The sequence below is a fragment of the Ruditapes philippinarum genome, unplaced genomic scaffold, assembly GCF_026571515.1.
Source record: "Ruditapes philippinarum isolate M1 unplaced genomic scaffold, ASM2657151v2 ctg4834_1_1_1_1, whole genome shotgun sequence".
In the NCBI taxonomy this organism is placed as follows: domain Eukaryota; kingdom Metazoa; phylum Mollusca; class Bivalvia; order Venerida; family Veneridae; genus Ruditapes; species Ruditapes philippinarum.
The window spans coordinates 232793-304881 of record NW_026858530.1 but is presented as its reverse complement, the minus strand read 5'-3'; the positions used below and the strand labels follow the sequence as shown (position 1 = coordinate 304881).

The following is a 72089-nucleotide window of genomic DNA, read 5'->3' as shown; positions in this document are numbered from 1 at the left end:
AAACGGCAATATTAACTTGTCTTTTGAGAAAACTAATGATATTTTCTTTCAATATGATTTTGGATTCCTAGTAATCATAGAATTGTATCAGTTCGTGTTTAAACCTGAATAAAATCACCCAATCAACTCAGAACTAAAGATATTTTATTTTTTGTTCAGCATTCCCAAATCATGTATTTTTATAATCATATTTGGTTATTATTCTTATTGTTTTGTTTATAAATTATTATTATTATTATTATTATTATTATTATTACAAACCAGACCGTTATTTCCTGGCAATGATGTATAAATAATATAATAAATGTAATCATTGGTAATTATATTGACTATCCTTATGATATTTAATTTGATACTGCCTTAATTATCTGTTTCCTTTTGCCTACACGCACTTATAAATTATAAAACATGTATATTCGAATTATGCATATAAACACAATTGTACCGTCTTGCAGAGGGAAATTTATCTTCTTTTCAATAGTTAGGTATATTAGGTTATGAGTAATTATACTTATGTAAGAGGGAAGTTGTCACAGTAGCTAAACTTTATTTTTTTTGTATATGCATTTTAAACAAAATAGACATGCATATAATGAAACCATATACAAATACATTGGTAATTTGCAAATTACTTGCATTAAAACATTATAACAACCCCGGTATTTTGTCATTTGGTTATTCATGATATAAATAGTATTGCTTGAGAAGACCCCTGATTAGTTTGAACACAATTTAAAAGCTTCGGTTAGGCATTTAAAATTTATGTTGCCTACGTCTTAAATTGAATTTTGAGTACTTCCTGGTTAAGTAGGACGATCAATATCGTGATTACATATCGTGATTGTTGCAGTAGATAAAGTACGCTGTTTGTTGAAATGTAATGCGGTGGTGTTCAAATAAGTCAGATAGTACGCTGATATTTACTTTCCATACAGTACGTTCATAGTGAAACGTCTTCTGTTGATAATTTTAACAAATAAAACAAGGCTTCAACGATGACTTCTTTTTGTTTATTATCCATGATTGTGCGGTTTCAATTATCTGCAAATATGTAAATAAAATGCTCACCATTTAGTTTGTGCGCAATCTAAATGTATTTTTGTTCAACAGTTTGTTTGTGGTTTATTAATACAATTATCAAAATGTAAGTTATTCAGAGCAAAAGGAAACCTATCTTTATAAACTTAAAAAAAACAACAACAAATATCGTTTTAAAGAAGACTAGGAAGTTATCGGAATCATTGCAATAGGTTTTGTAAGAGGTCAGGTAATCATGGTTCGCTGGTTCGCTGGACAATTTTGATGATTACATAAATAAGAAGACACACTTAAGTAAATGATACATTTAGTGCGCTCGGCTTAATATTTGTACATATAGTGTTAAACCTGAATCATAAGAGCTGCTGTAATATGTCCTATATTTCGACAATTTTGTTTTAAAAAATTGGACCGAGTCTTCTACCTATCTATAGCAGGGAAGTACAATAGGGGTTATGTATTTATTTATTAATCTGTTTATATCTAATTTGTTCATTTCAAACCATCATAATTGTATTAGATTTTGATTTACTACTCTATCCGTCGCATGTCATTTATATGCATCTAATGATAATTCATATTTACTGCCTATTAACTTAAAAGATTGCGTCCGTATGTCTGTATATTTTCAGCTTAATAGTAATAAGATGATCATATTGTTACCGGTACCTCAAGTACATATTTCACACGTGTTTTTCGATTAAATTATTGTTTGCGGAGTTATGGCCCTCGAAAAAAGCATTTTGGCCTTTTAATGATTTTCTGTTTTTTTCGAACTTTTATTAATTGAAGCAAACGGGCACTCCAATAAGCAAATAATTCTCTGAAATTGTATAAACTTATTCAATTTTAAGGATCGTTTTATTTTTTCGATGGTAGAATATTTAAGGTTTTGATTTTACGCAATGACTGCCTACTTGTATAAAGGACATCTTTTGTCGTTTACTATTTCTTTACAAATGGCAAATTGTTTACGTATACAAAGATAACCCCAACACTAAAAATACAAGTGCACATATCAGTATTATAAAAACCACAATAAACAACAACAACGAAAAGGAATAAGAAAACGATACATAAAACAACATAAAACACACACACAAAGCAATCCCAAACATTTTGTTCTTGTTTTACGTGTTTAAAACAATTGCTGTTTATCTTTTTTTACAAAATATAGTAAAAAAAATCCCTAAAGGACGTTAACAACGGATAAATAGTTAATTTTGCAGGCTCTTTTTCATAAAGTTTGTTCATGGACGGTACTGGACGTGCAAGCTACCGCCTACACCCCACTTGAGCAGAATTAAACAGTTACATAAAATTGTATAATTTTGAATTAAGAAATGTCAACAGATGTGGTCATTAGGTTCATAAGTTTCTCTTTATGGAACCTTCAGTGTGAGACAATAGTTACATTTTATAAAAATCATCGAATGGACCTTAGTGAATGGGAGACACAGGCAAAATGTTCATTTCTTCATGATAAATAAAAATTCAATACAATACAATATGTTTATTGCTTCATAGGCAACCAGCCCAAAACAAAACATGGTGTACAAGTTATTTGTTTACATATTATGGTAATAGTACTTTTATTTAGTCAAATACAGTAATATATTATCGAAATTCACTGCAAACTAAATAGAGAAAATCTATCTATAAAGTTTTTCTGGAATGGAATTTGTAATTGAGAAATAATTTGGTACATTTTCAACAGTTTAACCTTATCCAAAACAAAATGTAAGGCAAAACATGCTAATATGTAGGTTATCGCAAACTCAAATGTATACATTGAAAACTTTTGGATCAACAATAATAGATTTAAATGTAGAATTAAATCATTTGCATTAACAATTTGCACATGTTTGCTAACAATGTATAAATAAAGTATAAATGTTCCTTCATTTGAAGAAACCGACACTTTGATTTGTATCAATTTTAGTATGTATTCTGTGAGTGTAACTTCATTTCATTTAAAAGTAAAATTTTTATATACTTTGTTGTCATATTAATATTGGTAAAAAAAATTGAACCAGATCTTTATTGTAGTTCACAAAATATGAATTTAGCTGAATTTAACAAGATCGAGTCTGAGTCAGTATTCATGAGTATGTTAAACTTGTTAATTGATGGTGAAATCCAATATTTTCTAGGAATATACAGCTTCCTTAGAGTGCTAAATGAATTGCAAATAAGTACAAATAGATATTCAGTTTCAATACAATGGTCTTCTTGGCAGATTTCACACACTCTTTCTTCTCTATCAATGTTTCTATATCTTCCTTTTTCTATATTTAACACATGATATGAAATTCTTACTTTGGCTAAAGCACTTCTAAATTTTCTTATTTTAACAGTCTCTAAATATTTTTTGTGTCCACAGTTTGTTTTAAAGTTAGCGTAACACTGTAATTTTGAACTTATGTGTATATTTGATGACCATTCTTGGAGAAATTGGTCTTTTAATCTTTGTGTGAACGTATGTATAAAAAAAATCATTAGAAACACATTGACTTTGCCAAACGTATCTAAAGCCGTTTCTTAAAAGTAAGTTATTAATTTCGGCGACCCAGTTTTTTTTAACCTTTTTCATCTAAATTCATAAGCATAAGATAACACTTTTAAAATAATTTTCTTTCATTTTAACAATCTTTAACATGTACTTTATACATTTTTTCACTGCTGAGTGTACAGAGTGTGCCTTCCACAATCACCTAGGACAGCCATATTGCTTGCTCTCTGTTTCACACACATAATTTTTTGCAAGCGTAATTGTGTCAAGCTTCAATTGATTATAGGCGACGTGTTCCCCATAATGCCGCACCGTACAATAGTACAGGGGTTATTTTGGTATCAAAAATATTGAAATAAACATGCCGTGTTAACTGACCATACTTATATAGTTTGTGAAGTATTGAAATTAAGATTTTTTTGGCTTTTAAAGATTGTTATTTTGCCATATTACACATTGAGTTTCGTTGGACATATGAACAGCAATTTACAACTTCGATTGGCTTACTATTGTATGTCCACTTTCATGTTTAGTTAATTTTACACCATTTTTGAATACTTATATTTTAGTTTTTATGGTATTACATTTTAAATTCTTTTCAGCACAAAATACTTCTAAATTTAAAAGTTTTTTGAAGACCTGATACAGTGTCTGCTGTCAATGCCATCTGCAAATAGTAATGATGATTTTTGTGTCTGATCTGGGAAAAATTATATACCGGTAAACTATGAAGTGTTGATTCTGTTAATAAGCTCGTTGATGTGGAGGATGAATATAGTTGTGCTGGCCAAGCACCCTTGCTTTAATCCATTCGGGCAATTGAAGTCTGTTGTTTGACCAGTATTTGTTTTGACAGATGCTTTGACAGTTTTGTAGATACTTTGTAGTGCATAAAAAAGTTTGCCACGTATACCATTCTTTCTAAGGACAGACCATAACTTTTGTCTATTAATAGTGTCAAACGCCTTTTCAAAATCAAAGAAATCCAAATAAAGTTTGTATATCTAACAATGAGATTCCACGAAAATTATATATTCCGTACATACTACATTATCTATGTATAGTATGTACGGAATACATACCGTGGGTAACCGACGATGCACAGTGTTTATAACTCTTGAAAATGGATTCCTGACGAACACAACATTATAACGTCAACAACAATTTACGAAATATATGACGTAACAAAAATGCCTCGCGGTTTTTATGGATGATTCCAGTTGCGACATTGACAGAGGGCGGTTATATTTAATAAACAAGAGGGCCATGATGGCCCTGGATCGCTCACCTGACCCATCAACCGCATCCAAGCAATGTCTTAGACAAGCATCCTGGCCAAGTTTGATGACAACTGAGTCAAACATGTGACCCCTGTGTTAAAAAGGTTTTTCCATATTTGGGCAATGTGACATAATTTTTGACCGAAGACGACCCATATTCAAACCTAGATATCATGGAAATAATCTTCCTGACCAATTTCCAGGAAATTCGGATCAAAACTGTAGCCACTAGAGTGTTAAAAAGAATTTTCTATTTTTAGCTCATGTGACCTAGTTTTTGACCGGACATGACCAATCTTCGAACTTGACCCAGAAATCAACAAAACAACCTTCCTGACAAATTTCCAGAATATTTGGTTCAAAACTGCAGCCACTAGAGTGTTTACAAGCTTTTTCTATTTTTAGCTCCTGTAGCCTAGTTTTTAACCGGAGATGACCAATCTTCGAACTTAACCTAAAAAATCATCAAAACAACCTTCCTGACAAATTTCCAGAATATTTGAATCAAAACTGCAGCCACTAGCGTGTTAACAAGCTTTTCATTTGCAGTTCCTGTGACCCAGTTTTTGACCGGAGATGACCCATCTTCGAAATTGACCTAGAAATTATCAAGACAAACTTCCTGACAAATTTCCAGAATATTTGGATCAAAACTGAGCCACTAGAGTGTTAACATGCTTTTTCTATTTTTAGCTCCTGTGACCTAGTTTTTGACTGGACATGACCCATCTTCGAACTTGACCTTGAAATCATCAAAACAACCTTCCTGGCCAATATCCAGGAAATTTGGATCAAAACTGCAGCCACTAGAGTGTAAAAAGCTTTTTCTATTTTTAGCTCATGTGACCTAGTTTTTGATAGGAGATGACACATCTTTGAACTTGATTTAGATATCATCAAAGCAACCTTCCTGACAAATTTCCAGAATATTTGGATCTAAACTGCAGCCACTACTGTGTTAACAACCTTTTTCTATTTTTAATTCCTGTGACTTAGTTTTTGACCGGACATGACCCATCTTCAAAGTTGACCTAGAAATCATCAAAACAACCTTCCTGACAAATTTCCAGAATATTTGAATCAAAACTGCAGCCACTAGAGTGTTAACAAGCTTTTTCTATTTTTAGCTTCTGTGACCTAGTATTTGACAGGAGATGGCCCATCTTCGAACTTGACCTAGAAATCACCAAAACAATCTTCCTGACAAATTTCCAGAATATTTGGATGGAAACTGCAGCCAATAGAGTGTTAACAAGCTTTTTCTATTTTTAGCTCCTGTGACCTAGTTTTTGACCCTAGATAACCCATCCTCGAACTCGATCTGTATTTCATTGAGACAAACATTCTGACACAGTTTGATGATGATCCAATCAAAACTGTGACTGCTAACAACCCAATTGTTGACGACGCATGACGACGGACGACGGACATAGCCCCATCACTTTACCTCACCTTGAGAACTCCGTGGTCAGGTGAGCTAAAAATGGAATATTCACATTTGGTGGGACGACTATAGTATTATGCTGATGCACACCTGGTCCATTTAAAGGAATCAACATCTTTGTAAGAACACTTCAATTTAAATCGAAATATATTACTTATCCATGATGCATTTGACATTTCAATTAAAATTCAAACATTATAGGTTGTAATTGTTACCAATACAATACAGAGAAACAGTAAGTAAAAGTTAATGGCACCATTATTATCATAGATTATCTGACAACTTTGAGAGCATTCGATGGACAAATTTTCTTCTGGTCATATAATAGAACAGTTATTGTATGAAGAGGTATGCAAATCCAAGTACATGTATATATATGTAGACTTCTTATATGAAATTCACCGCGGTCTGTCTGAAATAAACGTATTTGGAATATCTTTATTCAGGACTACTTTGCGTTCTTTTGGCAGGTAGGACCTAATTATTGAAACAGAAAACAAATTAAAGAAATGCCGATTTGCGTCTGCTTTAGAAACCTATTTTATACGCAAAGGAAATACATTTACTAAAACAGCTGTAGACTCTTGAACTCTTGATATAATATTTGGTAAGTAAAAAATATTGACCAGTACTTCATTTTGTTTGTCAAAACACACGATATTCATGAGCTAAAACGTCTATATTAGTATAATATATTCCCATGCACAGCAGATGACTAAGGTGGCACAAAGGTGACATGTGTGTGTTTGTATTTATCTCGAGGCCACAAGATACTATGTCGTGGCCACGAGTTACTAAGTCGTGGCCACGAAATACTAAGGCGTGGTCACGAGTTACTAAGTCGTGGCCACGAGATAGCTAAGTCGTGGCCACGAGATACTATGTCGTGGCCACGAGTTACTAAGTCGTGGCCATGACATAGTATCTCGTGGACACGACTTAGTAACTCGTGGCCACGACAGTATCTCGTGGCCACGACTTAGCTTTCTCGTGGCCACGACTTAGTAACCAGTGGCCACGATCAAGTATCACGTGGCCACGAGATAAATAAAAACACGCACTTGTCACCTTTGTGTCACCGTAGATGATGCGTATGTCCAAAGTATAAATTTTTAGTTTTTTGTTAAATACGAAAATGACAATTGATTATGATTATAAATGATTTAGGTCTTTTTCTTCGTATTTCTTAAAACAAATAATATTACACGTTTTGTTACATCGTAAAACATTATATAAATAGCTGTCTCAGTCCAAGTATAATCATTTAAACATCTTTACTTATATATATTAAATGAAACATTTATTTGCTTGTATTTAAATCGTTTTTATTGCATCATTCAAGTTGTCTCACTTTTCACGAGAAAAATTATCAAGAGTGTTATATTTTGTCTTTCTTATATCGTCTTCATTCACAATTTCGCTATCAGTGCTGTATGACAATTGCTCTTGTATGTCCGGGTCATTTGTTGTGTATGCCACATTGACATAGACTCTAGAGGAAGAAAATCAAATATGCTTAAAGATACAGTTTCATTAGACCTCAATCAAATAATCATATCACAACCTAAAAAGTTGTTGAATAAACTTTCTTCTTTTTTCTCTTTCTTTTTCTTTATCAAAACTGACAAATTTATGTTTCAATGAAAGTTTGATGGTGTGATTTTTCCGATATGCTTTTCTTTAATTTTCCCTGTTATAATTCTGCTGTACGATTGTAACATAAATGTATTTATGTAACAGTGGGAAAAGACCTATCCCCTATACAATTGTTAGGTATAATTTTCAGTTTTGTTGCATTGTGGGTATAAAGTTAGTGAAAACTCTCAAAATGTATCATTCACACATGAACACATGTAGAAATATGTTGTATAGTAAAAACATTTTCTTTACATGTTCATTGAAGATTTTGCAATCACTTACATTAAATTTTCAACCAAAATTAATATCTTTTCAAGAAAAATATTTTTATGCTTCCTGATTAAGTAGGTCGATAAACAGCGTGATACAATATTGAAGTAACAGATTATTTGATAATTTCGAAATATGTTTGTAAATATATTCAGCACCATAAAGTTTTTAATTAATCAGATAGAACGTTGATATACATAAGTAAAACTTCAATGATTGAATCATTTACTTTTTGCTATTTAAAAAAGCTTGAAGCTCAGCTTACTACTTAGCTAGCAATTTGAGATGTAATGAAATAAATTATTTTTTCTTATATAATAATTAAATTTTTTTTCGAATACAACATTTAATATCAGATAAAAATACAATGGAAACAATGAAAATGTTCAAATCGGAACAAGGTTGGCACCTTTTATTTCTAAAAAATCTATAATCTGCCCGCGAACATCTGCATTGGCTTGGCATGAATTACACACAGTCTTTATATTATCATATGCATGTATATACGTTCTCTTGTAAAACGAATGATGATAACACAAATAGTTATTGACAACAAGCATATAATCAAAGTGTTCAATGGCACTGCAGTTGGGACGTACTTGAAGGATCAAAATTACCTTTCCACTATTTCGGGGGCAGATAATTTTATGAGTGAAGGGTGTTGCCGGTTACTTGTACGTTTAGGTCCATCACAAACCGTTATTGGCCCTTTTTGACAAGAGCAACAAGTGTAATAAGAGCTACCAGAGGAAACTGCAGGCTCGACTTTTTTAACACATGACATAATTAAAGGAGACAAAGCTATGAAAAAATAATCAATTGTGATATAAATATATTAAATTTTCTGTATCAGTATCAAGAACACACTCAAATGGTCAATATTTTTGCATCACATTATATGAATGTGACTATGTCATTAGAACATGGTTTTGTTCACTGCACTTCTCATGCTAATCTCTTTCACTGTATGAAGTTTCAATCAAATTCCTTTAATATTTTAATCCTCTCTCTGAACAAGTATCATGAAATAATATCAACGGAGATAATTCAAAAACTAAGAAATGTAGAATTTTGGATATTTGACACAGCACTTTTACTCATTAGTCTCTACAACTGTATTTAGTTTGAGTGAGATATCATTGAAAAGATTTACTCAAGACAACCAATATTTTAAAAGTTGATGTATTATAAGAGATGATAATGATTATTGTAAAATTACGCTAGAAAAAATATGGTTCTTTGAAAATACACTTCCTTTCACTTAAATGTTTTCGCTGTGTAAAATTGTAATCAAATTCCATCAACTCTTTTCTAGTATTTCTCTGGACAAGCATATTTAAGTACATGTATTATAAAGGGAGATAAATAAAAAAACTAAGGAAAGCAGTTATGGTTCTTTGACACTTTGGCAAATTCGAGTCTTTACAAGCGGGTGTAGTTTCAGTGATAAATGAAATAAGCATTTTTAACTTATAGGAGCTATGTTTCTTGAACACAGCACTTCCTCTCAAAAGTCTCTATCACTTTGTGAAGTTTACATAAAATCCCTTCTTGTTATATTCATATTCCGGACAAGAGTGTGAAGGGCGGATGTCTTTCTAAAAATAGAGAAATAGAAAGCCCAACACGGCAAAATTGAAAATGTTGCAGGCTCGGTTTGATTGAGCCTGTTCATGGACGGTACTAGTAAGTGCAAGTTACCGTCCACGCCCCCTAGCACCGGCTTAAGCAGAACTTAACATTTAACACGAACTGGTACAATTTGGAATTTTGAAACATCCGTACATGTGTTCATATGACGGTTATCATGGAACCTTCAATGTGACACCTTATTCCATGAAAAGCTAAGTTCACAATGTGAGTTTTTTTCTTTAATCATTTAAAATCTCAAAAACACGATATGAAACATATTTTCCTCCAATGAGCAACCTTTTCCCCCACAAGTACAAGTCTGTATGGAATGAACACGAATATTTATTAATAATATTATTACTTGAGTCCATACAGACAGATGGTTTAGACCGCAACTGTATTCTCTCCATTTTGGGAGCATACATTATGATAACATGCTTAATCTCCGTATGGTTCTATATCAGATACCAGTATGATAAACCTTGATTTTGTAACTTTTGAGTAATATCAGAATTCAGATTTCATTGACATACAGAAAGGGTCAGCCTTTAGTCCCCTGTTGGTGAAAACAGAAGGGGACTAAAAACAACAATTTATTCAAGTTTCAATTCTCACGTTTATTACTTTTCATTAAACCAGGCAAGCTAAGATACATGTTATAACTTATGAAGTATGCTAGCTCTAAATGTATTTACACAACATTGCTAAAGATCACACAATATTTTTTATAAATTTTGACATTTGTTTGTTTGGATTTTTTTACGGCACGTCAGCACATATCGTGCCGAATGCTATAATAGGCTTAAAATGTTATGATGACATTACAAATGAGCCGATTAGATCCTAAAATACAAAATATGATAAACAAGATCATCAAGGAAAGGCGGCGTTCAATGAACGCAGCTCCCACCCGACCCAGTAACAAGAGCCAGTGGCAAGGAGCCCAGTAGGACCCCAAACAAAAACAGGAAAGGGCACAAGGCAGAAAGTTTATCTCTTTCAAATTATCAATGATGTTTTTTGATTGAATTGTAATAAAGAGTTCTTTGAGTGAATTTACAGAATAAAATCTATTACGGGCCAGTGAAAAATCATGACATTCAAGAAGAAAATGCTTGACAGTAAAATTTTTTTTACAACCTACACAGAAAGGGGCATTGTCATTCGAGAGGAGACAAGAGTGGGTAATTTTAGTGTGTCCAATTCGGCATCGAAGAAGAACTGTTTGATCATGGCGGTTTGACAGAGATATCAAGAGATGGTTTTATATCGTAAAGTTTATTAAAAACGACATTGTCTTAATTTGCTTTCCATTCAGATGATACGAGTTTATTTATAGCCGGTCTAAAATCACAAGCAGGTAACAACAAGTCAGTTTTTTGAAAATTTAATGATTGTTTTGCTAAAGCATCTACTTTGTCATTTCCTCGTATACCTACATGACTTGGAATCCAATATAATTTAACAGCTTTTGTTTTAAGTATAACATGAAATCGTAAAAGAAGTTTCTTTATCATGATATTGTTAGATTTGGAACCATAGCTTCATCTTCTTCAAAAAAGCTATCACTTCAATATGCAACTAGAATTTCATCTAATAGCAAAAATCCAGCTAAAAATATTATTTTCAAACCAAGTTATACTGAAAAATTAAACCATAAGGCCTTTGTTTAAAAGATGATCTAGATAAACTTAAAATGAATCCAGACAGTATCCTTCAAAATGAGATGAAGATGTGCCACCTTGGACTCATTATTCCCAAAAGATAAATATTAACCTTTCAAATATAAAAAAGTCATCAAATTTACCTGAACATTTCAAAGAGAAGTTTCTAGCGATTAAGGAAAAACATGAAGATTTTATACATATTTATACGGACGGTTAAAAAGAAGGTTGCAAGGTAGGTGCGGCTGTGTTTGAAAATAATTTTACAGAAGTATAAGGTTACCAGATAATACATCAATTTTTACTGCTGAAGCAAAAGCTATAGATATAGCATTGTCATACATAGAACAGCAAACCAATAATAAATGTCTGATATTTTCTGACTCGCTTTCTGTTTTAATATCCATTAAAAAAAATTTGAATTATGCAGTCATATGTTACACAAGTCCCAGGAGCTTCAATTCATGGAAACTTTTGGGAAAATCAGTCAAAATATCACAATTGATTTAATTTATCACTGCTTGGTAAGTGTGATGGTTTTGTTTGAAGCCAAAACAACTAGATTTAACATTTTCCTTCAACACAATGTTCATGACTGGCCCTTTACTATTGACAGGGGATTCAACTGAAGTGCTAACTTAGACTACCCCTCTAAAATAGTCCAACTAGTTCCAAGTGTTCATGGCGCCTATACAGTTATGATCACTACATCTGGAAACTGGAGATTCCCACAGACTGTGATGCTAATCTTCATTTGCTTGACAGTGACACATGTCCACCTTTAAAAAATGCAATAACAATTATATGAAGTTCAATAATTTGCAAAAAATGCTTATCTTATTTGTCTCTTCTTATATCTATAATGCAGAGCACTAGATTTGTGTGTCTGTCATACAAAATGACTTTCAATAACACTATTTGAATATATTTAAAATACAATTTCTTTAATAAATACTCATAGTAATACTTAATGCCTTTTTTGTGATATTTTTGCTGTCACATTTGTTCAGACAGTATACAATTTATTTGTTTATAATGCATACTATTTAAAGGTATAATTATTTATTGGCTAAAAGTCACAAATAAATGTAAATACTGGTTAGTTTAATAACCAATATGAATGTTTCAAAGATTATCCCTTCAAACTTTGTACCACCTTAAAACACCATACTATGATATTTCATGTAAGTGATCATTTTCAGCAAAGGAAAAAGACTGTCATAGGCAGTATCTTAATGCCAATTGACAGAAATATTTAAAATATGTTCTGAACTAACACTAAAATAAACTGTGAGCATGCACTGACACTCATTTATTTTAGGCGGTACTATATATAAACAAGTCTAGGACTATTTCCGTATGTCGATTAGAAATGCAAACTAAACAATTTCAGTTTCAAACCCTTTTCCTAGACATTTTGGGAAAATTTTCCTAGCACAGGTTAGGGAATTTTGCATCTTGATTGGGGAAAAAAATCAGTACCATGTACAAAGTTGTTAATCAAATTGTATATCATTCCAAGCATAAAAAATACATAGAAATTGACAATGGAATGTGTTTTTGAACATCATCTGTCTGGTACCAGATTGGATTGAAATGGAATGAAGAAAAAATGTTAGCTTTGATAACGGGAATTTTGACTCGATTATGATTTTTTTTCTAAACTTGGAAAAATAAGCATTTTTGGCATTATTTGCCACTGGGAATGGGTCTGGTTATCTGGCCCTTGATGACACTGGTAAAAATGCATATATTTTCATGAATAATTTATGGAAAACAGTTTGATTTGTGAAATATACATCAAATATTATACAAGTACCTGTTGTTTGTGATAATCTTCTTTTCTTTCTTTAATATTATACGTTTTTCTAGCTACATGTACCAGCCTTTCCCAGTGAATATTGGAGTAAATGATCTTTTATTTCCCTGAAAGTATCAATTTAGAGATTTCATCTTCAAACTTATCTAATACTACTTTCTTAGTGTGTATTCAAATTGTAAAAAAATGACCCAAAATGAAAAGCATTTAAACGCTTTGCATTCAAATCGGGCTAGAAAAGCATAAAAATACGTTCAGTATATTTCAGAGTATATTTTTTAACTATCTTTGCATATATTTCTGCCCCAGCTCATTTATGTCAAAAATTCAAATGTTATGCTTTTAGGCTTTTAAACCTCATTGGAGCTCCTTTAACATGCATAGTTATAGCAGAGGCTATCTACAGGGACAGCTTTCTGTCTTCTTACTGATAAAAGTAAGCTGATGTTAAGTTAGTCATTCATTGAAAGACATCTCATTTTCTTTTTTTACAGTTTGACGTTTATCGGAAAATGCGAAGCGGATTTGACCCATGAAATGAATAGCTTCAAATCTGCGGTTAAGTCTAGTTCTAGTGAATAATGTGCACAGGGGTTTTAGGGGAAAATATTAACATTTTGCAGAGGAACATATACCTTTTTTGGGCTAGGTTAAACAGCCTTTATTGGCTGTAAGATGGGGAAAACACTAGGTGGTGAGGGTAAAATAAAAAATGACAATAATGCTCGTTTGTCAATTGTGGGTATGAAAAATCTGTCGGTTTTTTAGTATCGAAATGTTCACTTTTGCAATTATAAACTACAACATTTATTGATATATAAATTGTCTTTTTAAAAAATTCTGGAATATCATACAAAAAATGTGATGGTAAGGTACGGATGAGTAAGTTGAATATTGCGACTCCATTCATATAATTACCATGGACCAATTACTATCTCCATTCATAGAATTACTCGACCTTTCATAGTATATCCGCTACATTTCTAATACCGTAACTCAAGCTAAATTACATATGAATTTCAATAAATAAATTTTTTATCTCCTCTTCTATTCGTAATAAATCAAAGTTTGCAGAAATACAATCATATTTTTCACTCGCGGCGGTTATGCGTCGGTCATGGTCAGATGCTCACTATGAATTCAACTTTCTTGAAAAATGTAGGAATACAATATAGCATATAAAGTGGTGATGAAACGTCACTGCAGTGGGCGTTACCCTGTATGGTTGGAAATTTAAGGTTTGTAAGTACACTAGTTGGGACTACGTCCAAACTGAAAAACCTGACAATGACGCACGTAATAAATACAATATGTGACGTTTAACGGCTACGCAACCCCTATCCAAAAACTGTAGGTAAGGGTCAATAAGTCTAGCAGCTACAGACTGATACTGTATAATTTAGGCAATGTAGAAATATTATTTGTGCGCTTCAGGTTTTCACGGAAGTTATGGCATCGAAATATATTTGCATCACAATGATATTACCCTCATAATTTATTGACGGAATATACTGGAGAATTTTGCCCGAATAAGAAAACCCGATGCGCTAGCTGAAAGTTATATTAATGTCAGCAAGGCATTATTCTCCAGTATATCCGTCAGCAACTTGTATGGCGAATTAATACTAATGCAAATTGTAATTGACAAGTTCATAAAAATTGTCCAGCAGATTTAGAATGTTTTCATCGAAAATCATCATCTCGGTGGTACTTTTACCATTTTTAAGTAATGATATTTGACTCGAAAAATTTGACATAAGGGATATAACGCAATAAAAGATATTCATACAGGCAGTTTCCCGTCTACGATGTAGAAAATATTTGCTATTTGTACATGTCTTGGTTCTTCACGCTTTACAAAGTGTTTAAGCAAAATCAAATTCTATATCAACATTATTGTAATAAAGTAAAAAGACCAATGTGATCATTAATCCGAAACAGCTGCACTAAAATGAGTAACGGTAATTGCTTGTTAATTTCATTTACTTCTAATATGATAATTTTCAAATCAAAATATGAATATAGATACTGTATTTATAGAAAAACTTGAATTTTCTGTTTATTATATACATTTTCCTCTTTTTTAACATTAAAACTTGAACCAATTCCCCTCAGATTTTAAGTATTGGTTGACTTTAGAAGAAAATTATCTGGCAAGACAATAAAATACAGAAATTATGTATCACTGCATTTAAAAATAACTTTTTAAGTAAAAATATGGAAAATAAAAATAGACATATTTCTTTATAAATTTTCTCAATATTTTAAGTATATAATAAATAGATGATGTTCAATTTCTTTCTATAAATACAAGTTTCATTTTCATCGTATAAAGATAAAAACTTCACAAGATTCTACCGTTATATAATTTGTAAAATGTTTCCTTGTTACAACGTATGCTTATTGTTAGCTGACAATTAGAAACTGTGCCACTATGATAATGTGAGAGTGACGTTGCATTTTCTGTGTACACATAAATTTACAATCTTTGTCTGAATAGGTAACACAGGGTTTTTCGAAGCGAATATAGTACTATATAAACTATAGAATTTTAATTGTCTTGATTGCACAGTTGGTAAAGTCATTGTGATGCAATACAAATGAAATATTGTCACGAGTTTGGGCCTCATAATGTCTAACATTTTCCCTTTTTATTCTTTTTTATTTCTGGTTTCCCTTTTTTATTTTACTGAAAATGCAAATGAATTGGAAAATAAAGGCAGTTTTTTTATAATATCTAATAATTTAAATATACCGATAATACTATTTTAACCTGTGTAGTGTGAAGTATGCAGTAGTCAGAATACTTTTGCACTGCACGAGTATTTCGTGCCAACTGAAATAATGTTGAAACAACTTGTATCCATGTATTCATTCCGTTTAGTATTCAGTATTAGATTGTACAAATTTGCTAGATATTACTTTTGAAAACAAATAAATGTAAAATGAGAAGTTAATATAAATTAACACAACACTTAATACTTCTTTACGCCAAGAAAAATATAACATATTCGTATTTGATTACTTATATTTAGAAATTATTTTCGAGAAAAAGTACAGTCCAAATCAGTCTTGCATTGATATTCAACTAAAAGAGTAACTGACAACGTTACCTACTGCACTACACTGATAATTGATTAATTTGTTGATATTTTAATTGATATCGGAAGCCTGCGTGTCTAAAGATTAGAAATAAGATATGATAACTGTTTTACACCGTTATAGCGGTCATTTCCGCTGCGTCACTAAATAATTGTCATAAACGGACAGTACGGTTAATGATAATTTGTATACAATAACAAATTAATATATTTTACTTTTTATTATGTATGACATTTAATTTAAAAGATGGAAAGACTTTATAGCGTGTATGTGTTTTACATTGGATTAATACCTTTTCTTTATGCCGGTGAGTTATATATAAATTACGATTATATCCGACTTACAAGCACATTTCATTGATTCAGCAGTATATTCATAACAATAAGCTTAATCGTTTAAAAATTATCCTACAGCTTTAAACAATACAGCCTGAACTGTATATTTATACTTACAGTTCAAGTATCAATTGCTACACTCAAAGATGGATCAAGTACGGCTATAAATTATATTATTTTCCAGTTAATATTGCAAAATGTACATGAACTTTTACAGAATCAAGATAACGAAATACATAAATTAACTTTTGAATCTTCCTATGCTATAACCATTGAATGAAAATACACCTGTTAAAGTAAATTGGTTTATAATAGTAGGTTTGTGATAAATAAAAATCAGACATAGCAACAAAATACGAAATCTTATATGGATGTTGTTGTCATATGTGAAGTATATGATCCGAATATTATATAAATTTTTATTACCTTTTATTACCTTTTTATTAAATATTTTCATATTGGACGTTTGAGTCATGTGCATTAAACGACCGTGCATATATTTTGACGTGACGTCATTTCCGTAAGACGCGCTAAATGTAAGCGTTATATTATTGTCAATATTATTATTGAGAAAAAGGGTGTCAATGTGATATTTTTCTGATTTTCTGCTATATAATTATGATGTTTTTTAAACAGATATTAAATGTAAATGTATCTTGTTACAATATATAATTCGTTAAGACAATTTTAACTGTATTACAAAATCGTTTAATGCTACTATGTTTCAACAACAACCATACATTTATTCAATTATCACGAAGTTTTTAAGATTTTGTAAACTTTAATTAGTTAACATGTCTCCATGGAAGAATGGACTATTTTAAAATGACAAAAAAAAAAAAACAAACGGCAAACTGTTGTAGGTTCTGTTTAATTGAGCTCATTTATAAACAGTACATCTAACATTTAACCTGTATCCGGATGAAGATCGTTAAGTAAAACCATTCCATGCATGTGACATCTAATGTCGAAAGACTATGTTCTTGTTGCTGCATTTCAAAAGCATTATGGGTCCGACCACTATATAGGTAAATCTGAAAATAAGGTAGTGCAAATTATATTTGTCATTTGCAAAATCGATCTGGACTTGTGTAGATATATTACAGGCTTACAATCATGGATCTGCTACATATTTCGAGACTTTGTCAAAAATCAAATTTGCTATACACTATATATACTATTACAACTACTATTCACTATAAATAATTGGAAAAAAAGACATGCAATATCTTTAGTTTACAATGAGCATATGTGACACGGTATATTTTCCATATTTTATACAATGATAAATTCGTCGTGCTGCATGTGACTGGTATTAGTTTTTGATTCTTTGGTTAGTAATGCATGAAGGATTTTGATATGAACATCAGTATTAATATGTAGGTAGGAAACAGATGACTTAAAAGTATATGATAGAAGATTTAGGTAAATACAAGTTGAGTATTAAAAGAAAAATCAAGTGTTTCAAAAACATTGCAATTTAATGGGTGATCATTTTGAAATTTGGTTCAGTGTAAATTGTCATCAATAGAAAAAACATTTTTTATCGAACAAAAACGGACAAAAAACAAACAAAAAACTGAGAAATATCACAATAAAAAAAGTTAGAAATACCACACAACACAATTGTCCTTCCATGCATGTAACACAGGTCTTGTAGTAATTGAGGGTTTACTGTCTGTTAAAATATTAACTGTTTATTTATATTTACATCAGTCCAAGTCTCAATTGCTACTCTCAAGGATGGATCAAGTACAGTTTCTGGACAACTACAAGTTGTTAGTGGTGTAACTAAAACACTGACATGTGAAACAAGCGTAAGCAAACCAGCTGCTATAATAGTATGGTATATTGGAACACAAGAGAAACAAAGATCCATCTCTAAAACATTCACGTTCAACCCACAGAACAGTGATCATACCAAACAGGTCTATTGTAAGGCCTTTAACACACAACCTGAGAGTCAAGCTGTTGTTTCTTATAAATCATCAATTTATGTTACAGGTACAGTTTTTTTCTGAAAAGCAGTTGAGTCTTAGAATTTATTATAATTTTTAGTAATTTACCGCATAATTTACACCCGAATGACATGATTTGTTTTGCGAGTAGTCATGTACATAAAACATCACATATTTTCAGGATACATTTTTAATTCGACTTCTTTTGAAGTATTGCTACAGCCATTGTGTAATTGCCATCCGCAGACTTTAACGTTCATCATTACTTTTTCAGTTCAATGTATATTCTTCATACTTGACTTACAAGTAGAAAATACTAATAAGACCTTCAAAAAGACATGACTAAACTTGACCTTTATTCATAAATGACATTGGTCTTCAAGGTCATATATTGAAATATTGCTTGTATTTTATCCAATATAAAGCTTGATTTAAAAAAAATGAGGTATTGTTATAGTCCTGTCGGCCCTGTCGTTGCCGATGACGTTGCCGTCCGCAAACTTGTACATTGACCATCACTTGGTGTATGATCTTCATACTTGGCCCATCAACCCTTAGTACAAGACATTCAATTATACCAGATAATCTTGACCTTCTAAAAATGAACTAGACTTTCAAGGTTAAATATCTGACTTTTGCTTAATGCTTTCTGATTTTTGCTATAAGTGTCTATAACTTTGTTATTTGGTAGGTGGTTGTCTTTTAACTACTTGAACTTCATTATCGTCTGTATAGGCCTTCAAGTAAATCAGAAAACCTAGACCTTTACTATAAATGGCATTGGCCTTGAATGTCAAAATATCTAAATTTTCATTCTTTCTGCAATTTTATTATAAATGAATGGATTAACTTCATACACAAATACCACATTCAATTTTCTTTAGGATAAAACCTGCATGTATAATCAAACTTAAATTGATCTCGGCTCATTTATTACAATGACTTTGCATGTAAATTTATTGAAATTTCATAGATTTTTGCTATTTTGACTAAAACTTTATAATAAATAAATGAATTGCGGTCTATCGTTATACTTTATCAAACTAAACGTTTTGATTACACATTCTTAAAGGTTGAACAGACTTTAAGTTTTTGATTTATACTTTGACAAAAGAAGTTTTCCTTCAAATGCAAACAAATTGAACACTTTAGACGAACCTTGACCTTAATTGACATTGATTATCAAGGTGAAATAAATGAAATTATCTTGTTCTTTTCGGTATCTGGTTTTCCGGTAAAATGATATTTGGTTGAATTATGGCCCTTGAATAAAAAGTTCTTTTTTGTGATGCAAGCTACATAGAAGCTTGTCTTGATTTCTTCTAAAACAATTCTGGTGCAAAGTGATCAAAACGGTATAGAAATGATCAATACCAGTTGTGCATCTCATTGATATTTTTCGCTTTATTTATTTCCGTCAGAGTTATGGCCTTTTAATGACTTTATTGTTTTTAGATCTGTCCGAACTTCTCCTGTAATACCACTGATATTTCAATGAAACTTTTTAGGATTTACAAGTTCTTGTTCGTTTTTTACAGGTTTTAGGTTGAATAATGTTTGGTCAAGTAATGGCCAAATGAGGCAACAGTGATCGATTTTGTGTTATTTATGCACGAACTTGATCTATACTTGGACGAAATAAACCTTCTGACGATTAATTTAGTTTTGACATTGACCTGTCATTGACATTGACCGTAAAATTATTAAATATTAGGATTTGTTAACTTACCTTGAAATTTGTTAGAAAGGTTGATAAGATAGTTTTTAGCTCAAATTTGAATATAGGTCACTTGGGGTCAGCCACAAGGTCACACTGCCCAAATATGGAAAAACTTTGTTAACATTCCACAGGTTATATTTTCCACTCAAATATTCTGAAAATTTGTTATGAAGATTGTTTTGATGTTTTTTGCTAAGCTTTGAACATCGGCCTTCCTGAGAAAAAATGTTCACACGGACCAAACGTAGAAAAACCTTCTTTTCACTCTAGGGATTACACTTTTAGCTAATTTAAAGTAATTTTAAGCTGATCTAAATTGGCCAGAAAGGTTGTTTTTATTATTCTAGCTCACGTACAAATAAGGGTATCTGGGGTTAAATAAATTAAAACCTTATAAACACTAGAGATGATATATTTTTATCTCAGATATCCTTACAATATTTGAGAAAGTTTTGTTCTAATGATTTCGGGATTTCTAGCTTTAGTGTCAATATAAGACTTCTTTGATTAAAAAATAAGTGACAGCACGTGAAAAAGGATATATGGGAAAAAAGAAAAAAAACTTAATCACATTTGCAATATGAGAGGTTCAGATATGAACGTTATGATATCAATTTAATGTATGATATTAAGCCTTAATTAATGGCACTCTTCTTATGGAGACTTATTAACATATTTTAAGATTATTGACTTCTTCACTTTTTTAGCCAAGAGTTTAACTAATTGCATTTAGAACCGTGCATATATTTTGACGTGACGTCATTTTCGTAAGACGCGCTAAATGTAAGCGTTATATTATTGTCAATATTATTATTGAGAAAAAGGGTGTCAATGTGATATTTTTCGGATTTTCTGCTATATAATTATGATGTTTTTTAAACAGATATTAAATGTAAATGTTTCTTGTTACAATATATAATTCGTTAAGACAATTTTAACTGTATTACAAAAACGTTAAATGCTACTATGTTTCAACAACAACAATACATTTATTCAATTATCACGAAGTTTTTAAGATTTTGTAAACTTTAATTAGTTAACATGTCTCCATGGAAGAATGGACTATTTTAAAATGACAAAAAAAAACAAAACAAACGGCAAACTGTTGTAGGTTCTGTTTAATTGAGCTCATTTATAAACAGTACATCTAACATTTAACCTGTATCCGGATGAAGATCGTTAAGTAAAACCATTCCATGCATGTGACATCTAATGTCGAAAGACTATGTTCTTGTTGCTGCATTTCAAAAGCATTATGGGTCCGACCACTATATAGGTAAATCTGAAAATAAGGTAGTGCAAATTATATTTGTCATTTGCAAAATCGATCTGGACTTGTGTAGATATATTACAGGCTTACAATCATGGATCTGCTACATATTTCGAGACTTTGTCAAAAATCAAATTTGCTATACACTATATATACTATTACAACTACTATTTACTATAAATAATTGGAAAAAAAGACATGCAATATCTTTAGTTTACAATGAGCATATGTGACACGGTATATTTTCCATATTTTATACAATGATAACTTCGTCGTGCTGCATGTGACTGGTATTAGTTTTTGATTCTTTGGTTAGTAATGCATGAAGGATTTTGATATGAACATCAGTATTAATATGTAGGTAGGAAACAGATGACTTAAAAGTATATGATAGAAGATTTAGGTAAATACAAGTTGAGTATTAAAAGAAAAATCAAGTGTTTCAAAAACATTGCAATTTAATGGGTGATCATTTTGAAATTTGGTTCAGTGTAAATTGTCATCAATAGAAAAAACATTTTTTATCGAACAAAAACGGACAAAAAACAAACAAAAAACTGAGAAATATCACAATAAAAAAAGTTAGAAATACCACACAACACAATTGTCCTTCCATGCATGTAACACAGGTCTTGTAGTAATTGAGGGTTTACTGTCTGTTAAAATATTAACTGTTTATTTATATTTACATCAGTCCAAGTCTCAATTGCTACTCTCAAGGATGGATCAAGTACAGTTTCTGGACAATTACAAGTTGTAAGTGGTATAAGTAAAACACTGACATGTGAAACAAGTGTAAGCAGACCAGCAGCTACAATAGTATGGTATATTGGAACACAAGAGAAACAAAGATCTACATCTAAAACCTTCACGTTCAATCCACAGAACAGTGACCATACCAAACGGGTCTACTGTAAAGCCTTTAACACACAACCTGAGAGTCAAGCTGTCACTTCATATAAAGCATCATTAAATGTGCAAGGTTTTTATAACATTATCTTTTGCTTTGTATTTTTTCAATTAAATGGTATTAACTGCTGGGAATGCCCATCTAACAGTTCAAAGCAATGTACAGGGAATATTTGACTGTGCTTACAGGACATGATTGAAAACAAAGTTCGCATTATTTCTATTGGGAAATAAGAACAATTAAAGTGTGCATCAGATTGTTATCTTTATTGATTATTTACTTATTTAAGATGTAATGTAAGTTGACTTTGTTAAATGTAATTTTGTTTATTGACCTATTTAAATACAGGTCTAAGAAATAATTAAGGGATGATTTCAAAGGGGTAAAATAGATATTTTACCGATATGAGTACATGTTATGTAAATTATGATTATGTGTTTTTTTAAGTAGAAACGTGTTCTTGCATTGCTTTTAACATTAAAGCCAGGGACTTGAAAACATATCATACAGAGTTAAACTAACAGGTTAACATTTATTTACATCAGTCCAAGTCTCAATTGCTACTCTCAAAGATGGATCAAATACAGTTTCTGGACAACTACAAGTTGTTAGTGGTGTAACTAAAACACTGACATGTGAAACAAGCGTAAGCAAACCAGCTGCTACAATAGTATGGTATATTGGAACACAAGAGAAACAAAGATCCATCTCTAAAACATTCACGTTCAACCCACAGAACAGTGATCATACCAAACAGGTCTATTGTAAGGCCTTTAACACACAACCTGAGAGTCAAGCTGTTGTTTCTTATAAATCATCAATTTATGTTACAGGTACAGTTTTTTTCTGAAAAGCAGTTGAGTCTTAGAATTTATTATAATTTTTAGTAATTTACCGCATAATTTACACCCGAATGACATGATTTGTTTTGCGAGTAGTCATGTACATAAAACATCACATATTTTCAGGATACATTTTTAATTCGACTTCTTTTGAAGTATTGCTACAGCCATTGTGTAATTGCCATCCGCAGACTTTAACGTTCATCATTACTTTTTCAGTTCAATGTATATTCTTCATACTTGACTTACAAGTAGAAAATACTAATAAGACCTTCAAAAAGACAAGACTAAACTTGACCTTTATTCATAAATGACATTGGTCTTCAAGGTCATATATTGAAATATTGCTTGTATTTTTTCCAATATAAAGCTTGATTTAAAAAAAAATGAAGTATTGTTATAGTCCTGTCGGCCCTGTCGTTGCCGATGACGTTGCCGTCCGCAAACTTGTACATTGACCATCACTTGGTGTATGATCTTCATACTTGGCCCATCAACCCTTAGTACAAGACATTCAATTATACCAGATAATCTTGACCTTCTAAAAATGAACTAGACTTTCAAGGTTAAATATCTGACTTTTGCTTAATGCTTTCTGATTTTTGCTATAAGTGTCTATAACTTTGTTATTTGGTAGGTGGCTGTCCTTTAACTTTTTTTTTTTTTTCAACAGGCGACATTTTTTTTTTTTTTTTTGATCAAATAATTATATAAACATTGTATTTACAGCATGGGTATATAAACATATAACTATAAATGAATTCAAAGTAAAAAACAGAACATATCATAAAAGAAAAATAATTCATTTTACATACTACACTCATTCATCTGCACTCTCTCACTGCAGTCTGCGCTTTTGATATTGTTATTGATCATATCTATTCATCTTTTCAGTCATTTACTTATCTCTAAAGCTATTTTAAGCGGGGTAAAAATATAATAGTTTGATGTGTAGTTTTTGTATCGGTCAGTACAGCCTAAAAGTTTAAGTCTGCATATATGTAGAGAATAATAATAATAATAGTAATAATAATTATAATAAAAGTAATAATAATTATAAGAAGAGAGGAAACAAAAATATTGTGTTAATCTGCAGAAAGGAAAATTAGATAAGAATTCCACGCGGAATTAAAGGTTTCAACATTTTTATTTATCATTGCAGTCTCTTTTTCAATGTTGTAACAATATGTTATATATTTTTTAGCTCCAAAAACTGTGGGAATACTCTTTTGCATTCTACATTGATAAATATACATCTTAAAGTAAATTAAAATTAGATTTTTAGTTTTTGATAAAGGACTTTCATCTGTTAAGCCAAAAATCATTTCGTCTGCAGTAAATGACAGAAAAATATTCTTTTTTGTTTTGAAATAGATATCAATGATGTCCTTTACAAAACTACATTGCCAAAACAAATGTTCGATAGTTTCGTTTTCATTTTTACAAAAGGTACAAAGAGGATTATCATTATATTTAATTTTATGTAAATAATAGTTAGTGCCAATTATTCTATGAAGAATCCTAATTTGAAACCACTGTATCCTGGAATCTTTTGTTATGTTAAATGGCATTTCGTAAATTTCTTTCCATTTTCTTTCCTCAAAATGAAGATCAAGCTTTTTCATCCAGGTTGCTTTACTTGTTGGTTGTATTATATTAGTATTCAAATAATTGTAACTCTGTTTTGATCCTTCATTGTTAATAATTATGTTTTTTACATAAGGAGGCAATTTTGGTCCACAAGTTTTTTTTACGTCATTCATACTAAAATTAAATTTTGTCATCATTTCATTTATCATATTTTAATTCCATGAAAGATTAAAAGTTTGCATTAAGCCTGAATATATTATTAAAATCTTCTAATGAGAGAAAAGCACCGTAAGAATCAAACATATCTCCGATATAATATACACCGGCTTTAAACCATGAATTAAGAAATATACTTTTATTGCCAATTAGTAATTTATCGTTATAAAACAATGGTAGTTCTGCGAAAGATTCGTTATTGATAGGATACTTATCTATATATGTAGAAAAAGCATTAAAAGTGTCCTTCCAAAAAACGTTTGAAATGCTTTTTGCAATTTTATCTATGTAATGTTTTCCACAGTGAAATATTTTTTGCATATCAAATTCATTTATAAATGTTTTTCCAACAGGCATCGCTAATCATTCTTTTGAACCAGCTTATCTTTAAAGCCATTATAAAAGCATTTAAGTTTAACATTTTTAAACCTACCTCTGAATAGTCCTTAACCATAACAGTATATTTACAGTATTTTTTATTTTAACATTTGCTTGCCATATAAAATCATAAAACATATTGTTAAGTTTATTTATCATGTTCTGAGGTGGTGATGGTAGGGCTATAAAAAGATGGTTTAAAATTGAAATTAAAAGCGTTTTGATAACTGCGATTTTTCCTATTGGAGTGAGAATTCTCCTTTTCCAATGATTTATTAAATTTTGAATCTTAATTAATTTATCTTCATAGTTTATATGTATCATTTGTTTCAAATTTACATCAAAAATTATGCCCAGCATTTTGAAATTATGTTGAAATTAGGCTGTCTTTTAACTACTTGAACTTCATTATCGTCTGTATAGGCCTTCAAGTAAATCAGAAAACCTAGACCTTTACTATAAATGGCATTGGCCTTGAATGTCAAAATATCTAAATTTTCATTCTTTCTGCAATTTTATTATAAATGAATGGATAAACTTCATACAGAAATACTACATTCAATTTTCTTTAGGATAAAACCTGCATGTATAATCAAACTCAAATTGATCTCGGCTCATTTATGACAATGACTTTGCATGTAAATTTTTTGAAATTTCATAGATTTTTGCTATTTTGACTAAAACTTTATAATAAATAAATGAATTGTGGTCTATCGTTATACTTTATCAAACTAACCTTTTTGATTAGACATTCTTAAAGGTTGAACTGACTTTAAGTTTTTGATTTATACTTTGACAAAAGAAGTTTTCCTTCAAATGCAAACAAATTGAACACTTAAGATCGAACCTTGACCTTAATTGACATTGATTATCAAGGTGAAATAAATGAAATTATCTTGTTCTTTTCGGTATCTGGTTTTCCGGTAAAATGATATTTGGTTGAATTATGGCCCTTGAATAAAAAGTTCTTTTTTGTGATGCAAGCTACATAGAAGCTTGTCTTGATTTCTTCTAAAACAATTCTGGTGCAAAGTGATCAAAACGGTATAGGAATGATCAATACCAGTTGTGCATCTCATTGATATTTTTCGCTTTATTTATTTCCGTCAGAGTTATGGCCTTTTAATGACTTTATTGTTTTTAGATCTGTCCGAACTCCTCCTGTAATACCACTGATATTTCAATGAAATTTTTTAGGATTTACAAGTTCTTGTTCGTTTTTTACAGGTTTTAGGTTGAATAATTTTTGGTCAAGTAATGGCCAAATGAGGCAACAGTGATCGATTTTGTGTTATTTATGCACGAACTTGATCTATACTTGGACGAAATAAACCTTCTGACGATTAATTTAGTTTTGACATTGACCTGTCATTGACATTGACCGTAAAATTATTAAATATTAGGATTTGTTAACTTACCTTGAAATTTGTTAGAAAGGTTGATAAGATAGTTTTTAGCTCAAATTTGAATATAGGTCACTTGGGGTCAGCCACAAGGTCACACTGCCCAAATATGGAAAAACTTTGTTAACATTCCACAGGTTATATTTTCCACTCAAATATTCTGAAAATTTGTTATGAAGATTGTTTTGATGTTTTTTGCTAAGCTTTGAACATCGGCCTTCCTGAGAAAAAAATGTTCACACGGACCAAACGTAGAAAAACATTGTTTTCACTCTAGGGATTACACTTTTAGCTAATTTAAAGTAATTTTAAGCTGATCTAAATTGGCCAGAAAGGTTGTTTTTATTATTCTAGCTCACGTACAAATAAGGGTATCTGGGGTTAAATAAATTAAAACCTTATAAACACTAGAGATAATATATTTTTATCTCAGATATCCTTACAATATTTGAGAAAGTTTTGTTCTAATGATTTCGGGATTTCTAGCTTTAGTGTCAATATAAGACTTCTTTGATTAAAAACTAAGTGACAGCACGTGAAAAAGGATATATGGGAAAAAAGAAAAAAAACTTAATCACATTTGCAATATGAGAGGTTCAGATATGAACGTTATGATATCAATTTAATGTATGATATTAAGCCTTAATTAATGGCACTCTTCTTATGGAGACTTATTAACATATCTTAAGATTATTGACTTCTTCACTTTTTTAGCCAAGAGTTTAACTAATTGCATTTAGAACCAGTTTATAGTCTTCGACAAAAAGTGTATTAACCATGAACCTTAGGTCAAAATTAGTCCTGTCCAGGGGGTTACCATACCTTATGTAGATTAATATATTAGAAAACACATCAAATCTTATGGTGGACAACTACTGTGCTCAAAGCTTGCATATTTGGCATGCCGCCTTGCCTTTTAGACCTTCATAAGTCTTTAACCTAAGGGATGCTATTCAGTATGAAACGAATCGTTGAGAAAAAAATCTAAAGTTTTATGAACGGGTTTCTTCCTAAATTAAAAGATTATTTTTGATTATTCGAAGTTTTGTTCGAGCGTATATTGCCCGGCCTTTTTGATGCTCTTGTTTAAGCTAATACGGCATTCTATGTTTATCTGACATATAAAGAGGTTTATAAAATCAAAACGATCTGTTTAGCAAAATCAGGGTTGACTTGATTTTCCTACTAGATCTGTTAATTTCAAACAAATATATTCTTTACCGTAATATATATCTTATATTGATACATTATCGACATGGGAAATAGGGAGGAACTTTGCTTTTTCAGGAGATAATAAATGTAATATTAACTTGCAAGTTAATTATATGATGAGCTCTATGAGAAAAAAACTAATGGACAAACATTATCAGTAGATCATTTACATGGATGTTTACAATAAACTAATTTACAGTCAGACTTATCTATGTTTTGCTATTTGAACCTCTTATATGGCAATTGTTTGCTGAATCACTTCAGTTTTAATATGCATCGATAGTCAAAAGCATTAATTTTCTCCATTCATCAACTAGTGAAAAAGTACACGTCTTTCAATAATGTTCTGATACCATCATTTAATTATTTCTTATACATTTCATTGTTTTAGTCTTTACTTTCACATGATTTCACATTCTGTTTTTGTTTTTTGCATTGGCAGTTTATTAGTTAGGAATGCCTTGATTGATTGTCTTATGATATCTATCAATCTCGCATTGGGGTAGAATACTTCTAGCCAGTTTTCTTTTCATTGTCACTCTTTTTAATATTTTCTGTGAAATTGACTTCTTCAAGCATTTAAATTGGAATGGATCAATAATTCATGTTTATTTCAACAAACATACTTTTTCTGGACTTTCAGTGCAGAATCATATCAACATTTCATAGGGACATTGTTTCGTGAAAAAAAAAAACATTTTGCATTAACCAGTTACAAATATATTTTGGCAACCCTGACCTCAGCCTTTCTGCAGTTTTTGCCAAAATACCGCTTAGCAAATTTCATTAAAACTTTACAGGAATGTACTTCGGGTAGTCACTTTTAAAATTATTCAAAGAAATATATAACATGCATGATTCTGGTTACCATGGCAGCATAAAGAAATGAAAACAAAAACTTTTTTTTTAAAAAATCGAAGGAGTTAGAGCTGAGATATTTAGCATGGATCTTCTATTGGGTGTATCACGAATTTTCTGAAGTAAAAGCCATGGTGTCATATTTGGTCTTGCCCTATGGGGTCATTGATTTTCCATAAAATATTTAGTAAAATCAAAGAAAATCTTAAAAAAGATAGGAATAGGAAATTCGGCATTAGATATCTCTTAGTGATTTCTTCCAATCTTATTCAAATAAAATCAGTTGGTCTGAAATATCGTTTTGATGATATCTATGTCAGGTTTGAATATGGGTCACCTTGGGTTGAAAACTAGGTCACACTGCCCAAATATGATAATAAAAGCCTTGTTAACACTCTAGTGGTCACATTTTTGACTCAATTGTCTTGAAACATGGTCAGGATGCTTGTCTTGGTAATTGCTCGGATGAATTCGATTGGTCAGGTGAGCGATCTATGGTCATCTTGGCCCTCTTGTCATAACAAACTGTAAATGTTCATTGCAACCACCAAACTTTAGCTTTCAATAACAATGATTGTATTTACCACTGGAATTCATAGCAGGCACAGACTTCCAGAAAAAACTATTCATTTGTGTAGCAAACGGTGACATCTAATACAACTGTTGTTTTCCCTTAGCAATAGCAACCAGTTAAGGTTTTACACTTGCACTGTTTCCGACACGAAAATGAACTTTGTAATATTGGTTTAAGATTTAAGTTTTATTTCTGCTTTATTTATAGTTTTCAATATTACTTGTCCCTTGTAATGGGCAATATTTATATTCAGCTAAGAATAGTAGGGTCATCATGGCCCTTTTGCTATTGTTTTTTTATCTTTAATAAAAGATTGTAGCTTTCAACATTTTTCATTTGAAATATATATGTATAGTGCTTCTTTTTACATACTAAAGTTTGGCACATTTTTCAGACTAATCACCCAAATTTCAAAATAATTAATTTTTAACAAATACATCTTCAAACAAATATGAATTTGCAGATCAATATGATTCATGCCAAATGAATTTAACTAGTCTTTGAATTCATTTTTAAAAGATATATACATCATTATGTTAATGTTACAGAGTTGTATTGTTTTTGATATTTATAGTACATGCAACAACACCTACACTAACCAACAAGACAACTGGTAGTATGATATTGCTAGAGAATGATCCCATCACTATGGAATGTATTACCTCAGCAACAAGACCAGCAGCGACTGTTACGTGGTGGAAAGGTTCATCTAGTCTAACAAACATACAGAACACCAACATCAGTCAAGGAAATCTTATCTCGGTGAAAAGTGTTGTATCATTTACACCTAGAAAAGCTGATGACAGAAAAGTTATTTTTTGTCAGTCTTTTGTATCAGGGCAAGATAACAGACCCAGTGCACAACAAGCTATTAAGGTGTATTGTATGTATATGTTGAATCATTAATGCTTTTATTTGTTTAATATGTTATTTTATCATTGATAATTGCTAATTAAATGTTTCATTTCTATCAGGTCACATGTAATATTTATAAACTTAACCTTGTATATTCAGATTTATTTGCAGAATATTTTTTATGGAATTAAATAGTCATTTTTTTCTTTTTGTAAAGGAAAACAAAAATTAGATACACATCATTTTATTTGTTGTGCAACTATAAGCAGTGAATATTAATAATGTAAAAGGATGTGTCTTTTTGTTTTGAATAAGTTTTCATGACTTAAATCAATTGCTTTGTACATACATGTTATTTATTTCAGGGCCTCCAGCTACTCCATCTATACCAACATTAGAATTTCCTTTCCTTGAAAATCAAACAGGAAAAAGCATTTATTGCTCTTCCAAAGATTATGGTAATCCAGCATCTACTGCAAGATGGCATAAACAATATGGAACACCAGACAACAGTGATTCTAGAAGACTAAATTTACCAACTATGACGTCACAGATGGATGGTTCTTCTGTATCTTGTCAGCTTGATAATTATTTTACACTGGTCAAAGGTTCAACTATAAAGTCTCCATCTGTGAAATTAGAAGTGGAATGTAAGTATAAAAACCAGTACAGTCTTTTCTGTCTATTTCCTACAGTTTTGTACATATTTCTTTTTTATTTTGCCATGAAAGTGAAACATTTTAAAGTAGATGAAAGTTTGTATGCATGTTTAACACTGCCATCATTGAGATTTATGATAAACAATTGTTATTTTCAAAGGACTATTTATACTATAAGGAACGTAGCAACAAATATTGGGGCACCACATGGGACACAGCTATTTTAAACAATATGTTTCTGAATGCAAAAATGAAACTGCCGAGCGGACAGTCCATTTAGAGCTTATTCGAACTTAACTGAATACCCATTTCTAAATGGACATTATCTTGATGCAATCTTTAAGACTGCAAACAGCTGTTTTGTTTCGTTATGCAATGTTTACATATCACAAAGTATAACGATATAACGGAACAAGACATATATTTTTTTTGTAAATCGAATTGTTCATCCTGGTATATTACAGATATATGGACATTGTTCAAGAATTACAAATATGCAATTTGTTTTTAATAATTATGTTATTTACTTACTCAATCTAGAAAATGCGATTGCAATGAAATTCATATATCTAAATGTTTCGCTCTTGGTGCAGTAATTTCATATTTATCATGCATATATACTAAGAAATGAAAAAAGAGAGTTGACAATATTTTTATTGCAATATCAGGCCTTCCCGGCTTTTATATGTATCGTCTGGTTGTTATATTCAGTACACTCCTTATAGATACAAAAGGTTTTAAAAAAGTTATCGTAAATAAATTAAACCAAAAACATGTTTGCCAAATATAATTTGAAATTACATGCACTAATAAAGCTGAATGAAATAACGCTATTACCAAGATTTTTTTTGTTATCAAGATTTTTTATTGATAAGTCTTTAGGCCTCCGGCCCATAAACATTTACAACATATATATAATATACATACATAAACAGTGAGTGATACAGACATGATTAAATACAAAACTAACAGTATTTCAGTATTCATTGAAAAATATCTAAGAAACCTTGTCTTTTATCTAATGCATAGAACAAATACATTGCAGTGTTTCTAATTTCATTTTCGTTAGACATTAATGAATAAAATTTAGCAAGTGTTGGTAGCATTCTGTAATTTTCCGAAATATATTGGCAACGTATATCATTATATAGAGGACAGATTAACATAAAATGGAACTCGTCCTCTATTGAAGTTTCACAATAAGGACATATACGTTCTTCTCTACTTAAGCCATAATGTCTACCTGTTTCAATAAGAAGATTGTGAACAGAGCATCTAAAAGAAGCAAAACATTTTCGAAATTTGACAATATCTAGGACATGTACATAATATTCAACTGTAAATCTTGTTTTATATGATGAATAATATGTCAATTTCTTATTAAGCATACATTTGGCACTCCAATTTTGTAGATATTGATCTTTTAGTCTATTGACATACAGATTCAAAAAATCATCATTAATAGTTTCATTTTGGTTTTCCCAAATATAGCCAAAACCATTACTAAATAAATTTTCTCTGATATCTGAAACCCAATTTTTCCTACCTATTGTATCATAATATAATAGCATATTATAACATAATTTAGGATATCTATTGTTTGGCATTTTTAACAGTCTTAGCCAATATCTAATACAATTTTTTGATGAGTAGATATACATTGGGTATCGTCCCAAGTCACCCATAACTGCATAGTTGCAAGCATTAGAGTTTACTTGTAAAAATCTTTTACAACAAAATATATGGAGTGATTCAATACAGGAAATATTACTAAGACCCCACAATTCCGAACCATACAGCATAATCGGTTTTATCTTAACATCAAATATTTTATAGAAAGTATTATAAGGTATGCAACCATATTCCTGAACAGAACTTAGAATATACAGAAACACTCTTTTTGCCTTAATAGACATATGCTCTGCCATTTTGTACATAGATAATTTGCTGATAAAATGAACACCTACATAATCAAATCCTTTAACAACTTCAATATTTTTACCAGAATAGTGCCAATGTTCATGTTTTGACAATTGTCCCCCATTTTTAAAAACCATAATTTTTGTTTTGTCTATATTAACAACAAGTTTATATTGATTACAAAAATCTTGGAGACAATTGAGCTGTCGTTGAAGACCAACGATAGTATCAGATACAGACGCTATATCATCTGCAAACATAATCATAAATATTTCCAGAGTATCAGGATACAATTGAATACCCCTTATATTATTACTTAAAAACAAATCATGTAATTCATTAATATATAATGCAAATAATATTGGACTTAGACTACAGCCTTGACGTAATCCTGTGGGGCAATCAAAAATATCAGAAACTTCAGATTTAGATTTAACAAAGCTTTTAACCGATACATAAATAGATTTAATTGTGTTATACAAACAACCAGTTATTTTGTTTTTACGTAATATATCATATAAAATCGGCCGATCTATAGAATCAAAAGCTTTCTGAAAATCGATGAAAGCTACATAAACTGGCTTTCGTTTCTGTTGGAGATATTTAGATACAATAGAGTATAGTATAAAAGCATTGTCAGTAGTACAATAGTTTTTCCTAAAACCTGCCTGACATTCTGAAAGCTTTCCATATGCCTCAATGTAAAAAGTAATTCTGTTGGTAATAATATTAATATATACTTTGCTTATGACATCAATTAAGGATATTCCTCGATAATTATTAGGGTTTAGCAAATTGCCTTTTTTATGAACAGGTATAATTACACAATGACACCATTTTTCAGGGAATATCCCAGAAATAAATATCTTATTAAATAATTTGCACATATAAGGAAGTAGAGTATCTAAACCATAAATGATATGTGAAGGTATTAGTGTGCCTCCAGTTGCCTTGTTAGACTTTAATTTTTTAACAGCTTCATTTACTTCATCCTCAGATGTTTGGCTATTAAATAGAAACTTCTCAATCTCATCTAAATTATCTATTTCATCTGAATTTACATCTTCACTAACTGTAGCGGGTAAATTTCCACCAATACCTCCATCAATATCAGCAACAGAAAACAACTGTTTAAAATGAGAAAACCATGTATCTATACTTATAGGTGAATCTCTGTTGCCTGGTTTTGATATATTACAGTCAATGTTTTGTTCAACTCTAGTTTTGTGCAACAAAATATGAATATACCCTAACATAATGATATGTGGCGGAACAAGATTCGTTATTGATGATCCATTTCCACCTTCAAAATGCTTGTATAAACTTCACTTATAATTAATCATTCATGATGTATAAAACACAATAGCATCATGCTTACGAAGACTCCTCACTTTAAGGAAAAACATATAAATCAAATACAGAAATATGAAATCAAATTTGTGTGGGGTAAACAATGTGTTCAACAATATTTCATGTATGTATCGTTGGGCAGTTAACCTTACTAGTGTTCCAGGATTCTTTATCCATACATTCCTAATCTCTACAAGTTATTGCCAACTTCCCACATAGATCAGAGTAGAAGGACGTATGATGTCAGACAAAATGTATTATCACATCAACATAGAGTCAATAATTCTGTAAATCTTTCAATATCATCCTAAAATGTTTACCGTAAAAAGATAAACATACATCAATAAAATCCAGTGTTACACAGATGATAGTTTGAAAAGTTATAATTTCTGTATTTTACCAAGTGTTAAATGATTTTGAATTAGATAATATCATTCCAAATAAATATCGGTCTTCTAATCAATACAGATAATCCAATTACCCACATTATGGTAGATGGAATAATTACGAAGTCAGTGGCAATAAATGAGGGTCAGACATTGTCAGTACTATGTAATGCAACAGGAAATCCAACACCAACAGTAAAATGGATTGGACAAACCCTGAGCAGTACCTATTTGACATTTCATGACATTGATCGCACAAATCATGGAATATATACATGTAGAGCTGAGGCAACCTCGGAAAAATATCGAAACCATGATTTTGTTACAGAGACAATTATAGATATAATTGTTGATCGTAAGTATATTATTTTATCAATGGTATTGGTTATTTCCAATGAAGTTAATTTAACCCATTGATATATACTTATTAGTACACGAGACAATACCTGATTTTTTTTATCACAACCAACCATATGTTTGAAATAATAAATAGCTTCCGACTTGAAAAATATAGTTTTCCTCTCGATAAGATTGGCCTGCTGTATGCTATTAAGGGTTATGAAAATACTACTCGAGTATTGCTAATAATTTACCATGTTGTTCTATTAACAGTATAAATTATTTAATATTTTGTAAATTACCACATATAAACATATACTCATTATCCACAATATCTTTGTTTTATATATGTAGAATTCACTTTACCGGTAAAAGTATTTGTGGGATTTGAATATTATCTATTTGTATCTCACACATGTCATTTGTCTTATTGATATCCAAACAAATGCAAACAAAGTTTTGAAATGTAATGGATATTAAAAATACGAGTATTTGGCAAGGTTAAGCTTGCAACTGAGTGACATCTTTTCCACTGAGTTTAATAAGAAATTTCAAAATGCCTGTTAAGTTTTTTCCAATTTTAAGATGTTGCATAGAAAAAAAAAATTCTCTGATCTTTTCTGCAGAGAAACAGAATACTGATAAGAACGTATCTGTAAAGACAGGTGCTATTGCCGGAGGATTGATTGTGACTGTTATTGCAATAATTGTTATTGTCGTTATCTCTGTTATTATTGTGAAGAAAAGGAAATCTAAACAAGAAGGTAAAACATGTTCATAAATGACCAGCTTTGAACAGAAGTGAATGATATGAACGAGGAGTAACAGCAAGTTACTTGTCCTATGAAAATAATCATGATGTATATAATTACTTTTGTAACAAAGAAGAAAAAATATCTAAGAAGACCTAAGTTGGAATATAAATATCAATTTAATTTTACCCATGAAATATGGTGCTATATCAGTCAAATGTATTTCACATTTGTTAAAGATAAATATGAAATATAAATATGAAAGTGGGCGGAGTCAAAACTCATATTTATTTCAAGGGACTTCTTTCGCCATTTTGCTTAAAAAATCTAATAAATAAAACAACTTTTTGTTGAATTCTGTTTTAAAAACTATCTAGAATGATAGAAAATGGTCTAACGAAGAAATCAAATCCGGAAATCAATATATTTTATACAGTCATAAAGTCTGTACAAACGTTTAAGGAGTTGTTTACGTTACGTCACAATGTAGCGCCAAAACAGTGCGTGCAAAAACAATCAAAACAAGACCGCTATTCCGCAAACCAATTAAATTTCACATTAATTTCAAAATAAATACTCTGTTTTTCGCTTGAAAATATAAAATGAAATGAAATAAACACACGAACTTTTTACGTTAATTGAACTGCGTAACGCATCTTTACTGTGCGCTGTACAATTGCAGTGGCGAAGCAGGCGAGGGGATTCGTAACCATTTTTCTTTGATAATGAAATTAAATAAAAATGTTTTTTTTTTTCGCTTTTTGTGAAATATGGTATATATTTTCACTCAACATGATACAATGCCACATGTTTCACTCAAACGAAAAAGTGTCATCTTCATAATTAAAATATCGTTACCCCACAAAAAGTGAAACAAATGTTTCTATAATAAATATACAATATTTAATAAAAAAAGTCTTAATCAAGGTAATATCAATGTAAAGTGCGTCATATAATATATAGATTTATATAATTATAATATATTTCTTTCTTCTTAGGAGACAAAGCAATTACAGAAACTGAAAGAAGGTATTTATTTTATAATTATAAAATTATCTTTTTTTTTTGTTTCAGTTATGCAATTCATTTGAATATTAACGAAGCAGGAAAACGTTTTTTAATCATACTCTTTTATATTCCTATTGTATAATAGTTTAATTATTGAAATGTTTTTTTAATTCACATAAAGTGATAAGGATATGCATTATTGTTATACATACTTAATGATTTCAGATTGACATATGAAAGTCTTCAAACGGTATCTGAAGCTCAAACAACATATTCTTCATTATCATATGAGACAGGTATCATTTTTTTGTTACGTTCAATACCATTTAAAGATCATTTTCTGCGCATGACATAAATATTTTAAATGCAAAATTATGCAACCACTAAATCTGTGCTACCCTTTTCCATTGTGCTTACACAGTTCTTACTATCTGTATGCCATTGAACTGTTTTACCGTTAAATTTTGAAATAAAATTATCCAGACAAAATTGAATTGCTAACAGTTCCCAATTCGTCGAACTCTGACAACGTTCATAATCTGACCATATTTTGTGTGCCACAGAACCATCATAGTCAATATATGCAGCACCTGCCACCGCTGACGCATCAGAATATATGAAAACTTCCGGTACAAATTCCTTAAATAAAGATTTCTGAAAAGGAGAACTTAATATGTTTGTCCAGAATTCAAGAAATGATTTGCACGTTGAAATGATTTTTTATAATAAATAATAGCTGATTCAACAAAATCCGAATGATCTATAGCTGACTTGTTATTTTTCATAATATAACTCGGAGGTTTAACTAAAAATGGTATTACATAACCATATCTAATAACAGACAATACATCTCTATCTGCTCTATCAGTCCAATATTACAGATAACTGTTTAATCTTCCTTTAACAGATAAGTCAGAAATTGAGCAAGAGTTTCCAAATTGATTTGCAATAAAGAATGATAATTAATGCTACAGAAAAAGTCACTTTTAGCAAAATTCCAATACTTATCATCAGAATCACTTTCTATTTGCTGATTGTTGTTGTTGTTGCATGCCTTAGTCCACACTGAATCGTTGTTGTTGTTGTTGCTGCGGGCTGTTAACATTGTTACAGACGTTTTTGTTACATTTCAAACAACAGCCTTTTTTCAGCTGTAATTATGTAGATGAAATTTTGTATGCATGTTTTACTTTGCCATTTTTGAAATTTATGAAGAAAAATTGTTAATTTAAAGGGCTATTTATACTTTGCTGAACGTAACTAACAAACATTGGGTCACCACACGGGACACAGCAATTAAAAAAAAAGTTTTCTGAATGAAACGATTAAACTCCCGATCGAACAGTCCATATAGGGCTTTTTCGAACTTAGCTGAACACCCACCTCTAAATGGACATTATTTCCTTCTGCAATGTTTAAATATGCCAAAAGATAATGATTTTAGGAAAGGAACGGAACAAGAAAAAATTTATTTTTTCGTGTCAATGGTTTATTTTCATCCTGGTATATTACAAATATGTGTACATTGTAATGCACTCTGTTTTTCTTCATCAAAAAAACTATGTTCTTTACTTATTTAATCTCGGAAGTTCTGTTATATCTAAATGTTTCGCTCTTACTTACAAATGAAAAAAGTGAGTTGACAATATTTTTTTTTGCAATATCAGGCTCTCTAGTCTTTAATATGTATCGAATGGTCGTCATATTCAGTACACTCCTTATAGATATATATAATTTCAAAAACATTATCGTACATAAATTGTTATAAGAATTGTTATTGTCGTTATCTCTGTCATTATTGTGAAGAAAAGGAAATCTAAACAAGAAGGTAAAACATGTTCATAAATGACCAGCTTTGAACAGAAGTGAATGATATGAACGAGGAGTAACAGCAAGTTACTTGTCCTATGAAAATAATCATGATGTATATAATTACTTTTGTAACAAAGAAGAAAAAATATCTAAGAAGACCTAAGTTGGAATATAAATATCAATTTAATTTTACCCATGAAATATGGTGCTATATCAGTCAAATGTATTTCACATTTGTTAAAGATAAATATGAAATATAAATATGAAAGTGGGCGGAGTCAAAACTCATATTTATTTCAAGGGACTTCTTTCGCCATTTTACTTGAAAAATCTAATAAATAAAACAACTTTTTGTTGAATTCTGTTTTAAAAACTATCTAGAATGATAGAATATGGTCTTACAAAGAAATCAAATCCGGAAATCAATATCTTTAATACAGTCATTAAGTCTGTACATACGTTTAAGGAGTTGTTTACGTTAGGTCACAATGTAGCGCCAAAACAGCGCGTGCAAAAACAATCAAAACAAGACCACTATTCCGCAAACCAATTAAATTTCACATTTATTTCAAAATAAATAGTCTGTTTTTTGCTTATAAAATGAAATGAAATAAACACACGAACTTTTTACGTTAATTGAACTGCGTCACGCATCTTTACTGTGCGCTGTACAATTACAGTGGCAAAGCAGGCGAGGGGATTCGTAACCATTTTTCTTTGATAATGAAATTAAATAAAAATGTTTTTTTTTTCTTTTTTTGTGAAATATGGTATATATTTTCACTCAACATGATACAATGCCACATGTTTCACTCAAACGAAAAAGTGTCATCTTCTTAATTAAAATATCATTACCCCACAAAAAGTGAAACAAATGTTTCTATAATAAATATACAATATTTTATAAAAAAAGTCTTAATCAAGGTAATATATATATTTTTTTTGAAGCCCAAGAGGTAACTCCGTTTATTGTCCCGGTAATAGGTAAAATAGGGTCGGGGATCTATCCACTATTTTACCTTACAATTTATTATAATGTTACAAAAAACATATTACGGGCATTTATATCATACATTATTTTATAATACATACAATACACAGAAGATAAATGTTCTCTTGGGATTCAGAGTATTTCATTTTCACTAAAACTGGATATAATATACACAGACTGTAATATATAAGTAGGTAATTCAAAAAAGGTTCTATCTATTTGCTATCATATCAACTAATGAGTACATAAATTTTTTAATTTTAACTTTTGTATAACTAACTATTGAAGATGCTAGCTTTAAACTGCAGACAAGGCCTTGTAAAGATGGTATTATCTCCCTCCTCTTGCACAAGAATTTATATCTTTTTAATTCTAGACAAAAATATTAAATTGACATTGGTCACCTTTTTGATACCCTAAAATAAATGTTTTACAATCAACCTTCCAATCAACATTATGACATTTTAACAATTGTTGCACATCTGAGATAAAAGTTTTTATAACCGAACAATTCCAGAATAAATGAGATAATGTCTCTTTTCTTCTTTGCAGAAAGTGCATTTATCAGATTGTGTCAATTTCATTTTAGTCATTAAATAGTTTGTTCCTAGAATTCTATGGGTGATTCTAGTTTGAAGCCATTGAAGGTAACTATAATTAGTTTCAGTGTGAACCCATTCAAACAGGTATTTCCACTCAGTATCATCAATGTTAAAATAAGCATTCCATTTTGATATACATGTAGGTATTTGACAATTATCAATAAATACATTATATATGGTAGAGGTTCCACTTCTACATAAATATATTATGTTTTATATAAAAGGGAATAGACGGCAATTATACCTTGGTATTAGAATATTCTATTTTTGGAGACTTTATGTACTTTCTAATAGCACTTTTCGAACCTTCATAAACTAAAAAAATCATATTTGTACCAATTTTTGTTTCTAAATGTTCTTTACTCACAAAATTTCCATTTTTTTTGCATAATATCTTTGATAAAAAACACTCCATTTTCATACATTGATTTAACATACACAGGCTTTCTATCTATCAAAATATTATTATTGTAAAACAATGGACAGTTAACAAACTGGTCTATATCTGTTATTTTCACAATATCTTTATAATCAATAAATGCTAACAAAACATCATTCCGAAAGTAATTGTACATTGATTTAGATTCAATTCCGACATAACACTTTCCACAGTTAAAAACTTTGTCATAATTAAAAATGTTACTAATAAATGTGAAACATTTTTTACCACTTCCAGTGAGAAGTCTTCTAAACCATGTTAATTTCAAACTTTTCATATAAGCAAAAACATCAATCATTTTTAAACCACCTTCCCTGTAGTTTTTTATTAAAACACTAGATTTAATTTTTAATGGGCCACCCCAAACAAATTCATAAAACATTTTATTAATATCTTTGAGTATTTGTGTACTTGGGTTTGGAAGAGACATAAACAACTTTGTTAGAAGTGGTAATATAATTGACTTAACAACTGTAATTCTACCAATAGGAGTTAACTCCCTCCTATTCCAGTACTTTATGCAATTTTCTATTTTCTTAAATTTATCTGTGAAATTAATATCTACCATTTTTTAAAATCTACATGAAAATTTATACCGAGCAATTTGAAAGCTCTGCCACCCCAGTTCAGTTTCCACTTTGGTTTAATAGATCTAGTACTATATTTGTGTAAGCCTATCCATATAACATGTGTTTTTTCAAAATTTACCTTAAGTCCAGAATATTTAGAAAATGTATGGAGGGTATCTAAGGTGTTATTCAAAGAAGCTTCTGATCCATCTAATAAAAGAGAAGTGTCATCAGCGAACTGAGATACTTTATATTCCACATCATTAATATTGATTCCTTTAATATCTTTAAAGTTTCTTATCTTAATTGCTAGTATTTCAGCACACAAAATAAAGATATACGGACTTATGGGGTCTCCTTGACGACAGCCTCTCCCTATTTCGAAGAAGTCAGAGAGAAATCCATTTAACTGTACAGCTGTTTTTACATTTTTCATAAATAGAGATATCCATTGTTTAAACATTGGACCAAAATTGAAGAAAGAGAGTGTGTTTTTTTATGAAATTAAAAGACAAGGTATCAACAGCTTTTTCAAAATCTATCATCAATGGCATTCCAGGAATCTTATGTTTTTCTGTGTAGTTCATGACATCATATAATAAACGTATGTTCTCACCAATAAATCTACCTTTTATAAAACCAGTTTGATCAGAAGAAATTAATGAGTCTAAAACTGTTTTTAACCTATTGGCTATTGATCCTGACGCTAATTTATAAACAACATTTAAAAGGGTAATTGGTCGCCAGTGTTTTAAAAAATGTCTAGGCTTGTTATCTTTTGGAATGCAAGTAATAATTTCCTTGCTTCTGAGTCACTGACAATTCTTCATTTCTAAATCCATAATTAATTGCTCTCAAAACAAAATGACCAATTTTTTACCAGAAAAACTTTATAAAAATCAGCTGTAAACCGTCTGAGCCTGGACTTTTGTCATTTTTTCATACTTTTTAAAGTGTTTTGACAGTTCAGAGAAAGATAGGAGTCCTTCTAGACTATTTGATTGTTCTCTTGATAATTTGTATATATCATTTGTATTGTCAAGAATATCATTAATATTTTTCCTCCAATAACATCAGCATTACTATATAAATTTCTGTAAAAGTTTTCAGTCTCATTTAATATTGATTTTTGGTCATAGATAAAAAACCCATCTATATTTTGTAGGTATGGAATTATTTTACTAGCATAATTATATTTTTCTAAATTACAAAATTTTTTTCTTGTTTTTTCCCCTTCATCTATCCATTGTGCTCTTGATCTTATCACATGACCCCTTATTTTCTTAGTTCTTATACTTTCCAGTTTTGAATGTAAATCAGATAAAGTTTTCTTATTTTCTTCATCTATATTTGTCTCTATGTCTTGAATTTTGGAGGGGAGAATGTTTTCTTCAGAATTTCTTTTTTTGGTTTTGTAACTAGAAAAAGAGATGGTTTTGCCTCTTATTTACATGAACAGGGTTTCTAAAAAAAGTTGATCATCAATACTAAATTGTAAATCTTCATAATTGACATTTTTCAAACAGTCAATATTATATACAGGCAACAAATATTGCAATATTACATTATCTATCTTTTCATTAATACAATTTAAATATTCTAGGTCACATAATAAAGAATTATTAAATTTCCATAAACCTTTCCCATGTACAATATTTTGTAAATCAATTTTAAGAATTATAATAGAATGGTCAGATCTATAGCTTACATCTATATCACAACCTCTAACATGTGGTATTAAATCTTCAGTCATAAGGAAAAAATCCAATCTGGCTTGCTGAATTGGATTTGTGCGTCGCCATGTAAACGTATGGCAATTACCATTTAATTCTCGAAATGAATCAAAGAGACGATTTTGATCAATGTAATTCAACAATACAGATCTAGAATTTTTGTTATTATTTATCGATTTATAGTAATCATAATCTAATTCTATATCTTGTACTAGATTAAAATCACCACACCAAATAAATGTATTATTATTTATATCATCTATTAATCAAGGTAATATCAATGTTAAGTGCGTCATATATTAATTTATATAATTATAATATATTTCTTTCTTCTTAGGAGACAAAGCAATTACAGAAACTGAAAGAAGGTATTTATTTTGTAAATTATCTTTTTTTTTGTTTCAGTTATGCAATTCATTTGAATATTAACGAAGTAGGAAAACGTTTTTTTAATCATACTCTTTTATATTCCTATTGTATAATGGTTTAATTATTGAGATTTTTTTTTAGTTACATAAAGTGATAAGGATATGCATTATTGTAATACATACTTAATGATTTCAGATTGACATATGAAAGTCTTCAAACGGTATCTGAAGCTCAAACAACATATTCTTCATTATCATATGAGACAGGTATCAATTTTTTGTTACGTTCAATACATGTACTTTATGTTTATAATCAGTCAGATTCAAAGACCCAAGGCTCTGAATATCAGACTAAGATAAAATAGCGAAATAAATATTTCATGTATCAGTAAATTAATTGGCGACATCAGTTATAAAATAGAACTAAATTTATTTATTAAAGCATTTTTTCTTTGAACCTGTGATCTATTAGTTTGGACGTCGTCAATTAACAGTCCTGTGGTAATGGTAATGCACTTTACAATAGAATTTTATAGAATATGAAAACAGCCATGATGTGTTTTACAGATGATAGTATTGTACACACGTGAAGTGAAATGCTCATAATTTTGGTCCATTACTAAGTAGCGAAAAAGTAATTAGGTAAAACTATTATGTTGTTTATCGTAGCTAGCTTGTTATATTATATGCTTTGAAATAGTAACTACTACGAAACGTAAATTCAGAAGTATAATACTCTGCCATATTCTGCGTATCAGCATGCGGTACAGAAAGGGTTAATTATAACGAATCTTTTGACTCTTTTTTAAGTAGATCTTCATCATCGTGAAGTGTTGAATAATATGGAAAGGGGTCATAACACTTCGGACAGCCTTCTGTAACACGAACAGGGATTTAAACAATGACATGACTTAAGTTTGATTCATGAATTGGAACTGGTTGGTCCCTAATATTCAAAAACGTTTTTTAAAAGAGTGCACTAATACTTTTACGTTTCAACAAATAATTTCCAGCTTGAACATATTTTTCTTTGTAAATGCAGTTGAATTTAATGACAACCAAAGTTTGCTTCAGTTTTTTTATTAGTTATGATTTGTATTTTAACAGATCAAAAGAGGCGACAAGAGGACAAAATGTACGAAAACTTGCGGATGCAGCAGATGTCATTATCAACAATCTAGAACTATCGTGATGAAGGGAGTTTTGCATCATTGACATACAAAAGCGTATCAAGTAATCAAAAATCTCAGGTTCATTCCATTAATTTCTGAAGGAGTTATTAAGTTTCACTTTAAAAAGTTGATAATGTTTATCGAAAATGTATGTATAAAAAGTAATACAAACCTTATTATTCAACATGTTGTAATAAAACTCATTATACGCTACTAGTGATTCGCTACTAGTTATTCGAATCCAAATTGCTTTTGTTAATGATGGTAAAAAATTAAGTGTGCTGCATTTCCGGTTGACCTTTGTTGATGAATGCCGCCTATATATAAACAAGTTGAATACATCTGGTGATTTTAAAAATTACAAAATATTACGGATTCATGTTAATTCTGGTCTGCTTAAACCAGTGCTAGGGGGCGTGAACGATTGCTTGCAATTACTATGTACTATTGTCCATGAACAGTCTAAATCAAACCGAGCCTGCAACATTTTCAATTTTGCTGTGTCGGGCTGTTTTTAGGTATTCCGTTTTTTGAAGTCAAATAGAGAATTATTATTGTTTTATTTGTGGAAATCATAGTCAATTATTCTATGTAACAAAATAAGAGGTGCGTATTTTGTGTTTCTTTATAGCAACGGTTTGTTTTACGTCTAATTTAATAAGGACACAACGTGAAAGCAAGTAAGACTTTAGTAAGACCCCTTTGACATTCAGCTCCTCGTGCATAAAGATAACTTCCAGATCCATATTTCACATTATTTTTAGTCTCGAAGTTAACCAGCTATTCGACCCCTTTTTCCAAATTCATGTATTTATTGTATATAATGTTGACTATAATTGCTTAAAGAGACAATTTTTTTATTTCACGTAAAGACCAAAAAGCACCCGTTATAAATAATCTTTGATATTAAATCTAATCTTTCTTATTTATAACGCCTTTTGCGACTCACTTTTGGTTAGAATATACGTAAAGTTATGTATCACAAGACATTCAAATAAAAACAGGTACTATTTAGCCGGTAAAACAAATGTTTGATTAAAAATATAGAATAGCTTCTTTGTGGTTACAAGAATGTCAACATTTATAAGTAAAAATGTTTTCAAGAATAAAGAAGTTCTGGAAAATATGGATTTTAAGGATGAAATATGATAAAAATTGATTTTTTTTATATTATTCTTATTAACTTCATTCATGTAAATATGCTTGTATGTTAAATGAAGTATTCTCTGACAGAATCACTATATTTAAAGAAAATTCTTGTAAGACTATAATGTAGTTTCCTTCCTTCCTGCCATTTTTTTAAGAAAGGTATTTGAAAATTCGGAGCCGAGTCATCTTTATAACTTTTTTGAATAAAATTGTATGAATGTAATAAATAAACGTATGAGAGATGATGTGACCCCCACTCGGTACTGGATGAGTCACAATGCAAGTGAGAATTGTCTTTAGTACATATGGTTAAACATTTTGCCTATGTCCTAAAAAATCAAATCTATATATCTTGATTAAAAAGCTTTTTGATTTGAGTTAATTCTCCTTCTCCAATTACAGAATTGTTTGAATCCACATTCGTTGTTAGAAAGGGCCCCAGAACAGCATCAGTACATAGGGTGTATTACTTAAGTACCGGAACCAGTACTTGCCAAGTTATGCAGTACCATTACCAGTACTAGATTTAAGCTCGGTACTGCAGTACCAGTATTTTAGGAAGTAATAAAGTATTAATACCAATTCTTTTATATATTTATCATATTTAAAATAAATACACAATGTCAAACAAAAAATAACTTAGTATGCAAATTAACATATTTTAATGATTTTAACTACATATACAAATTTTAAAAAATGCGTAATTATTCAGCAAAAAAAAAATGAAATTATTATTTTATTTAAAGTTAATATTACATTCACACCTCTGTTCAATTTATACTGAAGTAAATAACCCTTTTTATGAAGCTAACAATATCACTTGAAATAGGATTATTTAGAATAGTAGAAGAGATTCCAATGTGTGTCATTTGTTTCTTCACATTTATTGGTAACAAATATCTAATATTCTGTTAAAGCATTATTTAAAAGTAGTAAAATTCACATTTGCCCTTGTCAAGAAATTAAAAAAAGAAACACACACAAATTATTCGTTCTAAGGCATAATGTGCCTTACTCATTTCACCGTGAGTAAATCAATTATTTTCTATTCTCAAATCAGCTTAACAACAACAACAACAACAACAACAACAACAACAACAACAACAACAACAACAACAAACATTATAGGTTTAGGTCGTTGTATTTGACAGAGTTATCACATTTCAAGATCAATAATTTCTCTAGTCTATTGCAAAAAAAAACATCTGCTGGAATGACAGCTGTCTCGAATTTCGATGGAGTCATGATGAAATCAACTGAAAATATCTGAAACTAAGAAAAGACTGTAAAATAAAACAGAACATAAAAAGGGAGGGTGGGACGGGAATATGTATGCTTTTTTCTGTCATTTTACGAATTGTATTATATCAAATACAGACCTCGAGTGACGCTTTTACACATATACTCCCTTATATACAGTACACGCACGTGAAAATCGTTCAAAATTATAAAGGCATGTGCAACAGAGTAATTCGAATTAACGTAAAATCATAAATATTTGCTATTGATATAACAGATAACACTGCGTATTGTTCGAAACGAAAATAATTTCATTTACTCAATATACCGTGAGTAAATCAATTATTTTCTATTCTCAAATACTTCTAAATAACAACAACAACAACAACAACAACAACATTTACAACAACAAACATTATAGGGTTAGGTCGTTGTATTTGACAGAATTATCGAGCAAACAAAGAGAGAAATATATTGTAGAAAAACAGCTCCATGAAGAAAACACCATTACATTACAACCATTAAATTTGAAAATTTCAAAAATTTATAACTTCATTAATTTAAAGACCAACAAAAGAAAAACAGAAAAAACTATACTCGCCTTAATGAAAATTCTTTGTCTTAACTTTAATCACCTTGACCAGATCAAATCATACACCAAAATCAATTATCATGGCTTTAGCAGCAGTCATCTTGACTAGATTATGTCATCTTGGCCCATACACCAGTCATCCTAACCCAAATTCAGCAATCCTGTTCCTATACAACGGTCATCCTGACCAAACAAAAACATTCAGCCATCCTGGCCTATACAACGGTCATCCTGACCAAATTCAGCCATCCTGGCCTATACAACGGTCATCCTGACCAAAGTCATCCATCCTGGCCCTTACAACTGTCATCCTGACCAAATTCGGCCACCATGGCCTATACAACAGTCATCCTGAGCAAAAGTCTACAAAAGTAATCTTGACAAATATTTAAGTTATTCTGACTACATTCAGATATGCATGCCTTTGAATGTAACACACTGACTTAACTACCCTGGCCTTATTCTGTGGGTTTTTTGTTTGTTTGTTTTTAGACTTTTGTGACTTCATTTTAACAGTTTTCTAGATAAATTAACAAGACTCTTAAACGTAATAAAACATTCATCTGGATATATTTAGTTGCAAATATCTCTCAAAAATATTAAAAATATGTAATTGCTTAATTTCTAGTATTGTACGTAATAGAAACTTAATCAGAAATAATAACATAAATAATTGTTAGCATGTAATTACAAATTCTAAAGTAAGTCAGAGTCTAGGTTCGAACCCTAATTTCTATCGTCTCCACAATTGCAAGATTGCAGGATAATTGCATATAAAAGATAAAAAAGTAGGGCTTTTATCTCAAATAAAAAGTGATGTATTATTTTTGTATAAAACAAATTAAAATTAATTGATAACTATTTAGTTAGATTTGCATTATGAATGTCAAAAAAAATCAAATTTCTAATACAATTATGTATTAGAAATCTAAATTCAAAGACACAGATAATCTGTTTTTCAATGAATCTTTCACAATTCCATCCTTTGCAGTCACACTTTTCCATCTACAATGTCTTAGCCAAAGTCTATCACTTGTGTTAATTATTACACAATAATGCGACTTAAACTATCTGCCGTTTTATTCAGCGACTTGTTAATCCAAATAACATTTAAAGATCATTTTCTGCGCATGACATAAATATTTTAAATTCAAAATTATGCAACCATTAAATCTGTGCTACCCTTTTCCATTGTGCTTACACAGTTCTTACTATCTGTATGCCATTGAACTGTTTTACCGTTAAATTTTGAAATAAAATTATCCAGACAAAATTGAATTGCTAACTGTTCCCAATTCGTCGAACTCTGACAACGTTCATAATCTGACCATATTTTGTGTGCCACAGAACCATCATAGTCAATATATGCAGCACCTGCCACCGCTGACGCATCAGAATATATGAAAACTTCCGGTACAAATTCCTTAAATAAAGATTTCTGAAAAGGCGAACTTAATATGTTTGTCCAGAATTCAAGAAATGATTTGCACGTTGAAATGATTTTTTTATAATAAATAATAGCTGATTCAACAAAATCCGAATGATCTATAGCTGACTTGTTATTTTTCATAATATAACTAAAAATGGTATTACATAACCATGTCCAATAACAGACGACAATACATCTCTATCTGCTCTATCAGTCCAATATTGCAGACAACTGTTTAATCTTCCTTTAACAGATAAGTCAGAAATTCTAATTCTCATTCTAATTCTAATGCTACAGAAAAAGTCACTACATGTATTAGCAAAATTCCAATACTTATCATCAGAATCACTTTCTATTTGCTGATTGTTGTTGTTGTTGCATGCCTGAGTCCACACTGAATCGTTGTTGTTGTTGTTGCTGCGGGCTGAACTGAGAAGAGGGTGTGGCGACTGGTCCCAATGCTCCACGACCACGAGATCCGAATCTAGATGTTGCGACTCCGTATTCGGTGGCACAACCTGATGCGAAGTGTCCAATTCAATACGCCCTCCCCCAAATGCACGAAGCGCCACCCCATGGGTCCTCTCGAATGGGGGTGCTATTTCCTCTATAGCTGCGAAAAGAAGACTGCCCAGAAGGGCTGAAAATATCAGAAAACACAGCTTCTTTACGTTTTTCAATCTTATTGATAGCTCTTTCCTCTGCTTTTCTAATACGCCTATCATCATCCAAATCAGAAGCAAAGTCACACAACTCATACTCATTAACTGTACCCCATACAGCTGAGGAACTATCAGCAATACGAATAATTTTATTTCTATGTTCTATTTTTTCTTTTGCTTCCTTCAAAACTTGCTTAGCTTTTGAAGCATCTCTTTTACTAACTGCTCTATATCAAATATGCAACAGCTCTAAACTTTCATAGTTAAAATCAAATTGCTTCTTATTTCCAGCACTTGAGAAAGAAATTAAATTGTTAAGCCTGACCTTTTTTCTTGAAGATTCAGCTCTCCACTCTACTTCTGCGTTCAAATCGTGTTTCAATTCTGAAAACTTTTGGTCGAAAATTTCTTGCATTTCTCCAATTAGCACCCTCTTTAAATCTTAACTGATTTCTTCTGTCATTTTACGAATTGTATTATATCAAATACATATCATAAATATTTGCTATAGATATAACAGATAACACTGCGTATTGATCGAAACGAAAATAATGTCATTCTATATTATTAATATCTAATAGATATGTATATGGAAGTAGGCATTCATAAGCTTTATAGCTTTCTGTCCAATCCCAAAAAGTACTTTGTAAATATTGTTCACTTGTTAAATGTTTTGTTGAATAAATATGTTTAAACCAATAGATATGTTGATATTGTGATATTTTCAAGTATCTTTTATTTATTTATTCCTTCAATTTGTATAAATGCCTTGTTAAACAGTTTGACATTTATGCTCATATTACATGTTGTATGCATGTTTGAGTAAATAAAAATATATGTTGTTGTTGTCATTGTATTTGTTTAAAACTCAAAGACAGTTCAACTAATTTGCATGATTTATATTTATACTACTACAATAAATGTCAGTTACCATAAAACGATGAATCCGTTTCGACAACTGATTGCTTTAAACAGTTACATAAATTTCAAAACATGAAAAAATAATAAAAAATAAATAAAAAAATATAAAAAAAATACATAATTCATTTATGTAATATGATTTCTCTATGCTTAATTTCCATGTTATGCACATTCTTAAGTTCTGGTTTTCTATAGTTATAGGTAAGATTTGAAAACTTACTTTTTCACAAAAATAAAAAAATACATGGAATTTACAGTGTGTTTTTATTTTTTGAGACAAACTGATGACATTTTTATCAAAACCAAAGTAATGCACTGTTATACAGTACTACTTTTTAAGACAGTAATGCATTATCAATACCAGTTAATTAAGTATCAGTACCAATACTTGCAAAATTACTGCAGTACCAGTAACAGTAATGTTGCTCTGGATAGGGGTATACGCAGTCTCCATTATTTTGTTCTCTACTTGTGAATGATCTCAATATTAATTGCCAAAAGTTAAGGCTATAAATTGTGAATATATGCATTTACTCATAAACAAAAGAGTCAACTCATAATAATAATACTTTTGTCCTAGGAAAATTCAACTCTTCCAACGATTTTGAAAGATTGCTAAATGCTATTGTCTTTGAAAGATAGATGAAACAATTTAAGTATTATTGAATAACATCATATGTCCTTTGGTTGTCATTTGAGAGTTCATGCAAATCTGTATAATTCTGAACAGAATATTCGTTGTCGTTGGTCACAGCAGAAGTAGCATTTGTTGATGGCCTAGAATAATCTTCATCTGTATTGACAGTTTGGAAACTCAGATTTGCGATTGTTCTGCAATATATTTTGATAGATTAAAAACATTTTACATGATAAGTAACTGCAAGTGAAACAGATACATATATATTCATAAACACAACCCTACAATATATTTATCCTATAGCTCTAAAAAACATGTTTTACAGTAAGACTCTGTAGCAAATGACATAAAACATATTTTATAGCCACCTTTTTAACTAAGTAAATAGCTGTATAAAGGAAAAAGAATGAAGTTCTATAATAATGGGGACATACCTTTGACTTGGCTGTGTAGATGTCTGTGCGTCTTGAGATAACAAAAAATAAAAAATAATCAAATAGTTTTCTGGCATTTTTATGCAATTACATGTGTATTATTTTATAACAATGTGTATTATTTTATATATTTCGTACTATTATAAAATCAAGTTTGTTGCTTAAATGTTAGTCTACATTTACCTTCAGGGGACTTAAAAATATATTACAGAACGAATAGTTAAACAACTAATGGCGGCTAAAGGATCTTTAATGACTGCTTAATGAATGTTAACCTGTATATAAACAAAATTAAAACAAAAAGATACAAAGCGTCTGTGAATAAGAGAGCTTAATAGCATGCAATTTGTACTGAATTAAACGATATGGTAAACCACAATTGTTCAAATTATTCATTGCTGGACTAGCATGTTATCATTTGTTTGGAAGTTTTGCGAGTAAACTTTTTAAAAATTATATATACATGTATATTTTTTTTTAAAAAAAAAACTTTATCGAGAATATTTTTAAGTAGTAAAATTGTTCAACTAGAAGTATCAGTTTTCGTTTGAAGTAAATTGACATGCTTATAGCATTTATCGTAACTGTGACAAACAGAATGCCGAGAGTTACACTAATAATTAGTCCTGTGCTTTCCAACGTCTTTTTTGAGGGAAGAATGGTCTCAGTTGGTATTTTTTGTTGCTCTTTAATAAAACAGATCAGATCTAAATATACATTTTTATAATGCAATAAAGTGTTTTATAACGTAAGATAGAAACTGTGTATGGCTACAGTGGGTTAAGTGACTTAAATATATAATCGTTTCGTTGAGATATCGACATCTGTATGAATGCAAATTTTGATAACTACAACTATTAACATAGACTATAACACTAAATAAATACTAAATTAAAAAAAAATTAAATATGTTTGCATCCATAACTAGATGTGCAATGTAAACAGACCGATTTATTGGAAATCCTGTAATAATTTAAAGACTGAAAATAATTATTGTGTTCTTTCATTGCACATAAAAGGTCGTGTTCTAAAAATATGTTTTGTTTTAAATATATAAGAGAATTGCAAATGATAATTAGATTTTATTGTTTGTATTTAAGATATTGCTCACCTGTTTCAGTTAAGAAAATGTACTGCTCATATTTGCCTATTTCATTTGTCACAGTAACACGATAATGGCCAAAGTCGGACCTCGATACGTTTTTAATAGTCAGTCTTGTATGAAGACCTGATGAGAGGATAACTATGTCAGCGTTACTCAGTAGCGGTATCCACGTGAAACTTTTTTGTTTGTGCCAGACGAAACCATCCATTCCGGGTTCTGGATATGCTATCGCTGTAAAATTGAGTGTCGCTGTATCATACAACCGCTCGTGAAATTCGTCTTCATTTGATGAAGAGGACGCGGAGAACCTAAATGTACAAAATATATCAGCATGTCATCAATTTCATGTGTTAAACGATCAAGACGAGATCAATAGCAAACCGTTTAATTTGTGATGCACTTAAATGTTTTATCCCCATGCTCGTTTGGAAATTAGTGTAAAGTATTGATCAAACTGAAAAAAAGTACTATGTAAGTTATTCGAAGTATTTAATTAATTGATGTCACGAAGTGCTTTAAGAATACAGCTATTGAGATCATACAATTGTGCTTAAGTATTGTATCAGTAAACAACCTCTTTGCATCCCTTTTATTTAAAATAAGGTTATTTCATTTTTTAAATATAAGCATTGCATTATATACATATTATTTGAATTTGTTAGTTTAAAACGCAGTTTAAATGCTATCTTATTAGGATAAACACGTGTTTAAGTTTTGATATAGTAAACAACAAGTTTCAAATGTTTAACCTGTTCATTGTACATACATTTTATATGTAACTCCAATGTTGCTATGGCAATCGTTCCAAAATTATTAACTGATTCCTCTGCAGTACAAGTATAAATACCAGATTCGAGACAAGTAACAGCTTTATGTGTGTAGCGTAACGTGTCTGTCATGTTTTGTCTATGAAGTATTTTATATTGAAATGCTATTTCAATATTTGTCTAGGATAACTGTCTATATTACAAACAAACAGTACATCGTCATACTCATCTACTGTAACTGACGAAACGTTTACTCTTCCTTGGACAACAAATGATACAATCGATGCCTTATCTGTTAAATGATATGTCAAAAGTTAGTTATTATATATGAACAATTTTTTAAACATTATAGTTTTTGGTAAAATGCAGACAATCAATAACGATTGTCTTGGGAATGTTAAGATACATTTGAAACAGTAAACCTTTGAGATACATTATTTTCTTTTTTAGCCTTAATGGGCTAATCGAAGCCTCAAAAGATTATTCATAAATGGATTAACTCAAGAAGTTAAGCACGGAAAACCATTACCATTGAGTTGCATTTATATGACCATTTAAAACCAGAATTCCTTACGTAATTGCTTAATCATGTATAGCATACAAAAAAAGAAATGCTCATTCAAAACTTCAATCGTACCATTACTTTTAAAGTAGGACATTCTGGTGTGCAATAAATACCATGTTATTTAAAACTGTTTCTACAAATATACATGTACAATGTTTCCTCTTTAACTATTACTGTTTGTTAGCAGAAACTGAATGTGAACTTTGTGTCGTTCGTGAATGAAAAAGTTAAACTAACTTTAAAGTTAAGCATGTCTGTAAAAAGTCTAAAATAAAAATGTTAATAGATATAATAGACGTCTCACGGTCAATAACCATTATTTTAGCACAAAGGACATTATATCCAGGTGAAAAAGTTGGTATGTGTAAAATCTGCATTGTCATGTTGGTAATTGCGAAATAAAGTTAGGAAGTGATAGTTTCTGAGATAAAACAAACATTTGTTCTGCCAATATTCTTTGTTAATTCATAAATTGGTGTGTTTCAATCAAACATATAATAAAAAAACTAAATAAAAGTTATTGCTTCGCTTAATTTTATGTATGTAACATCCAAAATCATTTTACGTTATATATACTAAGAGGATATACAGATATTTTCACGTGCGAGTGAAAATATATTGTGATTTTTTTCTGTAGAGTAACCTTTACCTTTTTATTTTATTTAACTATCAACAACAAAAAAACTTGGGACAAACAGTTGGACAGCGCGAAGTAATTAACTGATTATTTATAGATGCGTGACTTCATTCAATTCAAAATTTATCGCTGCGATGGCAAAAGCATTAAAAAAATAATTATTCTTATTTGTGGTGACGATTAAATAAGCAGTGAAACTATAGACTGACAGAGAAAAGAATATTAGACGTTGTCCCTGAAATCCAATGTGAAGTTTGACTCCGCCCACAGTCATATGTGTTGTCACATTACTTTTGTTTTTAATAAATATGATGTATTATTGACTGATCATCATTTACGGTTAAAACTTTAGCTTTTGCCATATGAAGATATGAATCCGATTACAATATCTAGCAAATTTCAGAGCGGTGAAATAATATTTCATATAACTAAAAGTAAACTTACATAACACTTCAATATTAACAGTTACTGATTGTGTTCTACCAACTGGATGAGATGATTTGCATGTACAAGATCTATCTTGGCCACGTAAGGCTGTTAATGTGACAGTTTTTGTAACATTGGATTCCACAGAGGAAGTCGACGTTGATCCAGAATTAAAGCAGTCCCAAGTCAATGTTGCTAGTGGATTTCCTCCACTGATTGAGCACGAGAGTAAACTTTGATTGTTTTCTATCACGTAAAATGTTTCAGTGTTATTAAAACCTTCAATTACAGGAGGACCATCTGGTGAATCTATAAATAAAACAGAAGAAAGGTAGTAGTAGACTACTCTAAAAGTATCATTTAATTGTTACTGAGAAAACTTTGGAATGACTTAATAAAAATTTATAGAAATTCACTGATTGACAGAAACATTCTTGAAGAAACAGAAATATTCTTTTAACTTCGCGACCATACGCTATTTTTTAATGGAATGACACCAAAGTCATCATGCTCACTGTCAGTAGATTTGAACACATTTTAGGAATTCGTCTTATTTTTAAATCGTATGTCTTTTTTCTAATTCATGTTTCTTCTCCTTTTCGACTATTTAAGTAAAAACTTTCAGGCTGACTCTTCTGTTTGTGACGGTTAAAAAATTAAATGCATGGACCTATCATAAGAATATGTGCGTATGATTTATGTATTTTTACAAAATATTTATACGCTGTTTAAGAGTTTTATTTTTATTTATTCAATCATACTTTATTTCTTATCAAAATAAACTTTTTTCTCGTTTATCCTCTACTTATTGCATTTTTTGTTTTAGTTTGGTTGCTATAGTTAAACATTATTTTGCAGTTATAGAAAGATTTACTTACACTGTACATTGAGCTGCGGTTTTCTGCTAGATGTAAGATTATTAACAGAATTTCTAGCAATGCAGTATATTTTCATACCATTGTCTTCTTTTCCCGGGGAATACCTGAGTGTACTAGTTACATATATCAGTTCATCAATTGTAGTCTCTGCTATTGTGGCAAATGCCATAATCTCCATGTCATTATTAGTTGTTGTTGTTCTGTTATCTTTATACCACCTCACTGTAGCTGCCGGTTTCCCTCCAGATGTTTTGCAAATTAATATACTGTTTCAATGTTCTTCTGTACTGTTACTACATTGTTCGTTGGAGACATCATTAGAACAGTCTGTATTGGTACTGAAATACACACAGGAGAAATATATCTACCCCCCCCCCCCCCCCCCACAAAAAAAACTGTGATTGAAACCATTTCTAAGTACTCTTTTTGTTTAGGAAAATATATCATCAAACATAGAGTACACTTTTCAATAAATCATTCAAAATTTTGAAACAATATTTTTATTAGAGCGCAATACTTAATGTCATAAAGTTTATGTTTCGTTCTTGTCTCTGAAAGGTCATACAGCATTATGGCAAATGGTATGCTTTCGAAAATAATACTTTTAGAGACAATTTTTTCCCACTTCCAGACAGGAGGATATAACTCTGTTCGAACAGGATGGTCAAAATATGCCCCTTTTTAATTTTGGTTTACTTAAGTGTACAACATAACTAATTTCCTATACCTTTTTGTGTATTGCTTTGATATGCTTGGTACTTATTTGTTATCATCATTTAAAACTATGTGGATTAAAACGATAAAAGCATGTTTATGTTTTATATTTTCGATTTCGGTATAGTTGCATCCCTCCTCTATTCTACTATATTCTTTATGGTTATACTTTAAATCTTCTAACACTTGTATTTATCTCACAAAATTCAGGACAATAAACTTAACTTTTTTTTGATATAACATTTTTGAGATTTTTATCCACTATATCCTTTTCCTAAATTTCTGATTATGTCCCCTTTTCTGTAACACAAATTTGATGTATTTCTCATAGACTTACTAAAAAGATAAGTACTGTTTCACTTTCAAGTACATTTCTCCAAAACATAACCCTGTGTCGTTACCGCAGCAAATATGATAATTTTCCAAAAGCATATTGAAAAATCCTACAAATCCAGAGAGAAAGAATTCTACGTGGAGATCTTTTTTTCAATATTTTTTAACGGAATTTAATAGATAAATGAAAGAAATGTTTTATGGTTTACGTTGAACACTAATAGTATAGGCTGCCCTCTCGCTACCAGTTGTAGTAAATCCTATAATACAGCTCCATGAATCGCCATCATAAAACCGTGTTACATTTCTGATGGTCCATAATAGTTGTTTATTTGCAGGGCAGGTGTAACTGTACAGTGCTAGATCTGGTTGTTTAGCAAATACGGAACAATCTGCAAGCAGTGATCCTATTGCTGTTCTTGCTGAGGAGGTTGTCATTGTGTATGTTTCGACAGTAAGATCACCAACATAAGAGCATGTAAGTGTCAATGGCGTGTTCTCAGCTATGTTTTGTGTTGACGGTGTCAATGTCACTTCGGTATTTAAGAAAACAAACTCTGGATAAAATCAGAAAACATTATGCTATATCAAAGGATAACGACGCAGTATTAATAATCCTTACATCAATTGAAGAGATAAAAATGAAATAGGTAATTAAATTATCTGTGTATCATATTAAATCATTGGCACATTCTTTGACGCATAGAATGCTTATGTCTTCATTTTATGGACATACTTATCACTGGTGCAAGTTATGAAAAGCTTACTTTTAATATACTTTAATTACATAATTTAAGGAGTGTAATAAAGCGATGTAATAAAAACAATATAACGTTAGTGTTATTAGTTAAAAAAAAGCCGATTTACAACTTTACTGAGAAATACTTATTCATACGTACTGTCAACAGAATAAATCGACCATGTTAGCCGTCGGCGATAGCACCAGACCTAGCTTCTGTTCAAATCAACGTATACAACGTACTTACTTATATTTTCAAGCTGATATAAGTCATTGATGACTTACATTAAACGAAAGATATCTTGAATATTATAGCGTCAAGTAAAAACAATTGAATAAACACACAAGTTAAACAAGAAAAGCATTGATGCAAAGCATCAAAGGCGACGCCAAAAAAAATTGATCAAGTGTTGCACCTGAATACTTAACAAAAGATGTGTACTTTATAGCAATACCATTACATATGACCTGGAGGATAGGCCCAGTTTAAGTTGAAACTTAACCAAAAAGAATAGACTCTGTCTTGCCAAGATGCAAATACAAGTTATAGTCAATTAACCAATCTTTTAAGACTCATGCCATAAGAGAGAATTTCCTCAGATTTATTTTACCAGATACAAGGATACCTGAGTCATCAGCATATAATAAAAGCTTATTGCTTAGGTTTGCAGACATGCCATTGACATATATTAGACATAAAAGAGTACCTAAAATGAACCTCAGGGGACACCATAAGTACTCAGAGCAGTAGTAGAATGGGTACCAGCCACATCGACCAGCTGCTGTCGATCAAAGATAAGACTTGAACCATGTAAGAATGTCATTACCTATGGCAGATTCTTGAAGTTTCATGAAGAAGAAAAAGAAGAAGAACTTCTTCATGTGCAATATAGTGTGATCAACTGAATCAAATGTCTTTTGTAGATCTAAAAGTATCATGCAATACTGCCTTTGTCCATTCCAAATTTAATACAATCTGTTAAATGAATCAAACATGTGTCAGTTGAAAATCCACTTCTAAACCCTGACAGAAACTGCCTGACTATGAAACGAACCCATGACTGTCAGAAGACCAACTTAGCTTTCCTGCCGGCTACACATTTTCTCTTTAATAATGAAACAGTTCTAAACCACAACATATTTCTCCACTTTATTGATTTGTGTCCTTAAATTTCCTGATGTTTACAGAGCATAGTGAATTAAACTCAGGGTTAAATGCAGTCACAGGATGAGAAAACTTTTCAGCTTGACCAGAACTCGAACCTATGACCCAAAATAATGTACCGCGGCTGTAGCTATTGAGCTATCTGGTCCCTTACACATTTTCTCCTCTAAATATTGAACAGTTCTAAAACGTGACAGATACTTTTTGATTTTTAAATTAACAGGTAGATTAATTCTTTTTGAAATTAACAGGTAGATTAATTCTTAATTAAACAAATAAGAAAAGAAATTTTACTTACTCATAGTCTTGACCAAAATCACAATATATTATATAATTATTTTTTACTAAAAAGGGCTTAGACAGTTATTGGTGGTGCCATTATTTATAACAGGTCAATTTGAAAGTGAACATAACTGTACTTATACATGTACCATGCTTATTTTTGTACAGATAAAAATCTTACCTTTTATTCTATGGTAAGAAATTTAATGAAGGCTAATTTGTACTTTGCATCAGGGGCACTTGGCGAAAACATGAAAATGCAACAAACGAACCACTTTGTGGTAGATTATATTTTCATATTTTCATCTGGCGCCCGGTTTCTTTATGTACTTTGTTGGTTTTCATGTGGCACAAATCACCCACTATAAAATTTAGTGCACAAATTTATTCAAGGGCAAGTAACAATTTACTCTATAAAAAGTATGTTGTCGGGTTGACTTTGGGGCCCTGGAAGTTGACACAGGTGTCCCTCCATTACACACTCTCCCATTACAATAGATAAGACAGAAGCTGTCCTTTTCAAACCACAGTATGCACATGTTAGAAAAAAATTAGCATAACTTTTCAAAATATGATTTTTTGAGACTTTATAAATTATATTGCTTGATCCAAGTTTAAGGACATTTTCAATCATTACATGTTTTATCATTTATAACTTTAAATGAAAGTCATATCCCTTAAATAATAATGTCATAACTGTAACTCTTTAACTACAGAAATATCATAAGTCTCATCATATCAATATACTAAGATATACATGTATGCACATAACATTAATAATTCCCAGTTTCTATTAAATAAATATGAAATCCTAACATTAACATTAACATTGGCCTCATCCATCATAACTGTAAGTCTTTTAATACAGAAATACACATTATATCCATATACTAAGATATACATGTATGCACATTATATTAATAATTCCGAGTTTCTATTAAAAAAATATAACATCCTATGAACATTGTCACTTGGATGGAATTCATAATCTTGTAGAAAAAAACTATGATGTATAGTATAAAAGTAAAAAAGAAATCTCAAAAAGTCTATATCATATAATAAAGATTGAGTTGTGTTAGTGTCTAAACATTAAATGCATATCTCTTACAGTAACAAATACTGTCTCTCTTTAAACCTTCCATAAGACTTTACTATATAACTAACTGCATATATATCAAGTGTTTAAAATTGATAACTTCAGGATGTTATCCTTTCTCTGTTCTAATATATGGACATGTATGCTATATGCATAGCTTTAATTTTCTAAATTTCTACCTTTCATTTTTACCAAAGGTTATTTTATTAACAATTTATATACAAACACATAGAAAATAATAATTAGTTTACATAGTGAATAGAAGATTCCTGTAGCAGAATGAATACCTGTAGGTATGTATACTAACTGAACAAACTAAAAAATCCAGTTTAAGGTATATATAAAGCCTGTAAGAAAAATATTTCAATATTCACTCCTCAGGGCCTCTATGCTTTTAATGACCTGACAACTGGTAAATGTTATACAACAAAAATAGTAAGTAATACCTAAGATAGACAGAAAAGAACAAATAATTTAGTAAACATGAGTTACTTCCCCTTAAAGACGTTTTTGGTAGTTTTCTGTGCGCATCGTTATGCGCTTCCAAGAAAGATAATCACGGATAATTACTCTTCAAATGAATGTCAAGTTAAATAGTATTCGGATAAGTGTTTAAATTTCGGCTATAAGCAAATAATGAGTAAATAATACAGAATAGATATACATGTATCTGAATGTTCAAAAGGAGATCGGTTTAAAAGAATAAGAGGTCGTTTAGACAACATCACATAAAGGATTTTTCCAAGCATTAGTACGACAGCATTGGTGATAATTCTGCGCGCGTTACCCCACCCACTTGTGGTATAGTGACGAAAGTGCGTGACAGCGTCGCGACTTGATTACTGGCAGACATCTGGGCAAAGAAGTTTAAAATGATATATTTTAAAAGTGTTGAATAAAAAAACAAAATTAATATCTAAGAAATGTTCCGAATTTCATTATTTTCTTTGTAAATTTATGAATAGTTGCTTACTGTTCGGGTATGTTAGCCGAGTGAAAAAAATAATTTGGCCCTAAATATGTTTTAAAAAGAAATTCAGTATCATTTACTTAATATAACATTAAAAGAAAAAGAATTTTTTATTACATGTTTTTGTTGTATATTTGACAATACATTTAGTATAACACTGATATTTCTTAAGAAAGCGTGGTAATTTTGACAGTTGGCATATGCGGTAACCATGGAAACAGCCCGTTTACAAAAAACAAACATGTCAACATATATATTTTATTTCTATTTTTGAATTCACCATCAAATGTTACTTGATATATCAAAAATGTAGAAAATTCTATGAAAGAAATTTCTTGATAGCTTTAATTTTTTACAGAATTCATGTTTATTTGTTTAGTTAAAAGCATGAAAACTTATTTTTTAAAGAAATATGTTCCAATTATCGTTTGTTTTACACAGAACCCTAAGATAAAGCAAGCTTTGTATAAAATTATGTTTATTGTGAGTGTAATAAGCTATTTTATACATTATTATAACACAGTTTGGCTATTTTGACAATTTTGAGATATACGGTAACCATGGAAACTGCCATTTTTCAAAAAATCCAACACGCCAACATATATTTTTCTTTTTCTTTTTGAATTTGTCATTAAATTTTACACAACATATAAAAAAATTAGAAAATCCTATAAAACACTTTTTACAATATCTCTAATTATTCTCAGAATTCATGTTTATTTTTCTCATTTTTTGTTCGGTTGAGGAACATGGAAAACTCATTTTTTAAGGAAATATGTTCAGATTATCATTTGTTTCATTCAGAATCATTAGATAAGATTATCTTTGCATACAACAATGCTCGTTGTGTGTTTTAAGCTATCTTATACATTTTCTATTCGTTATAACACAGTTAGGCTATTTTGACAGTTTTTAGATATACGTTTACCATGGAAACTGCCATTTTACAAGAAATCAAACACGTCAACATATATTTTTCTTTTTATTTTTAAATTTGTCATTAAAATTTACTCATCATACAAAAAATTTAGAAAATTCTATGAAAGGATTAATTTTTCATAAAACTGTAGAAAATGTCTTTAAAATAGAGAAAACCTGAAACCCAAAAGAACACCCTAAACAGCAAAATTATGAAGTTTTATTAACCCATGCAAAGTAATGGTAAAGTATTCATAAAAAGTAAGATGGCCATGGGACAGCAGTAATTGAAAAAAATCGGATAGCTTTCAACATCCTTACACTGGTACACTTTGTAAAAAAACAATCATTCTGTGCAATAGATAGACGTAATATGGATAAAATCAATAGGATAATTTCGTTTACAACAGTTCTATTACCTATCCTTATACTCATTTGCAGGTGAATATTCTTCTAGTAGGAAAATTTTGAAAATATATAAATGAATGAAAAAGAATACGGCATCAACTTAGACCACAACGGTATTCGAAATCCGGGTTTTAGTATTGCCAATAAAGCTAAGGGACAAGCTGTTAAACTGAGCCTGCACTTTCGTAAAAATAATATCACAATGTACATGCTTTTTGCATAAAGTTATTAAATACAAATATAACAACATATTTGTTAACTTGATTTTTACGAATCAAAATAAAACTAATTAACACAACATGACATTCACTGCTAACAACTCCTTCAATAGGCCAAAATAAAAAGCATTCCATAAGAGACGACGCCGCTCACTGGCGTCGCCAATAAAAGAATTGAAATTAAAAAAGGACACAATTGATTTTGATTATCTATTTTAACGGAATAAATCACTGTCATTTAATTTATATATCAGCATTTAAAGGGTTAAGTACGACTTCTCATTAATTAATATTGGCATTTTTGTATAAAATATAATTTTCTTTTACTTTTGTGCCTTTCAAAGTTGACTTTTTAAACTCGTTTGAATAATTAAGTATGAAAGAAATACTTATGTAAAAAGCAAGCAAAATCTCTTGAAATTACAATTTTCTCAATTTACACAAATCTACAAAATGACAGATTATTTAACACTGTACATGTATTTCCATGAAAATATCGATATTAAAAATAGTTACATGTAACCGTCAGGTAATCGCAAATATATGTAATAAGTTTTTCAGTATAAACAGTCCTATCCAGATAGCAAAATACAATAGAAATTTTTTAAAGAATATAAAAACAGATTAATACACATAATTAATTATCTGTTATGACGATGAAGATAATTCCAAATAGAAAGCTAAGTACATTGTATCTGATAAAACACATTGTTAAGTAAATAGTCCAAACAATAGATAGTAAACCAAATTTTATCACCGATGAGTGACTACACCTATGCTAGTTATACTTTGAACATTTTACTTAGTCACTTGACAATTTTTATGTGAAGTTTAAAATAACACTACATTTATAGTTCAATTAAATGAACTTCCTGGTATAAACTACTTATTTTTACTATGCATGACAAACACATCCTGGATCACTTGCTAATTCAAAACAGAGCAAAAACATGACGCACTAGAGAAAACAGGATACCCAGACTGCACATGCTTCTGACATGAAATTGAAAAAGTCTTTTCACGTGTATCGTTCATTTAATATAATTTCATTTCCTTTATATGCACTATATCTGATCAAAATCATTAATAATTATAATGATGCTGAAAATGTACCGAATCAATAACAGAGATTTTTAAATGTTAATTTAGAAACATAGTGTTCGTTTGATATGGCATACCCTAAATTATAACATGGCAAATCAACCCGGAAGATTGAATCTACTTGTGCGATGTGCTATGATGTACATTTAATTTTATTGTCAAAATCAAACATGTTTAACCGTAAATAGAGTCCTTAAGATTACTTATAAATAAGAAGTTTAAATCTAGTTCCGTCAGATGAATTATGACATTTTTACATTGTAAATTGTAGCACTGTATATATGAAAGTTAAATTGTAAACAAGTAAAAAAAAAAAACACGAGTTGAAGATTATAAGACTCACGCCTTTTGTCGTGATTCTTTTTTTTTTTCAATGAAATACGGTTACTTTGTAAATAAATAAAATAAAAGTATTTGCTAACTTAACTGATTAAAGAAAACATAAACTTAAATGCACGAGTGATCATTTTGCTTTATGTCTCCTTTTTATAAAAACCTTATAACCGTAACAGGCGGCTCCCTATAGTAAGTGCACTTACTAAAGAAACAGTAAACCCTCGGGGAAATAATATATATATATATATATATATATATATATATATATATATATATATATATATATATATATATATATATATATATATATATATGAAATTGAAGAGACGAGAGGTACATAATTCACATTATGCACATAATTTTTCGTAGCATGCATTGCCGCGGTATCCAAAAGTACTGAAAATTATTTGAATATTTATAGATCTAGCAACAATTATCCCGCAATTATAGTCTGATTTTATTGACCTGTCAATTACGAATACATTATAGCACTCATTTAAATATTCGATCCCACTTCGGGTTTGTCCGTTAATTTTACGAGAATAAATACATGTATGTAGTATATAACTACCATTTGAAATCTCCCACTAGCTTAATATTGGTTTTCGTAACATACTGTTAAGTTATTACCTACTAAGTAAGTAGTCAACGACCTTAACAAATAGGCTGTGTTCCCGGTTTTTGGGTAGCTGAAATGCCCATATGTTTTCTCGTATGTGGCCTACCTATTCTGTTTTTGGAGCATGTGTAGCATTTCATGGAATATCATAGGAAATATACAATTGGAAAAAGATATACGGATGTTTTCTAGTCGTAATTTAATATAATTTCCATAATTAAAGCCTCATGTGTAGAAAAACAACTTTATTCATGTTCCATTGATTGGTTCATTAAGTGAGAAATAGTTTCTGCGTAACTGCAGCATTTACAGCTTGCCTTGTTCGCTGTAGATTCAGGCTTTATTATTTTCAGAAACTCTTTTATAATTTACTACTGGAAAATGTAGGGAAAAAAGACTGTTAGAACTTGTTTTATAGCAAACTTGTTATGAATACAGCAGATATTTTAAGATTCAACAGTTAAAAGATTAGAAAAACCACTTTGTATTTGAATGCATTGTTTGCAGTAAGTTCAACAAGTACACGCACGAGTTAATTCTTGGTTAATTTGTTTTAAGTGAATTGGTACTAACAGGGGGAAGTAGTGAAATAACAAGGGAAAGTGGTACAATAAGTTATAGCGAGTGTTTTCAAAGTTATGACTTCCTTTCGGCCCTCGATGCATTCATTAAACGGTTCAATATTGAATACAGTTTGTACATGTATATGATCGAAATGATAAAGCGATTGAACGAACGATTTGCGAGTTTTTCAAAAGGCATAAAATATGTACCTATACCATTCAAACAATACTGTAACTAATAGAAGGGAGAAGCTACAAATCGAATAGCGGAAACCCAAAAGTAATTTGAACAATGAAAACTAGAAATATATTTGAAACTGATGAATGAAAACAGCCTTAAATACTTATGATTGAAAACATCATTCATTCATTCGTTCATTTGCTTCATGCACAAACACTACTGGAATCAAAAATGTTCTTACATTACGGTTTTGGATATAATAAATTAGAACACTTGGATACAGTAACATGTACAGAGATGCTAATCATATTTGAATGATATCAAAGTATTGTGTATAAGTCTGTAATATAAATGCTTTCAATATCTAAAAATGTACGTAAAATGCATTAAGCGCACGCAGTATCTGGGTAATGTTATATTGTCAACGACTTTTATTTATGTATATTGCCGATAGATGGTCGCTCGTCCGTTTGTTTGTCCCTTAGTTAGATTTATAACGTCGTCCCTGGAAACGCATGGTGTATCATACTTAACATACTAATAACAAAATTCTGATCACGTGACAGCTTTCCATGAACACCGATGCACAATCGTTAACGCATTAACAGCGTACGGCTGTTACACAAGATAATGTCATAAATGAGTCCGTGCGAAATAAATCAAGATTGTGGGAAGTCGCCAGGCTTTCATTACATACTTAAGTAATGAATGAGCACAAAATACACAAATTATAAGTTTGCAGAAAAAAAAATGAGAAAGCATTTTTATACCCATTCAAGAATCTTCTCATTTCAAAGACATAATATAAACATGCACTTTAAAAACTGCGTAGCTACATGTATGACAGCATTTCCTTAAATCAGTGCACTTCAAGCTTTTTGCTTATTATTATGAAAATATTGAAAATATATTAAAAAGTAACTTTGAAGTGAACAAGAAATAATTTACACATTGCAAACGGCACTGACAACCGATGTAATTACCAAAAAGAGGTCAAAATATGCAAAAATAGCCCTTGCTGTGTTAGTAACGTAGTGGCAATATAGTAATTTAAAAGAAATACTGTAAAATCAGTCATTATATTTCTTTTTAGTTAAGTGATTCAAGTAATTATCTCAGAGTTTAGAAATATACTTTACAGAACAAGATACACAATTTATAAGGTAATTTACGGAGTCATAAATTAATACATAGGCCACAAAAATAAATAAATATATTTTTAATCGGTTAACAACAGTACGAGTGATATACTCCAAGTAATTTGGGTTCGAAACAAATATCAAGAATTTCACTTATAAACTATTACAATGATTTGATAGAGTATGTCTCAAATAACAACGCAAACTATTGACAAAATGCAATATACTCTTCACATCGTATTGTTTAGCAACAGTTATGTTTGAAACGATAGCTTAGTGGGCTTTGGATTTGAGAGGTAGTACGTTCGATTTTTAAGTTAATTAACATCTTTTATACAGTATAATTCTTTTTTATGATTATTTTAAAATATCATTATGATAAAGATAACAACAGTGTGAAATTGAAATTAAAAGGATTCAGAATAAAAGCAGAAAACAAAACCTTCTGATCAAATCGTCCATCGCTTTTTTTTTCATTATTCGCTGTATAACCAGATGAATAGTACATGTAGAAGTTATTTTGATCAGTAGAGTTCAAAAATGTGTATACTTCAGGCACGAAATATGCTGAAATGATTTTAATACTCGTACATGATTGTATACGGGTGTTAAACAGAAAGAATAATCAAAAATGAATGGGCCAAAAACGAACCTAACGTACTTGACCGTATTGAGTTGTATATTTGTATACAAATAAAGATATTTTTTAATGCACATTTTCGTTAGAATATGCTACGGACGATGTCAAATATCTATCGATGTTTTACATGTTCTGTTCACTGGCCGTATTATCTGTATGCAATTGACATGATTATACAGATTAAAAAGCTTATTGTGGCAAATGTCTGAAAAATGATATACAATGTATCAGATTATTATTTACTGAAAACTGCACAGCGCTGATTGGAAAAGCGCGCGTCATATCATTAGGAATATTGACGTCGCGTTTCAATGAATACGTCATTTGACCTGCATTTCCTCATTTCCAATGTGTTCGGTTGTTTGAAATGTCACATCACGTCACGGCCCATTTGTCTAACATTTCCATGTTATAAATACTCTCATTATATATTATATAGAAATGTATTGGAATCGGTCCTTTACTTCAGAACGCATATCGATAAAATCGTTCTACTTAGGACAGAATGAAATTCAAGCTAAACATGATGTTGACATTCAAGGCACGTATTATTTTTGGAAAATCTGCCTCAAGCTTATATAATGTTCAAAGGCGAAATAATTGCAATGAAAGAATGGAAGTGAAAACAGGTAAAAATGACATATAACTAAATGAATAAAAATAAAAAACTTAATATCTTTATCTTGTAAGACGAAAATAATTAATAGATACTATTCAACAAATAGTATTAAATGCTATCTGATATAAAAGCATGGAGTTAAATAAATAATATGCTTAAAATCAAAAGTTATTTATTTGAAATTATTGAAAAATGTGATCAGATATGTGTATTTCGTCTTATAAATGTCAAAATTTGCGAGTTTTTTATGGGCGACCCCGGAGGGGCGTCCCTTTTACGAAGTTTTGTCTTGGCCGAGGGTGGGGCTGTTTAATAAGTTTTTAATGTCATTTTGTTAAATAGTTTATTATGCAATACTCTGCTACACCTTAATTTCTGAAATAGTGTTTTTCTACTGCGCATGCATGAATCTGTGTTTTTTCCAATGTGTTCGGTTCAGACTATGTTAGATACATTTATGTACATGTGTATGTTTTTTTAAACGGTTTTCCTGTTTTATTTAAGTCCAATATTTTCATTTCAAAATTAAGCTTGTTTTCATATTTTAACTTAACATTTTTTAAACATCAATTATTGTTCGATCACCATTAAAATAGTCAATAGTTTGAAATATACAACTACTTCCTCCTAGTTTGACAGTGAAAACAAATAAGCATAATGTCTTTTTAATATTGTAATGATAAATAATATAACAGACTCAACTTTTACAAATATGTTCATATACTCATTACACTACCAGAAAATACAAGCTAAAAACCAGAATAATTCCAAATGTTAGATAGATTTTTATTAGATAAGCTTTATGCGTTATAACGTTCAACAGATATTCGTTATCAATTACAAATGTTTTAACATAAGCAATAAGTACATAAACGTTAATCGTATAGTCAGGGTCATTTTCAGATAAAACCGTAGCGTAATTCTGACAAAGAAACCGTTTGTTTACGTATTATTCAATTTTGTAATTGTTCATACGTTGTTCCGTCGTTTATATACTGTGTAAGCTCTGTATATTGTTTAGAAGGTTCCTCGTCAACTTCTGCTGCATTATTTTCATAGTGTTCTACTTCGATAATATTGCTTATATTCCTAGTGTTGTCATTCCCACTGAAATTGATTTATTAAATTTATTTATTTTGATGAATTAAACCATATTCGTTTTGCTGTCAAAAGGTATCGATTGATGTTTATTAGCACAGTAAAACGTCAACTTTTAAGCACAGATAAATTTCAGTGAACATTACTAGACTTACGGTGCAAATAGAAAAGAATAAAACAATAAAGATTTGCAGAAATTAAAAGAAAGTACGAATATAAAAGTACGACTTACGTTTTATGGTTAGATCCATGTATGATAGACGCTGTACCTAAAATATAAATAACTGTTTGCTGATTTGTCTGCACCTAAATTAATTTAATATCAATCGAACAAAACATGCATATTTGATTAATATGTTTATAAAAAAAAAACAACAAAAAATAGTATATTTCATTGCAAAAACAAAAGCTTACCTTTCTTAGATATATTCCGTCTGTACAATATGGTTAGACCTGTTGCATATCCAACCAAAACGATACATACTACCCCGAGTATTATTGACATTGTGAACGTTGTTGTCTCTGTACCACATTTGCAGATGTCAGGTTTGTGATCTGATTTTAAACACATTAGAATAAATAACTATTTACACGTTACTGTCGACCACAATGTATTATTAATGGCAATTCATTATATAATGTACCTCTTAGAACTGTATTATTTTGGCATAATTGAACATTAAAGAACGTTTCTGCAATTGGGCACCAACGATATTACACAAATCTTAATGTCACCATGTATGCGGTCTCTCTATTGTTTCAAAAATGTTGGTGATCACCGAAACTAAAAAGCGAAGTAAATCGATTACAGGCAAACAATGCTTGATTCCTACAAAAACAAGAATAATGATAAAAAAGACAATAAATACAATACCTGTTTGTGATGTCTCTGATAAAAACATTATCTGGTCATATGAACCGATTCTGTTTACAGTAGTTACACGATATTTCCCATAATGTTCCTGAGATACATTCAAGATTGTTAAATTTGTCTTCAATCCAGATGATGAAATTTGAAAATCTTCGTTACTCAATAAAGAAACCCAATTATGCCTGTCTTCCTTGGACCATGAAAATCCTTTGGGACCAGGTTCCGGGTAGGCGATAGCTATGAATGAGAGCCTTACTGGTTCTCCAAGCCTGCTTGTCACATTGTGAAAAACTTGTCGTAATGGTCGCGGAGAACCTGTTGTTAAGTAAATAAATAAAAGCGTATTTGAAAAGAAAAAAGAAAAATATTATTTGCAAAAACAAGCACTACATAGATATCCAACCATTTATGCAATCAGTCAATTTTAAATTATACCTTCCTCCTTAGATACCAGAATTACACTTACATACCGATTTTGATTTTGAAAATAACTATTTAAATTTGCGTACATTTCAGCATTAATTTAAAGAGGCAATGTTCATATAAGCAAATTAGAAGAACATTAAATCGTAGCTATAGTTAAATAACACTTCAGTGTTATTATATTTTTTCTGGTCCTACAGGATCATTTAGTCCAGCACTTTTAAGTGTTGAGAATTGATCACTTTTTTCAGATATTTATACTTGTATCTGTAAGGAGAAAATAAACGAAATATTTTTATTTCCAGTCACCTCATATACTAGGTATTGTAAAAAGATTCAGCACTTATTTAAACATTTGAATAAAATCTTACATTCTATATATACAGAAGACGTCTTATTTGTTGAAGTACCAAAAGCATCGATTCCCTTGCAGACATAAATACCACTTTTAGTGCAACCAATATTTTGAAGGTTGTAAACTAATTCATTTGTATTAGACTGCTTTGCAATAATTTCCTCTCTGAAAAGTATATAAACCTCTGAGGCAGGAATTCCACTAACTACACATGTGAATTGAATATCAACTCCATGTTCGTCAAATGTGGCATTTGTTTTGCTTTCATTCTGGCCTATGTAGAACGATTTTACTATTGTTCGTTCTGTAATAAAAGACGTGTTCCAACATAATTTAGACATATAATTAAAACTATTGATCACATTGAACTGTTCATAAAGGTTTCAGAATAAAACTGTTTCATCATTTTATAAAACAACCCCTAGGTACGAAAATCATTTTATTTCTGGACATTTTATGCATGGCCAAGTCCGAAACACGTGTATTTGTATGACCTACAAATGATAAGAGTATTTCATAATATGTATAAAGCATGTCCTTCTACTTCCAAACACGTTAAAAACTCATGAACTTTAAAGTCTCTGACTTGTTTTGACTTTATGGCTATGTTGTTTAATCAAACTTGGAACATAGTCATTCTAGAAACTCAATACTACTCTTAAATAAATTCAAACGGACTCTGCTATGTATGAATTAGAAAAAGAATCTTAAATGCACAAACCTAAAATCCGGAAACTTGGAGTAGTAGATGATACAGCATTTGCTTCATCCTGAATGTTGAATGCTTTACAACACAGAGTTTTGTTATTGTCCTCAAGTCCTGCAGTGTATGTAAATGCTGTGCTTGTGCTTCGTTGTACTGAAGTTGATCCAACATACCAGACAATTGTTGACACAGGTCTGCTAGTGCCAGTTGTACATCTAAATGTTTTACTTGATCCATTTATCATTACAATTGTTTCAGAACTTGATAGAGTTTTGTTTTCATCATTGAGAGTGACTGACGTTACTTGTACTGAAAGATGATTTATAATGATTGATATTTGAATAATGTGAAAAAAACAAGAATGATCCAGGCTGGGAGCTCATTCTGTTGTGGATAACGAATAGGAAGGAAAGCAAATATTTGAAAATGGTGAAAAATGTAACATTAGTGCTAGGATATCCTTTACAATATCCGTTTAGTCACTGTGCGATTCAACACATTTCGTTTAACTTTTAATTTGAAAGTTAAAATATT

General features: G+C 30.3%; 3 protein-coding genes and 1 long non-coding RNA gene across 5 annotated transcripts; 1 reads left to right on the top strand and 3 right to left on the bottom strand.

The window, feature by feature from the left end:
• Positions 1–16572: 16572 nt before the first annotated feature.
• Positions 16573–47065, top strand: LOC132753504 (hemicentin-2-like). Its single transcript, XM_060743986.1, has 13 exons — positions 16573–16706; positions 18451–18738; positions 22377–22664; positions 23138–23425; positions 30240–30548; positions 30886–31170; positions 34918–35190; positions 35801–35938; positions 36925–36955; positions 37160–37230; positions 43418–43448; positions 43645–43715; positions 44556–47065. The coding sequence occupies exons 1-13, from the start codon at positions 16646–16648 to the stop codon at positions 44627–44629; spliced, it is 2208 nt and encodes a 735-aa protein (XP_060599969.1). The 5' UTR covers positions 16573–16645; the 3' UTR covers positions 44630–47065.
• A 3354-nt stretch (positions 47066–50419) lies between these two features.
• Positions 50420–53201, bottom strand: LOC132753502 (uncharacterized). The gene is made up of 3 exons (XR_009628969.1): positions 52795–53201; positions 51684–52369; positions 50420–51443 (listed from the first exon to the last, which is right to left on the bottom strand). It is a non-coding gene; the product is annotated as an uncharacterized LOC132753502 (long non-coding RNA).
• A 421-nt stretch (positions 53202–53622) lies between these two features.
• Positions 53623–61344, bottom strand: LOC132753509 (nephrin-like). 2 transcript variants are annotated; one of them, XM_060743989.1, is made up of 4 exons: positions 57318–61344; positions 56062–56399; positions 55202–55492; positions 53623–53847 (listed from the first exon to the last, which is right to left on the bottom strand). In XM_060743989.1, exons 2-4 carry the CDS (start codon positions 56237–56239, stop codon positions 53720–53722), a joined length of 597 nt encoding a protein of 198 aa, XP_060599972.1. In that variant the 5' UTR covers positions 56240–56399; positions 57318–61344; the 3' UTR covers positions 53623–53719. The 2 variants fall into 2 exon arrangements, with proteins under 2 accessions (XP_060599972.1, XP_060599973.1); XM_060743990.1 differs by lacking the exon at positions 57318–61344 and having other exon boundaries at positions 56062–56426.
• Positions 61345–68760: 7416 nt separating this feature from the next.
• On the bottom strand, positions 68761–71861 carry LOC132753508 (uncharacterized). The gene is made up of 6 exons (XM_060743988.1): positions 71571–71861; positions 70866–71153; positions 70075–70386; positions 69615–69755; positions 69433–69469; positions 68761–69209 (listed from the first exon to the last, which is right to left on the bottom strand). Exons 1-6 carry the CDS (start codon positions 71797–71799, stop codon positions 69056–69058), a joined length of 1161 nt encoding a protein of 386 aa, XP_060599971.1. The 5' UTR covers positions 71800–71861; the 3' UTR covers positions 68761–69055.
• Between the last annotated feature and the right edge of the window lie 228 nt (positions 71862–72089).

Bases quoted from the DNA above. Each gene is read 5' to 3' on its own strand.
- LOC132753509 (XM_060743989.1), bottom strand. From the start codon at position 56,239: ATGGAGATTATGGCATTTGCCACAATAGCAGAGACTACAATTGATGAA. The intron at 55,493-56,061 runs GTAAGTAAATCT...TTTTATTTATAG, and splicing joins ACCGCAGCTCAATGTACAGT to ATTCACCAGATGGTCCTCCT. The intron at 53,848-55,201 runs GTAAGTTTACTT...ATCATTTAACAG, and splicing joins TGTTAATATTGAAGTGTTAT to ATAAGGCATCGATTGTATCA.
- LOC132753504 (XM_060743986.1), top strand. From the start codon at position 16,646: ATGGAAAGACTTTATAGCGTGTATGTGTTTTACATTGGATTAATACCT. The intron at 22,665-23,137 runs GTTTTTATAACA...TATTTACATCAG, and splicing joins AGCATCATTAAATGTGCAAG to TCCAAGTCTCAATTGCTACT. The intron at 35,939-36,924 runs GTAAAACATGTT...CTTTCTTCTTAG, and splicing joins AAGGAAATCTAAACAAGAAG to GAGACAAAGCAATTACAGAA.
- LOC132753508 (XM_060743988.1), bottom strand. From the start codon at position 71,799: ATGATAAATGGATCAAGTAAAACATTTAGATGTACAACTGGCACTAGC. The intron at 71,154-71,570 runs GTTTGTGCATTT...CTTTTATTACAG, and splicing joins TCCAAGTTTCCGGATTTTAG to AACGAACAATAGTAAAATCG. The intron at 69,756-70,074 runs GTATTGTATTTA...GTTTAAAATCAG, and splicing joins ATCAGAGACATCACAAACAG to ATCACAAACCTGACATCTGC.